Consider the following 71500-nt stretch of genomic DNA (forward strand, 5'->3'; position numbering starts at 1 on the left):
ATATGCTTCACAGGCAGGTTTCCTTGCGAACATGGATTGAATATATGCTATTCTGGGTCATTTTATTCTGAATAAATAATGTCTTGTATTCAGAATCTTTTGTTCATGTTTTATTTATTTTTAAATCAAATTTGGCACTAGTCTCTGTTAGCCAGGTAATGAGCGGTTGTTGATGCTGAATTATTGAGTTTAATGATTGACACCGTGCTGGATCGTATAAAGACCCTAGCTCCTTTTGGATCGGCCATTTATTCTCCACAGCAACCAGAATACCAAACGACTGTCTGTTTGCACTAAATTAACCAAATAATAAACAGGTTTAGCATAATGTTTCACAATTAACCAAAAATGAATTGGAAAATGCTGTTTCTCAGAGTTCATTCGAAGAATAGCCTACGATAGAGAGATGCACATGGGTGTAGGCGCGAATGAGTGATGGAAACGGACTTAAACCCAACACTCACATCAGTATCAGTAGAGCATAGAAGCAAATGCGATGGAAATGGGGGAGAACGGGATGGATAGGCAGACACGGGGATATCTGCAAATGCAGCCCTCTCTTATTTCGTCTATCAGTGGACAGGGTTAGGCACCATGCAGAAACAGTGCGCGAGAGGGTACAGCAGTTTATAGCAGCGTGGACTGCAGAGCAGGGGGGGGGGGGGGGGGGGGGGGGGGGCGTTTGGAAACAGCTCGATACGCGCGTCTCGTCCTCCCCATTGCCTGCCCATTAAGGACCGGTATAAATAATTTAAATTATTGGATTTTCTCCACCAAAAAATTATAAAACAAGTGGTTACAGATTTTTTCTCTTCCTATTAACATTATTAATGCGTCTTTTGTTCATGCATACCGCAAGTTATCAATTAACAACACTACTTGTTAGCATTTATCCAGTCTATTGAAACATTGTAATCTCCATAAATCTTACTGTTATAACCAGAGGTTACATTGGGGTAAGTAAAGAATGGCGCTCCACGGCATACTGTAGAATGTGAAAATGAATAGATGTATTTAGGTTGAAATAAAGTATAATGGTAAAGCAACTAATTTGGGGAATAATTTCACCGCCTTCAAAAACTAAATGTAACCAAATAACCTTTGGATGGAACCCATGGTTGTAATTCCAAATGAGAGCAATGTTTCAGACATTTTGAAGAGGGTTATGGTCTTCCTGGACAGGGGAACTGATAAACAAATTAAATAGTTGTCACTATGCTGGTTTTGGAGTAATGGACTGCCCACAGACTGGCATTGTGTCCATGGTTGCATAATCGAAAGCCACTTATAATCACATCATTCTGGATGAGCCCAGTGAGTGACAGCAGACCTGGCCCCCACAAATTTTCACTGAGTTTCCCCTGACAGCAGGGCCTCCCTGCACAACCTTAGGCTACTAAACAATGGATATATATTCATGTAATATCAAGTAATCATGTTTTCTTTGTTTTGCGTCTCACGGAATGCACCATTAGCCTACTTGCTCACAGCTACAGATTTGAGCCACCAAGGCATCTACAGTAACAAAGCCATTCAGGTTAGTTGCTCAGTGTTACGATCGTTTGTAGAATTAACGGACCAAAGCGCAGCGTGCGTAGAGTTCCACATGTTTAATTAAAGAAACTCACCAAAACAATACAGAACAAAACGAAACGTGAAGTCAAATGCAGTACACACTGGTAACTACACACAAACAAACAAGATCCCACAAAAACCCAGTGGGAAAAGGCTGCCTAAATATGATCCTCAATCAAAGACAACGATAAACAGCTGCCTCTGATTGGGAACCATACCAGGCCAACATAGACATATAATAACCTAGATAACCCACACTAGTCACACCCCGACCTAACCAACATAAAGAATAAAAGGCTCTCTATGGTCAGGGCGTGACACTCAGGGCCAGGGCAGGTGAGCAATCCAATTCCCCAAGCCCCTGTGGACATTGACTCAGTTTAAACCAGGGATGGGCAACTTTGATAGGGTAGGGGCCACAAAAAAATCTGAACTCATCATGAGGGACGGCAGTCTGTGTACCCACATGTGCATACCCCCCCTCCATTTTGTGCAATTCAACACATTTTGCCATGGGATGTAGAGAAAATGTTGCCGTTTTAAAGCAAGTTTGCTGCAATTCTACACATTTTCCCAATGGGCGGAGAGTAGATTTAGCAATTTATAACTAATTTCATGCAATTCTACACATTTTCCCAATGGGCGGAGAGTAGATTTAGCAATTTATAACTAATTTCATGCGATTCTACACATTTTGCCAATGGGTGCAAAGAAATGTTTGCTGGTTTTAATATGATATCTGAGTGAGACTGACTAACAAAATCAATGGGGGCCCCCCAGCCGGTAATTTGACTATGATGATTAAGTTTAGATAGCTGGCTGCTAGACTAACTTACCAATCTAATTTTTTTTGCTGACATGGGTTAATTGAGTGACTATCATTAACTGACATAGCAAGAGAAAAACTGCTGATGCACAACCAAATTTCGAAATTGCACCTTGTATATTCTACTATTCTAACTTGGAACAAACAGTATGTTGAGACCTCAACTGCGTGGTTCTGGTACCAGTTCCAACCGACATTTTCACTTAAAAATTGATATGTGGACAGCATAGATCGAGATGGCTTGCATTGAGCAATAACCCTGATTCTCACAGACACAGGAGTATGTATCTTCTGCCTGTGTGAAGCAGGATGTGAAATCTGACACCACTTGAAGCTGGGATGTCTGTCCTACCATTTAATTAGCTATTTCGACTGTCCATCAACTCCATGCTGAACTCTATGTCACAGCCACTAACAACGCATATGTCTGAAATACTTACATTGTAATGCAACAGGAGAGAGTGGTTTTGTTGCTGTAGCACATTCAGAGCTCATTTATAGCCAGTAATCTAAAATAATTAATARWTWWTWAAMAMAAAACACTTTCTGTTTGTCATAAACAGTCAATATTAATATGAGAWGAAAAGTTAGCTCCTAACGAGTCCAGGAGGCTAAGCTAGAGCTCTGTGAGAAGTTCACAGCGATGGGGGCAGATGTATTGATCAAGAGAGACCTTTAGAAAATATGCACACTAAATATGCAAATATGTATTTTACAGTTATAAGGAAGGTGAAATCTTATAGTCATTTTATGAATTGATTATACTATATATTAGAAACGAATATAAGTCATTTCAAGCCTTATTCATACAGTTTTTTTTTATAGGAAATACATACTGTAAAATATTTCATATTTTCATCACATTTGTACTGTGTACTTGAGCTTGTGTCCTCAAAAGTGACTACACCTCACCAATTTATAACTATTTTTACCAGAAAGGTGAGATTTTAACCTTTCTTGGAGTATGCAGCATCGCTAGTTATTGTTTGTGGTCCTGTCATGATAGATAATTACTTTATCTATCACTCAGACCAGATTACATATTCGATTAAATGTAGTTAAAAATGATCACCCCATACTAACGTGCACAAAGGGTCCAGTAATCTGGKCTGAGTTCATAAACTAAATCAGTAATCCCGGATGAGAAACAGCAGCAGTAAGATTTACTGTACAATAAAAGACTTAAATAAACCATCCAAGCTCAAGAAATTATAAATAGAAAACAAGCCCTGAAGAATKTAGGTTGATACCATCAGAAATATTGACTATAGGCAGCCTTGACATTGCTCATTTTCTAAGACACTAGAAAACAGAAAATATCTCCCAAACAGTGTGGGGGGGTGTGTGCTGTCTCTTATACACATCTAGATGTGTATAAGAGACAGGTGTGTGTGTGTGTGACTGTGATCTAAACTTAGACCCATGAAGTGCTAGATAGAGTAAAACACTCCAAACAACTAAACATTCCAGCAAGCCTACTACCTCGCTTTCCAAAAATGTTAGCAGGAATGACCCTCCCTTATTATGAATTAATATAAATGCACTTGTAGTGGTTGATATGGACTCAACATACTAAATTACAATCATGGATTTTGATTGGACAATTTTATAGCACGCTACAGTCAAATAATTTACAGCACAGCTTTGATGTATAAGAGTTTCCCGCTATCTAGTGGTCATAAAACGAAACTACAACTAGATAACTATAGTAAATAAAACACCATATAGTAAATAAAACAACATATAGGCAAGATAGAWGCTGTATCTCAATGTTTTTTTATGGCTTCCTTTCCTCGTCGCCTTTCCGGCCACCTTCTCATCTCAGAGGACTTGATATAGTGTTGCAAAGAGAGGTTCTATAACTGGACATTTTCTAAGTTTACCAGTAAATTACCAGAATTTTGGTGACTTTAAATTTTGGGGGGGGGATTTTAACACATTTTTTGGGGGTTACTTCAGATTATTACAGGGGTCTGTATCTTGCCCTCTGTGTGGCCTTATCAAGTGTAAAAAYATATAAAATAATCAAATAAGATTATCTTAAAATAGAACTAGAATGACATTATCCTAAATATAAACCATCAATTTACACACTTTTATTTAACCATGTCAATATTTGTTGTAAATATTTTGTTACCAAACTGGTGGCAGTTTCTTTTCCCACCTATATTTAACCAGGTAGGYCAGTTGAGAACAAGTTCTCATTTACAACTGCAACCTGGCCAAGATAAAGCAAAGCAGTGCGACAAAAACAACAACGCAGAGTTACACATAAACAAACGTACAGTCAATAACAAAATAGAAAAATCTATGTACAGTGTGTGCAAATGTAGAAGAGTAGGGAGGTAAGGCAACAAATAGACCATAGAGGCAACATAATTACAATTTAGCATTAACACTGGAGTGATAGACATGCAGATGATGCTGTGCAAGTGCAGTTGTGAAAAAAAGGCAATAATTATAGAATAGAAGAGTTACAGAGTTAATTGAAAATAATGCCATTGTTGATTAGATGCTTTTTGTCAGCTATTTTCTCTTGAACCTTATGGTATATCCACTAAAAACTCATATACACAAATTAATACTATATACAAGTACATTAAAAAAAAAGTTATTCAAGTACAAATTACACAAGATACCATAGATTGTCATTGATTACCTGTATATTACCAAAATGACTGAACGTTCCAGTAACTTTGGTAAATTACCAGTAGTTTTCCAACCTTAACTTGATGAATGAAATCATTGGATTGGAGACATAACCAGTGGTTTTATGTACTGGTGCTTTTGAGGGAAGGGGTCTGGGGAACAAAAGCAGACATAGGTTGACGTGATGCCCATCATTACAGGTCCATCATCATGGCCAGAATACTGTTCCGCTTCAAACAAATGAAAAATAATTAGGGGTGMTATCTCAGATAAATCCACCTTCTCAAATTCAACAACTCAAATGAAAATTGCTCTAAATTGCCGAAGAAGAACAAATATACAGGCCATTGGGATATGTGTCTACCTAATGTAAAAGTGTGTTTATTCATCAGCTAATCTAAATCTCCACGACAACACATCTATGATTCACTACAGCAGGGATGGGCGAAATGGTAAACAAGTCACGAGACTGCGTGGCTTTCCATAACCCTTTCGCAACAGTGACGTTTTGACAAGATAGTCACTCAAAAGCGTGCGCTTATTGGCTCTTTCTGAATGCCAGTGGCAGTCGATTGGGTAAAGAGGTACTACTACAGTGGCGTACAAGACGACGGAAGACAACAAAAACATTSGGTGCGTCGCATGTGATAGCATAGACTGTAAAAGTAGGTAATCACGTGAAGACATATCGAAAAGAATTTGAGAAACTCGTCCACTGAAATAGAATTTTGCGAAGACAATCATGAAGAAAATAACATGTCAGCTAGCTAGTTATGCAAGTTCATTTTGAACATTTGATCCGGATCCCCGTGGCACACAAAACAATTCAACGACTAATCAGCTAACGTTAGCTAAAGGTAGCTAGCCCGTTACTATATTTTTGTATTTTGGTGTGCCACATGCAATGCGAGGAAATCATCACCGACTGGTTCGTGGAAAATTTCACATTGAAAGGAGAAAAGACAGAAATATCATTATCGCCTCCAGTTTAACATTGACAGAAGAAGAGGATAACCAACATAGAATCAACCAATCAACCCTTTTGCAAGTCATCAGGACTCAAGACAGGTCCTTGGGTAAGTTCTAGCTAACTGGTTACTTGACAAAAATATGTTGCAGATATTTTCTAAAAWGTTCTATTAATATTTGTGTCAATAAAATACATTTTATAGTGATTTTACCAACACCCTGTGGTGATAGTATATCCTTACAGTAGATATACACCTTCCTAACATTGAGTTGMACCCCCCAGCAGAGTTGCAGTTCTTGACACAAACCGGTGAACCTGGCACCTATAAGGGATCATAGCTGTCACCTGGATTCACCTGGTTAGTCTATGTAATGGAAAGAGCAGCTGTTTTTAATGTTTTGTATACTCAGGGTACATGGCTATAATCAACACTATCATTCACTGTGGATGTCCATTTTCTCTTCAGATATTTACAATGAACCACACACATGATTGTGTGGATGACAACCCAGAAACCATGAATGAACTAGATGAGTCTGACCACTCAGGAACCACACACTACCCAGAATTTCAGCTCCATAATGTCTCCACTACGACGAGCATCAGACCACAACCAGGTCAGAATCAAACTTATCAAGCCTGGAAATGTAATATAATATGAAAATACATTAATACTCAGTTTGGATACATGTGTGAACCKCTTAAGTTATATTTAAATATATCTAACCATATCTCAATTTACCCCTCCCCCCATCCCTTTCCACTCACTGACACAGGTGGGCGAGTGCGGCTCTACTCCGAGTCCCAGGTGTGCTCYCAGGTTGGCAGAAGGGACAACACAGAGTTTCAGGATGCAATGACTCCTACTGAGGAGGGCGGGGGCGATGGGGCTCCTTTCCGAAGTCGATCACAGTCTGCTCCTCCTACACTGTGGGCTGCAAAGAAATATGGCCGCCAGCTGAGGAGGATGAGTGATGAATTTGACACCTGGCTCGACAAAGGGGTAAGATATGAGGTCTGACAGAGGAGTGTACAATTGAAAGAGTGGGGACAGAGCAGACACTCTAGTTCCCATATACTATACATTACTATACAGTAAATGTGTAATCAATTTGACTTCATCCTTCGCTACATGAATGAACTCCAAARGTCTTGCATCAATCAACACAACACCATTTTCAGTCACCTCCTTGTCTGAAGGACARGTGGATAAACRGGTTAATGTCAAGCCCTGCATGTTTTTTTCAAAAGTCTCATGGAATGTAAGCCTACATTGAACACCACACATTGGATGCTACTGTAGGCTGAACGATAGAAGAGCTATTTCCATGTTAAAATGTTATGGGATGCATTTTCTCCATTGTTTTTGATGTTAGGCCACTCTGTTAGGCCTACATTATGATCAAATAGCCACAATAGCCTACTTGACCACTGTTAAAACTAACTTAAAGCTGGTAGAGCCTCAGAGTTCACAGTAAACGTTGAAGTTTGAGTTCAGCAGACCTGAAATTTTCTCAGTTMCGAAAGAAATTAGAGGGAACATTGGTGACAACCTATGTAATTTGCTAGGTTATTGTTATCTATGCGCTGTTGAAAATTGTGTTTTTACATGTAGTAAGCTATCGGAGACCACTGTCATCTGGCTATACCTGCTGAACGGGCCTTAYAAGAGATTCACCATCAGCAATGCGTTTGGTAGTTTTGCTTTAAACAATCAGTGTATATGGCCATTTTTAGATATACAGGGTAATGAGCAATCACTTGTGCTTGGTACACTGCATGGCCAAAGCTGGAGGAGAAAATAAGCTCATTAAAAACTTCCAAACGGTCGAAAACATTTTTTTTTCACCCCCATTTTGAGATGGGGGTGAAATACAAAGTTGTGCWATATAATCATTGGCTATGTCATATCTAATTTGTGAACTATAAATATTGATACATTACTAGCTCAAACACTTAATCTGCAAAAATGACAGGGAGCCAGGCCCAGCCGATCAGAAATTGCTTWATTACAGACAGAAATGCTCTTCAGTAAACTCCCACAGGTGAAGAAGCCGGATGTGGAGGTCCTGGGCTGGCGTGGTTACACATGGTCTGCGTTTGTGAGGCCGGTTGGATGTACTGCCAAATTCTCTAAAATTATGGAGGCGGCTTATGGTAGAGAAATGTACTTTAAATTCTCTGGCAACAGCTCTGGTGGACATTCCTGCAGTCAGCATGCCAATTACATGCTCCCTCAACTTGAGACATCTGTGGTATTGTGTTGTGTGACAAATCTGTACATTTTAGAGTGGCCTTTTATGGTCTCCAGCACAAGGTGCATCTGTGTAATTATCATGCTGTTTAATCAGCTTCTTGGTATGCCACACCTGTCTGGTGGATGGATTGTCTTGGTAAAGCAGAAATGCTCACAAACAGAGATATAAACAAATTTGTGCTCAAACTGGGAGAAATAAGCTTATTTTGCATATGGAAAATTTCTGGGATCTTTTATTTCAGCTCATGAAACATGGGACCAACAGTTTTCATGTTGCGTTTATATTTTTGTTCAGTATAGAATGGAAAATTAGTGTTTATGCAACAAATGTTAGTGCATCTTATCGCATCGAACCAAACCGCATCGAYTCGTTCTCTAATCAAACTGAATCGCACATCTTTTCAAACTAAAACGTATTGTTCCTGTATTGTATTGGAGCCCATGTATCCAGTAGTGCTGGAGGTCGGTTTGGTTTTTCGGTTTCGATAAAAATGTTTTAAAAAAYTAAATGCGGGTTGAATGCTGTAACACAGAATAAAACAATGAAAGTCCCGTGATGGCAGTGGCTTCCCGTTACTGCAATCACTTACTATCATTTATTCACTTTAAGAAAATATTTATGTTTTGTACATTGAGTATACAAAACATTATGAACACCTTCCTAATATTGAGTTTCACCCCCCCTTTTACCCTCAGAACAGCCTCAATTTGTCGGGGCAAGGTGTTGAAAGCATTTCACAGGGATGCTGGCCCATGTTGACTCCAATGCTTCCCACAGTTGTGTCAAGTTGGCTGGATGTCCTTTGGTTGGTGGACTATTCTTGATAGACACGGGAAACTGTTGATTATGAAAAACCCAGCAGCTTTGCAGTTCTTGACACACTCAAACTGCTGCGCATGGCACCTCAATGTGTGCATTAAGCTCATAGAAAAAAATATTAAGAAATGGAATTCAAATAATCGATGTCGGTTAGTTAGTTGTTTAAAAACAGGGGGAAAAAACATTATGGTTAATCGCTCTCTGATTCAGAGGGGTTGRGTTAAATGCGGAAGACACATTCCCCCTTTCCCAATACCGAATCATTTTTAAGGGAAAGACTCACATCCATACWGCTTTACATAAAAATGTATATAGTTGACCTGTCTATCCATTTCCCTCCCTAGGAGCCCAAGAGAGGGATTAGCCCAGGAGGGGTCAAGCAGGAGGTCTCCCGAGGATGGTTCTCTTTCCTCTGGAGTCCAAAAGAGGCCAAAGGCAGGGAGTGAAAAATCAATACAGTTTTTACCTCTTTCAGAGACCCAGCCAAGGCAAGAAGGAGCTCATATAATTTCCATAACGACTGAACCACAGCTGAAATATTCACGTCCCATGTGCATACTTTTGCAGAAATTACAGTATTTTTATGGAAAATATCACCAGTTCAAATGTGACTTTTGTACAATCAAATCAAACGTTATGCAAAAATTCACTGCATAATTGAWAATATGTTGCAATAATTAACAATAAGTTATTCACTGCATAATAGATGCATTTTCTAAGCGACAATCTCTTGTGCTACTGACATATTTATAACATATGTATAAATACGTATAACAAATATTTCCAGAGAAATTTCATAAATTGTTCTATTGAAGATGTTCTACATTTGTAGGTATGAATTTCAAGATCTAATAATCAATGKTTTGAAATTCACAAAATGTAAATATACTTTTGAGATTCTTAAAATATGAAACCTGTGAAAGAACAACTGATCTGTGATGACAATAATTATTAGACATATGTTGTATGTTGAACACAATTTTCTATTATACATTTCTTTCCCGATTTCAATCGTTAGCTAAGCTAGTCTATTGAATGCTTTAGTCTGCAAATACATAACGAATTCTGACTTCACATAAGCTCTTAACTCTTCAAGTCAGGGTTTTGACATTCTACAATTATCCTCATACATACTTTGACTGGTACACTCAGTTTATTTTGGTATTTATCTTAAACTTAGACTGTACATTTCATAATATTCTTTCATTTGCAATCATCTTTAATTTCTTCTGTATATTTTTTCAATTGTAGATTGTGCATACGGATATTTAAAACAAAAATGAAGACATATTTACAATCCAGGCCATATACGCCCTTCTCAACTGCAAATATTGAGAAGGGCGTATGCAATATGCAAATATTCTGAATACTGTTAAGTCTTCGGTTGAAGAAATATGAGTGTATAGGGMAGTCTGGTGTAGAACAACTATGGTCACTGACTTCAGTTATAACTGATATTCTACTTGAAACTTTGTGTGTATCTTAACATTTTGATATYTCCCCTTTTCATTAACTGTTAACTGTTTTTACATATTTTTTATGTTATGTTATGTTAACAGATTAAATTATTGAAAATTGCTTATTAAAACTAGTGATGCACCGATATGACATTTTTGGCCAATACYAATATCCAATATTTTCCTTACCAAAAGACCCGATACGGATATTTAAAATTGTAGAGTTCTTTTAAGCATTCTAATACAGTTAACTAGTTAACACACACATGGACGCAGCGGTCTAAGGCACTGCATCTCAGTGCAAGAGGTGTCACTACAGTCCCTGGTTCGAATCCAGGCTGTATCACATCTGGCTGTGATTGGGAGTCCCATAGGGCGGCGCACAATTGGCCCAGCGTCGTCTGGGTTTGGCCGGGGTAGGCCGTCATTGTAAATAAGAATTTGTTCTTAACTGACTTGTGTTGATGATTCGTTATTAGAGAAATGAGACCAAGTCAATAGGCTGGACAGGGTGGAACAGTATTTAGTAAGACAGTTTATTCAGTGTGAAGATATCTGGCAAATCGTGCAKCACGGCTCCTTCTGTCTGACTCGTATGGAATCGTCGGAAGAGRGGGCGCTCTAAACAGTTCATACAGATTATATAGGCAACAAGTAAAGTAGGTTGATCTTGTAGTCTGGCCTTCCGATTGGTCGATCTGGGTCGTGGGTAGTCCTGTCCGGGCCTGATGTCGACATTCCATTGGCTCTTCACACAGTTCTTTGTCTTAGTCTCATCCAAAAGCATCCTGCATGTGCGTTTGTTTTCACAGGGCCCTATTCATGGGGGAGGGGAGTGTGTGTGTGGGTCTGCGGTTATTTATAAGGGTACAAAGTAGTGGGGGTATAGTGGGGATGGGTGCATGTTGTGCCAAGTATAGCTTGTGTTGAGAAGTTGTAAAACAAGTTACCAGTATCTAATACAATTTCTTACACTTGCCTAGTTAAATAAAGGTTACACCACACTGACCAAAAAGTTATTTTGTTGGCATTTACATATGTCCCCATTACCAGTAAAACATAATCAAATCCTATTTCTTTCACTTACTTGCTGTGCTGTTTCGTTGTTCATTTGTTCAGCCGTTTCATTCTCAACCAGGATTTCTATGGAACGCGTTTGGGTCTTTGCGGGTCAAAAAATATACTATTTAACACTATTTGACGTGTCAAATAAACTTGTTGATCAATCAGGATCTGAATATGACTGCACGTCAAATAATTTAACGGGTTTATGCATTTTCTACGTAGTTATTACACATTGATTACACTATCACTCGTATTTCATGTCACAACGATTCATCGATAAGTACGCTATGATGCTGACAAAGTTGTCTCGCGCACCTACAGTGCTGGTCATAAAAAAAAGCTAGCTAGCTCATAGATGCAAACAATGTTTTCCCCCAAAAACATAGAAAAACGACAATTTGTTTCAGTAGCTATAGTTAGCTAGCTAACTGTCATCTAAAAATAACCCTAATTTATAAGACAGTTCTTATTTGATGAATGGTGGTCGGACCAATTTATGTGAAGCTAGCCACAATAAGGATTAGCCACACTAGTGGACTTTGCGGTTAGCCTTCAGAATAAAGGTATGGCATAATTCTACTATTTGTATTCATGTCAATGACAAACTTTTACTTTGAAGGCAAACCGCAAATTCCACTATTGTGCCTAATCCTTATTGTGGCTATCTTCACAACACATAACCCGGTCCGGCCGAGCTTCAATAGCCAGATGAACCTAGCTGGCTGCTTATAACGTTAGCTTTGGGCGACAGGGTTAAGTAGATGGCTAGCTATTTATTTTCATGAACTGAAGTTCAATTTCAATAGGCGAACAACAAGTGGCAACCTAGCTAATACCTACTCACAATGATTCCTAAATCATTGCTAAGAATAATGAAAATGACTGCAGGTTTTACTGGTCATTGTTTTCAGGCTGGTTGTATTGGTGCTAGCTACCAAGCTAAAGCTAGCTACCCCAGAAGTTGCGGTCGAACAAATTATGCTTCATTACCAACGCATTATTGTAAACACATCGTTCGTGCGGCGTTCCATAGTATGTATGTCGTGAAGCTAATAGCCGTGACGCTACTGTTTAACTCCGGTAGGGCAACATCTGTAAAATAGCGCACTTGGTGGTGTGTGCCGGGTGGCGGAGTGGTCTAGGGCACTGCATCGCTACCCAGAGACTGGGTTCGCGCACAGGCTCTGTCGCAGCCGGCCGCGACCGGGAGCGTCGTCCGGGTTAGGGAGAGTTTGGCCGGTAGGGATATCCTTGTCTCATCGCGCACCAGCGACTCCTGTGGCGGGCCGGGAGCGTTAACCAACGGTGTTTCCTCCGACACATTGGTGCGGCTGGCTTCCGGGTTGGAGGCGCGCTGTGTTAAGGAGCAGTGCGGCTTGGTATGTTGTTTCGGAGGACGCATGGCTTTCGACCTTCGTCTCTCCCGAGCCTGTACGGGAGTTGTAGCGATGAGACAAGATAGTAATTACTAACAATTGGATACCACGAAATTGGGGAGAAAAGGGGGTATTATTTTTAAAGGCAGAAAAAAATTAATCCATTCCAGGTGACTACCTCATGAAGCTGGTTGAGAAAATGCCAAGAGTGTGCCTTATGCTTTGCACACTCTTGGCATTTTCTCAACCAACTACTTTGAAGAATCTCAAATATAAAATATATTTTGATTTTTTTAACACTGTTTTGGTTATTACATTATGTATTATGTATATGTATTATTTCATAGTTTTGATGTCTTCACTGTTTTTCTATAATGTAAAAAATAAAGAAAAACCTTTGAATGAGTTGGTGTATCCAATCTTTTGACTGGTACTGTATATATAAATAATGGTGTGTAAAGACAGTGTGGACAGTATATGAATAGAAGTGACCGCAGGGTAGAGGGTGGTAGCCGGCTAGAACAGTGACTCAGGCTAGTGGTGTTTAACAGTCTGATGGCCTGGAGATGCTGTTTCTCAGTCTCTCGGTCCCAGCTTTGAAGCACCTGTACTGTCTCCGCCTTTTATATGGTAGCGGGGTGAACAGGCTGTGATGTGTTGGGCTGACCGCACCACCCTCTGGAGAGTCCTGCAGTTGTATACTGTGCAATTGCCGTACCATGGAATTGATACAGCCCGGCAGGATGCTTTCAATGGTGCACCTGTAGAATTTTCTGAGGGTCTTGATGGCAAAGCCACATTTCTTCAGCATCCTGAGGTTGAAAAGGCGCTGTTGTGCATTCTTCACCACGTTGTCAGTGATGTGCACACAGCGGAACTTGAAGCTTTTGACCCTCTTCACTGCGGCCCAGTCGATGTGGATGGGGGCGTGCTTCCTCTGCTGTCTCCTGATGTCCACGATCATCTCCTTTTATTTGTTGATGTTGAGGGAGAGGTTATTTTCCTGGCACTACTCGGTTAGGGCTCTCATCTCCCTGTAGGCTGTCTCCTCATTGTTGGTAATCAGGCTGTTGTGCTAGCAAACTTGATGATTGAGTTGGAGACGTGCATGGCCACGCAGTCATGGGTGAACAGGGAGTATTGGATGGGGCTGTGGGGCCCCGTGTTGAGGATCAGTGTGGCGTAGGTGTTGCTGCCTACCTTCTCCACTTGGAGTCAGCCTGTCCAAGTGGAGAAGGTTGTCCAGGACCCAGTTGCACAGGGTATGAACTTAGTATTGCACTTGGAGGGCACTATGGTGTTGAAGGCTGAGCTGTAGTCAATGAACAGCTGTGACATAACTTAAAAACTGTGCCCTTGCTGTACCCAACAAATCTTGAGGGTATCAATGTACCTGTAGCACAGCAGGGTGCACCCTGCAGGTCTCCAGCAGCTCTGTCAGGTGTCTTGGAGAGTAGTTTGAGACCCCAATTCCTCTAAGCATCTCATTGGCATGGAGCTCCTCCATGACAGTCCAACTGCGGACTCGATGCTGTTTATTCCTCTAGTCCTCTGGTTCCAAACCCTCAGGCCCGTGGATCAGGTACAGGTCCCCCCTAGCCCCAGCCTCTCCAGTCTACGAGCACAGCCCTCTCCGACCATTGGGCCCATGTCCGCTGGGTACAGCTTAATGATGAGGAAGATGTCAGTTTGTGCTTGGGCATCAGGTCCAACAAGGCACAGCCCAAGTCTGCTTCATTGTCTTACACTGTAGGAGTGTCAAAGGCACGATTTCCAGCCCCGAGAGCAGCTTCAACACAGGTGCATTTGCTTACCCTGCAGCTTGTATGTTACTAGGCCCAGGAGGGGCATCTGAGCCCGTGTTCAGTCTAAAAGAGGGCAGTGAAGAAGACATCACTGCCAGATGGAGGGGCTGGGGAGGACTATGCTTTAAGATTTTTGGGGGGGACATTGTGGATATAAGCCATACTAGATTGTCTTTATTCGGCTCAAAATCTGTTCACGAAAATAAGCCAACGAAGTGAGGAATTTTTGTATGGAGGTCAATGAGTGTCGAATTTGGTCAACAAAAAATGTAATTGCTAAATTGCTACATGAGGCTTATTTGATCTAATAAAAGTTTCGTAATGGTTAGGTTGTTACAAATGCACTGATGTAAGTGGACACCCAAAAACCACATTTGTTTAACCTTTATTTAACTAGGCAAGTCAGTTAAGAACACATTCTTATTTTCAATGACGGCCTAGTGGGTTAACTGCCTTGTTCAGGGGCAGAACGACAGATTTTTACCTTGTCAGCTCGGGGATTCGATCTTGCAACTTTTACTAGACCAAAGCTCTAACCACTAAGCTACCTGCCTAACTTACCCTGTTGACATAAAGAAAGATATAGGACTCATCATTGATATAAGCTGTTTTAGCATGGACATTGCCATTGAGGGCTTCCACCATTTTAAAGTTGTCAACTGGGTGGAGATTCCCATGAGTTGGGAGCAATCAGCCAATAGGTAGGTTTCCATTGACCCAGGTTCGTTCGACAAAAGCAATGTTGCAACAACAAAAAATTGTGACATGTGTAATGGAAATGGCAGATGCAGGATAACTTTTCTAAAGATCTATTACATTTATATCCATTTGACTGGTGGATTTAGATTTTTTGTGTGTATTTTACTCCCCTTTTCTCCCCAATTTTGATCTTGTCTCATCGCTAAAATTTCCCAACGGGCTCGGGAGGCGAAGGTCGAGTCATGCGTCCCCCGAAACATGACCCACAAACTGCGCTTCTTAACACCTGCCCGTTTAACCTGGAAGCCAGCCACATCAATGTGTCGGAGGAAACACCGTTCAACTGACGACCGGGGTCAGCCTGCAGGCGCCCGGCCCCCCACAAGGAGTTGCTAGAGCGTGATGAGCCAAGTAAAGCCCCCCCGGCCAAACCTTCCTCTAACCTGGACGACGCTGGGCCAATTGTGCGCCGCCCTATGGGAGTACCGATCACAGCTGGTTGTGATACAGTCCGGGTCTGTAGTGACGCCTCTAGCAACATGGGAGGCCCATGTGGATTTTCTTTTTTCAAAGTTTCTTTATTGCGACAAATAATGAAAACTTTGCCTTTCGAAAAAATTATGGTTGCCGAACAGACTAATTTTGAAGGTACGCTGGGTGTGATGTAATCACGAAGCCTAACTATAAAGTTCCATTCCCAATTTAATTCTAAATGCCTACTGCTTGCAAAATCCATGTATTTAACTATAAAAATTATGTTTATTTCCATGACAAGGATTGTCTTGTCTTTCAAGAATGCCTGAATTGCTTTACATTAGACTGTGGCAATAAATACTCACATGAGAATTATTAGAATATGGCAAATGGTATAGAACATTTCTGGTCAGAACTGAAAAAGCGTGTGCGAGCAAGGAGGCCTACAAACCTGACTCAGTTACACCAGCTCTGTCAGGAGGAATAGGCCAAAATTCACCCAACTATTGTGGGAAGCTTGTGGAAGTCTACCCGAAACGTTTGACCCAAATTAAACAATTTAAAGGCAATGCTACCAAATACTAATTGAGTATGTAAACTTCTGACCCACTGGGAATGTGATGAAAGAAATAAAATCTGAAATAAATCATTCTCTCTACTATTATTCTGACATTTCACATTCTTAAAATAAAGTGGTGATCCTAACTGACTTAAGACAGGGAATTTGTACTAGAATTAAATGTCAGAAATTGTGAAAAACTGAGTTTAAATGTATTTGGCTAAGGTGAATGTAAACTTTCGACTTTAACTGTATATGTTTAACACAGGGTACACAAACAGGTTGTAGCATCTGAGCGAGGTTGGCTACATTCCAAAAATATTTCAAGTTTTCCAGTCATTTGCTTCACGCACTTCATCAGATGCACTGGGGACACGCATTTCAATAGTCAACAGTGGCTTCCTTCCACTACTTCTGATCTAAAAATCTAGAATGGTATAAAAATAACAAACACAGGCTGAAATCAAATGAACGAATGAGTCATTTCACTTTACTGCAGATGATCGAGTGGCCATATTTTATGATTAAACTGTCTCCTTTGCTCATCTCCTGGATTGGCTTTTACTGCCCAGATCCTTCCATTAGATATCAGAAGTTCAAACTGTCCTTTAAATATTCAGGTAATGCAGAATACTGGTATGCTATTTTACATAACAGAGAATTAGGTGTTCCCTTTTAACACACAGACACACGCCATGAAGAACACAAGTCATGCCCAGCATTGGAAATCAATATAATTTATTGCACAGCAGATGATAAAAAAATAAGTCTTCAAAATGGCGGCTGTTGAAATTCACTTAATGATAAATGAATGACTAATCGTTATGCTTAAATACTTACAAATCCTTAAATATACCATAAGGAACCGTACACAGTGATGTGGTTTAGACAGAATGGAAAAGGAAAGAGGGTCGAAAGAGGACAGTATCCGATTCTAATCGATGTGCTTGAAAAGGGATCACATGGGCCAAATCCTAATTACTTTCCAGTTCTTTGTCCTCATTCTCACGTGTCAATAAAGTCCTTCAAGACCAGATCAGCAAGGACAGAGAAATAGGACATTTCAGATTAGATTTTTTGGACATAACTGAAAATGTGCACCATCGTGGGACCATGGATTAGACCGGGGAAGTGCACCATGGAGAGGTTGCAATGTTGCACACCATCTAAATAAATACTAAAACATTATCAGAGACCATGCTGGAGGCCCTGTACATCCTTACATTCAATTTCAGTACTTTCAGTTTTCCTGTCAAGCTCATTACACAACTTGTCACTTACCTTTTTCAGATGGATGAAAGCTTCCATAGAATAGCTTATGTACAAGATCAATTAAATAGCAGCAGGTAAGGGTTACATTATACCGGTCCTACTCCTCTATTTGGAGAAAGGAAGTGACTAAACAAAAGGGAAAAGCCATGTGTAAGGTCTTACACAAAAGTGAGTTTAGTCACAGTTTAGCACCCCGTGGGGGGTTGTTTGTGGAGGTAGGTTATATGAAAGTTCCTGTATACACCCGACACCTTACCTTCTACAGATGTTTGACCTCCAAACACCTCAACACCATTGACATAGTTCTAAGCTACTCGCTTGACCACCGGTGAGGATGCTTTCCCCCCCCTTCAATTCATATTTGGTTGTAAAAGGACACAAATAATTTCAATTAAACAATTTGTAACTGTCAATCATGTATTTGAGCAAGAATTATTCCACTATCACTTCGTAAAGATAGTCAACTAAAAAATAAATGAAATGAAAAATCGACGGGATCAGAGGTCGAACATTTATTTAAGCGGCCAAATGACAACAGCGGCGGATCAAGACATTTGTTCATGTATTTCTTCTAATAAAAACAAGTCAGATTTGTCCTTATAGGCGTAGATTTCTCAATTATTTTATCTTGGATTACATCCATTTTATACAAAAACAAAAAGGACTTGTAACTCTACGGACAGCGAGTGATTCATATGCATAATGTCAAATAGATATACAGGCTGTGTCTCCGGAGGTGCAACAATTTTTCGGTGGTTATCTTTTTATTTAGTCGTCAAGTCGATGAATCGGCCGTATCGGGTTTCGTTTCGGAGACAATGCTTTATCCTATGATGCTGCACCGAACGTGGCAAGGCCTTCAGATGAGATGAGCTTGGTCAGCTGATGCAGTGTGCATGGTTAGTCAGTCAGCTAGTTTGCACACAACAAACACCCCAACCTTTGAATTGTGGTGAATGACAAAAACCTGAGTGAGAGGGATTTTAGGGGACTAAAATCCTCAGGAAGAAAATAAAAATGTCTTCGAGAAAAGTGTATCAGGACTTGACAACAAAATAAATGTGATAGACAAGTATGATATAAATAACTTACCACTGATAATTACATATCAATTTCCCTTCAAACTGTCTCTAAAAAAGCAGAAATAGTTTTAGTCAGTGCCATCCACTCAATGTAGGGAGGGCCACTCAATAGGTGGCCCGTAATGATTTTATTTGCCGATTTAGGAAATATGTTCACAAGTATTACTACGCATAAAGAGGTATATGTGATCATATTCCAATGTAATCAAGGTTTGAAATTATTCTGTTTTTGTCAAATATGATCTGTTTTGGATACTTGAGGTCAATTTTCAGTGTACAAATTATTTATAACTATGTTCCGGCTTTCCAACCCTCCGCTGAAAGAAAATCTGCCCACGGCTGAATGTAATTGGGGACCCCTGATATAGGGCCTACTACACAAAACTTAATTCCTATACTACATWAAAAAAATCCTAAACTCCTTCAAAAATTCAAAATATGACATTAATATTAACAAACACTCAAAGACACAAGCCTACCATCTCAAGTCTAAAAATCTGGCAACAATGAAACACTAATATAAAACGCATTCATATACTGCTGATATGGCTGGTGATTATTCATGATCAACAAAAACTAGTCAAAATCAATAAGTGTGCTGCTTGACTTGACAAGTAAGCTTTATGAATGAACAGTATTGTTTCCATTACCCGTTTTTCTATATAATATACAATTGCACCCAGCTTAAGAAAAACTGCGCACTCATTGCCAACATACTCATACACGGCATCTTCCACCTAAATAAAATTTCAAAAAGTGCCCTTAGTAGCCCCTACCAAAACCATTGGAGTACTTCTCCTCAAAGTAATCATCCTTATCAAAGCCCGAGCCCAGAGCATAGCACATAGAGGAAGGAGGGGGCACAGAGCTGCCACCAACAAAATCTCGCTCGGCACCCCTTCGGGCATAGCTGGCAGAGGAAGGTGGGGGTGGAGACCAGCTAGCCAGGGGACTGCGCTCCCGGTAATAACGGGAAGTAAGGGGGGGAGAAAGTGGCCGCTGAGGGAGTGGGGGAAGCCGTCGCTCATAAGGATCCTGCTCATAGTAACGTGAGGAGGAAGAGTATGGGTCATGGCGGACATGCCTCTCATATAGGTCACACTCGTAGTAGGCCCTAGGGGGGGGTGGGGGAAGGGGAGGAGGAGGGGGATAGCGACCACGAGGTGCGTAGTAGTCACCGTGTGGAGCTCGAGGGGGGAGGTAGTGAGGATCGTGGTGTGGGTGAGGTGGATAGTGGTGAGGTGGGGGAGGGTAGTCATCCCCTCTGCCATTTCTGGCTTGATTGTTGCGGGAGATGGATACAAAGATCTTTTGGCCCTCCATTTTAGAGTGGTTTAACTTGGAAATAGCCTCATAGGCCTCATTTTCTCTCTGCATGTGCACAAAGGCAAAGTTCTTCACAATGTCACACTCTACCACCTTACCAAACGGTTGGAAGAGCTCTCTTATCTTAGCAGCTGTGGTCCCCTCAGGGACATTCCCTACGTAGATCTTGGTGGCATTGCGGACCTTCGTAGTGGCAAACTCCACAGTGATGGGCGCCCCATTCAGCTCATGCTTATGGAGTTCTGCCACTGCCTTCTGGGCTTCCTCCTCCTCATTCATGTGCACGAAGCCATAGTTTTTCAGAATGTCACAGTCTGACACCTGACCGTATTTCTCAAATAGAGTACGCAGTTCTGGTTCTGTGGTTGAGGAATTCACGTTTCCAACAAATATCTTCACCATTTTAGTATGGTAGCTAACAAGACACAGTCTTGACTTAGCTGTTGCAGAGAAAGGTGTGTATCAAGTGTAAATGAGGATTCCTGGAGGACTCTTCTTCAGCACTCAAACGGTGACAGAGCAGCTTCTTCAGTCTCTAAAACCAAAATTAAGAGGAGTTAGATAGCTATTAAGATCTTATTAGAAACGTTATAGTAAATTGGAGTGCTGGGGGTTTTCTCTGGCACACTCTTGGCTCTTAGGGGTTAACATTAGCTAGCTTGTTAGCTAGAAGCTTGTTGCAGCCAGGCTAGTGTCGGAGCTGACTAGTATATTTGCTAGCTGACTGATAGCGAGTTACAAAAGGACTTACCAAATACCTTAGTAGATGTAGACTACTGTAGCTAGAAAAATAGTTTTGCTAGTGTATGTAAGGTTAGCGAGCGCGCTAGCTAGCCAACTAGCTAACAGAAAAGCTGCCAGCAGCAGGCTAGCTAACAACGTTATAGTAATGTTAGATRTGTTTAACCGTTAGTAACGAACTACATCAAGCTAACGTTACCTAGCTACCTTTTGAGGTTGTACAAACCAAGTCACTTTTGTTTAGTCTATTTCTGTACAAATGAACTTTAATCTCACCTTGCCAGTTAGGTTACGTAGCTAGCTATGTAACGTTACCTTCCTTGTACTTTGATGGCTTCTCAACAGCCCCCACATCAGTTTCCACTAGATAACACAGCCACAAAGTCACAATTGTCTATATCGAAAACGTTTATGAAAATACAAACATGATTTTGGGAATTTAATTTAAGGTTAGGCATAAGGTTAGCAGTGGGGTAAGAGTTAGGTTTCCAATAATATTTTAATAAAATTAATTGTAGAAATAGGCGGGGTTTATGACTTTGTGGCTGTGGTAAGTAGTGACTACACCTCACTGACAGCAAATGGCGTGAGTCAGGCAGCAAGCCAGCTGGCTAACTGAAGAAGGAAGAGGAGTTTGTCGTGCAGCTGCGTACCAATACCAAATATATTCTAATATAATATATCTGTGCCAATACAGTCTATAGTGGCTTCCTTCCCGTAGGAGATTCTCCTCGTCTTTCTTCTTTGGTGCGGTTTATCGGCGGTTTGCATCCAACGTTATGGTGCCTTACCGCCAGCTACTGGACTGGAGTGTGGGCCATAGACATGTAGAACGTAAATACTACCTGCCAGCCCTGTTGCTCTTAAAAAAGATACAATGTTTGAGACTATATCTAATGACGTTCTACTCAATATCCTCTTTAAACGAATTTCCTGTATCCCTTCTCCCTCATACTACATCTCATCCTCTCTCTTTCCCTCTATTACTGCCCACACTGTAGCAATACATGCTCCATGGTCTCTGTTTCCTGGCAATAATCACACTTTCCTGTTGGATGCTTTCCTATCACATTTATTCAACTGGCTGTGTCCCACCCGTAATCTTGTCAAAATAGCCTTCTCTCTTCTGTCCCTTGCTGTCCCTTCCAGGCTGTATCACAACCGGCCGTGATTGGGAGTCCCATAGGGAGGCGCACAATTGGCCCAGCGTCGTCTGGGTTTGGCTGGGGTAGGTCGTCATTGTAAATAAGAATTTGTTCTTAACTGACTTGCCTAGTTAAATAAAGGTTAAATAAAATAAAAAATATTTTGCCATCCTCCCCGACTTTCCTCTGTACTTGAAATAAATGCCTGCCCTTAGTATCTCTATTCCACTGCTCCTGCCATCTATGCACCATCACTGTCCATATCAGGCTTTTTGCCTCTTCCTTGCTCATTGAAACTACAACATCAACACCCCCACTACTAAGTGCTTGTTCAACCAGTACATCAACTGCCTCATTCCCCTCCACTCTCACATGGGCTGGGACCAAAGTAAATCCTTTCTGTATACACATTTGTCTAATCCTGCCATGGGTTTGTAGCACCTAATAAGGCAGGTCTTGTCTGCTATGTGAGCTTAAGGACTGGAGACTCATTAACACTGCACGTGAATTAGAGCAAATAACTACTCTGTTTGGCTTGACTTCCTCCACCCACTGCAAGGCCAACACTATCTCCTCCGTCCTTGACACAGAAACCGATGAGTGGTATTCTTCTTTGGTATCATGGCATTTGCACATTTTGTTTGTGCATGCCACCACCTACTGTAATGGGAGTGTGTGGTTAATCAAGTTACATTTTGTGATACCCCCCAAAATAATTTCACCACCAACTAACCCTACACTTATATACCACTATTTCATCTTCTTTTTTCACCACATTCCACTACTTTGAGCCGAATTAATCCTACACCAGGCTGACGGCCTGGGAGGATGGGACGCTTTTGTTAAACACACCTTGTAAGTCTTTTGCAGTAAAACCTCATACACACAAGTACTTCTCTGCAACTGCCACCACAACATCTACAGTGCATACTGAAAGTATTCAGACCCCTTGACTTTTCCCACATTTTGTTACGTTACAGCCTTATTCTAAAATGGATTAAATTTWWAAAAAATCCTCAATCTACACACAACACCCCATAATGACAAAGCAAAAACTGGTTTTAAGAAAAAAATTCTAATGTATAAAAAATAAATTAAATTAACTTATTTACATAAGTATTCAGACCCTTTGCTATGAGACTCAAAATTGAGCTCAGGTGCATCCTGTTTCCGTTGACCATTCTTGAGATGTTTCTACAACTTGGAGTCCACCTGTGGAAAAATTATATTGATTGGACATGATTTGGAAAGGCACACACCTGTCCTTATAAGGTCCCACAGTTGACAGTGCATGTCAGAGCAAAAACCAAGCCATGAGGTTGAAGGAATTGTTCGTAGCTCCGAGACAGGATTGTGTCAAGGCACTGATCTGGGGAAGGGTACCAAAACATTTCTGCAGCATTGAAGGTCCCCAAGTGGTCGCCATCATTCTTAAATGGAAGAAGTTTGGAACCAACACGACTCTTCCTAGAGCTGGCCGCCTGGCCAAACAAAACAGGGCCTTGGTCAGGGAAGTGACCAAGAACTCGATGGTCACTATGACAGAGTTCCAGAAGGACAACCATCTCTGCAGCACTCCACCAATCAGGCCTTTATGGTAGAGTGGCCAGATGGAAGCCACTCCTCAGTAAAAGTCACATGACAGCCCGCTTGGAGTTTGCCAAAAGGCACCTGAAGTACTCAGACCACGAGAAACAAGATTCTCTGGTCTGATGAAACCAAGATTGAACTATTTGGCCTGAATGCCAAGCGTCACGTCTGGAGGAAATCTGGCACCATCTCTACTGTGAAGTATGGTGGTGGCAGCATCATGCTGTGGGGATATTCTTCAGCGGCAGGGACTGGGAGACTAGTCAGGATCAAGGGAAAGATGAACGGAGCAAAGTACAGAGATGAAAACCTGCTCCAGAGCGCTCAGGACCTCAGTCTGGGGCAAAGGTTCCCCCTCCAACAGGACAACGACCCTAAGCACACAGTCAAGACAACGCAGAAATGGCTTCGGGACAAGTCTCTGAATGTCCTTGAGGGCCCAGCGTGAGCCCGGACTTGAACCCGATCAAACATCTCTGGAGAGACTTGAAAATAGCTGTGCAGCGATACTCCCCATCCAATCTGACAGAGCTTGAGAGGATCTGCAGAGAATGGGAGAAACTTACCAAATACAGGTGTGCCAAGCTTGTATCTTCATACCCAAGAAGACACTAGGCTGTAATCGCTGTCAAAGGTGCTTCAACAAAGTACTGAGTAAAGGGTTTGCTAAAATTTCTAAAAGCCTATTTTGCTTTGTCATTATGGGGCATTGTGTGTAGATTGATCTGGGAAAAACAATTTAATCAATTTTAGAATAAGGCTGTAACATAAAATGTGGAAAAAGTCAAGGGGTCTGAATACTTTCCGAATGCATTTGTAGGTTTTTCTATGATTTACATTCAATTTCTGCAGTACAGTTTCCATTTTTTTAATTTGACCTTAATTTAACTAGGCAAGTCAGTTAAGAACAAATTCTTATTTTCAATGACGGCCTAGAAACAGTGGGTTAACTGCCTTGTTCAGGGGCAGAACGACAGATCTTTACCTTGTCAGCTCTGGGATTCGATCTAACAACCTTTTGGTTACTGGCCCAACGCCCGGCACAAAATCGCTCACGGGGTAACTGACATACACTAACATAACTTTGTCAGGTGAAGACTGCTTCAAAACTAAAACGGAAACAGGAGATGATGCAGCTGTTGAGAACCAAGGGATAACTATTCTAAGGACAAGCGCATATCTGTCTTCAATTACTATAGTGCAGAGCTGTTGCGGAAAATTAAATATTAAGATGGGATCAAGATAGAATTGGCAGCCAAAAACATCACATACTCTCTGATGTTCCCTGCAAAGCTACACATCACCCATGAGAGCAAGACCCACATCTTTGATTCAGTGCCTAATGCCAAGTCATTCCTGCGCTCCATTCGGATTACACCACCTTCCAGACCTGAGGACAGGGTCTGAAAAAAATATGCCAACTATGTGGCAAACTGTTGGGTCCAGAAGAAGTGAGAGACAGATGGACTCAAGGCCCAAGAAGTAGCCTAAAACTACCACAGAACATTTTCCAGTCCACATTGAGTGCATGGAATATTTCACCCATGMTGGTCTGTTTACGGGCTCATCCCTTTTTTTGCATCTAGGCTACCCCTATTAAACAAAGTGAAATTGTGTAGTGATAAATATTAGGTCAGATATACTATAATATAGGCCAAAATATGTTTCCACAATTGCCCCACTACTGGGTCTTGTGAGGATCCCCTGGTTTAAAGAACACAACACCAAGATCTGCAGTCCAGGAATGCGTAATTCTTCCGTGTTCTAATTCACTGTCCAATCTCCTTTCATTTTAGCAGAGACACTTGTTTTTGTGTTGATTTTCACGTTGTTTCTATTAGAGGTCGACCGATTATGATTTTTCAATGCCGATACCGATACCGATTATTGGAGGACAAAAAAAGCCGATACCGATTAATAAAAAATAAAAAATAAAAAAAGAATATATATATATATATATATATCATACACACACACACATTTTTGTAATAATGACAATTGCAACAATACTGAATGAACAATGAACACTTTTATTTTAACTTAATATAATACATAAATACACACACAGCTCTGAAGTGACAATGATATTGAAGAGTCTGCTTAGGAGACAAATACTCTCAACTGTTTGAATAAAAATAGAGTTTAAGTTACCTGTGATGAATGTTGAAAACAAAAACATTAATTTCTATATGCAGGAAATCCTATTTTAATAATGGGCATGGTTAGAATTGACAACCAAAGTGCGAGTCATAATTCCCATGACACCTAGCAAAATCTGAAAAGCGGTTCCTTCATTTATTCCATAGGATATTTTTAGATTCACTTAAAATAAGGTCTGTGTTTCGTGTAGGCTTACATCACCGTGCCAATTTTATAACTGTGTAGATATCCATAGGACAAGGTAACTCTGATCAATATTGGCAAAATATAAGCGAAGATAAAAAAAATTGTAGAGTGGATTTATGAAAATATGTTGACAAACGTTACCTTATCCTAGTGAGATTTACAAGGGTATCAAAACGTCGAGGCGGTTTAAGCCTGCACGAAACACAGCCCTTATTTGAAGTAGATCAATACATTCTCTATGGAATACATGAACGGTAAAATGACGAAGGAACCAATTTCAAATTCAGCCGCAAGTTATTACAGGAATTATAACGCGTCGACTATTTCTCTCTAAACCATATACCTTTGACTAATCCGGAAACTATCACCTCGAAAACAAAACGTTTATTCCGTTCCGTATTTTATCTAACGGGTGGCATCCATGAGTCTAAATATACCTGTTACATTGCACAACCTTCAATGGTGTCATAATTACGTAAAGTTCTGGCAAATTAGTTCGCAAAGAGCCAGGCGGCCCAAACTGTTGCATATACCCTGACTCTGACTCTGCGTGCAATGAACGCAAGAGAAATTACACAATTTCACCTGGTTAATATTGCCTGCTAACCTGGATTTCTTTTAGCTAAATATGCAGGTTTAAAAATATATACTTGTGTATTGATTTTAAGAAAGGCATTGATGTTTATGGTTAAGTACACATTGGAGCAATGACAGTCATTGATTGATTGTTTTTTATAAGATAAGTTTAATGCTAGCTAGCAACTTACCTTAGCTTACTGCATTCGCTAACAGGCAGGCTCCTCCTGGAGTGCAATGTAATCAATGCAAGATTGGATCCCCCGAGCTGACAAGGTTAAAATCTGTCGTTCTGCCCCTAGGCCGTCATTGAAAATAAGAATGTGTTTTTAACTGACTTGCCTAGTTAAATAAAGATTTAAATAAAGGTTTAAAAAAATAAAATAAAAAAATATCGKCAAATCTGCGCCCAAAAATACCGATTTCCGATTGTTATGAAAACTTGAAATCGGCCCCGATTAATCGGTCGACCTCTAGTTTCTATGTGTGTTTATTGCGCTGTGCTTTGTATTGAAACGGAAAACAAAAGAGCATTGCTTTCTGCAGTTATGGGTCAAAGGCAAAGGTCAATTCAAATCAAGGTCTGTTGTGATTTACAGGCAGTGGCCAGTTTATTAGGTACACCACCCCGCTCACAGAAATAGTTAGCTCCTACTGACAGTGAGTCACGTGGCCGTGGCTTGCTGTATAAAGGAGGCAGACAGATATTCAGTTACTGTTCGATTGAGCATTAGAAAGGGCAAAATGGGTGACCTAAGAAACTTTGAGCGCGGTATGATTGATCATCGGTGCCAGGTGCCGTTGTTTAGGTATCTCAGAAAGGGCCGGGCCTCCTGAGCTTTTCACACACAACAGTGCCTAGGGTTTACCAAGAATGGTCCAAAACAATTCTAAAACATCCAGTCAACGGCAGTTCTGTGGGTGAAAACAGCTCGTTGATGAGAGGTCGAAGGAGAATGATAAGAATTGTGCAARCTTACAGGCAGGTCACTAACAGGCAAAGAACTGCACAGTACAACGAGTTGTGTTCTGGCAATCTCGGAACGCACAACACGTCAGTCATTGTCACGGATGGGCTATTGCAGCAGACGACCACACCGGATTCCACTCCTATCAGCTAAAAACTAGAAGAAGCAGCTCCAGTGGGCACGCGATCACCAACACTGGACAATTGATGAGTAGAAAAACATTGCCTCATCCGACTAATCCTGGTTCCTGTTGCGTTATGCTGATAAAATATAAAAATGAAATATCACATTTACATAAGTATTCAGACCCTTTACTCAGTACTTTGTTGAAGAACCTTTGGCAGTGATTACATCCTCGAGTCTTCTTGGGTATGACACTACAAGCTTGGCACCCCTGTATTTGGGAGTTTCTCCCATTTTCCCCTGCAGATCCTCTCAAGCTCTGTCAGGTTGGATGGGGAGCGTCACCGCACAGCTCTTTTCAGGTCTCTCCAGAGATGTTCAATCAGGTTCAAGTCCGGGCTCTGGCTGGGCCACTCAAGGACATTGAGACTTGTCCCGAAGCCATTCCTGCGTTGTCCTGTTGGAAGGCGAACTTTCACCCCAGTCTGAGGTCCTTAGCGCTCTGGAGCAGGTTTTCATCAAGGATCCCTCTATACTTTGATCCGTTCATATTTCCCTTGATCCTGACTAGGGATGGTGCCAGGTTTCCTCCAGACGTGACGCTTGGCATTCAGGTCGAAGAGATGGATCTTGGTTTCATCAGACCAGAGATTCTTGTTTCTCATGGTCTGAGTCCTTTAGTTACCTTTTGGCAAACTCCAAGCGGGCTGTCATGTGCCTTTTACAGAGGAGTGGCTTCCATCTGGCAACTCTACCATAAAGGCCTGATTGGTGGAGAGATCCTTGTCCTTCTGGAAGGACCTCCACAGAGGAATTCTGGAGCTCAGTCAGAGTGACCATCAGATTCTTGGTCACCTCCCGGCCCAAGGCCGTTCTCCCGATTGCTCAGTTTGGCTGGGCGGCCAGCTCTAGGAAGAGTCTTGGTGGTTCCAAACATCTTCTATTTATGAATGATGGAGGCCACTGTGTTTTTGGGGACCTTCAATGCGGCAGACATTTTTTGGTACCCTTCCCCAGATCTATGCCTTGACACAATCCTGTCTGAGCTCTACGGACAATTCTTTCAACCTCATGGCTTGGTTTTTGCTCTGACATGCACTGTCAAACTGTGGGACCTTAAATAGACAGGTGTGCGCCTTTCCAAGTCATGTCCAATCAATTGAATTTACCACAGGTGGACTCCAATGAAGTTATATAAACATCAAGGATGATCAATGGAAACAGGATGCCCCTGAGCTCCATTTTGAGTCTCATAGCAAAGGGAATACTTATGTAAATAAGGTATATTTTTTTATTATATAAATCTGCAAACATTTCTTAATTAAGACCAGTTTTTGCTTTGTCATTATGGGTTAGTGTGTGTAGATTAATGAGGGATAAAAAAAAAAATACATTTTAGAATAAGGCTGTAACGTAACAAAATGTGTAAAGTCAAGGGATCTGAATACTTTCTGAACGACTGTATATACATTAGTAGCATATCTGTAATGTTTATGGTGAAAATAATGAGTCTCTTAAGCTTGTGCAATTGTTCTGCATTTTCTTCATCAGCAATATGTGTGCATATTAAAGTGGGCTTCTATAACRGATAACAAAACTGAAAAGCACAAACAAAGAAATCATCCAACTTTGTTTATTCTTATAATAACAATATTAATAATTATTTTCTCCAGAGAAAGGCAAGGGAACTCTGACTCAGACATTCCAGTGCAGCACATTGAAACCAACCAGCAACTCTTAATTACATTACAATCCACCAATAATTATCAATTGGCCCTTAATTATTTAAATCAGATAAATTACCCCTGCTGTAAAAAAAGAAAAAAAAAGAAAGAAAAGAAAAAATAATATTTGAAGGGGCTTGGGGAGCAGGCAGGTGAAGGCTCGCAATCAGAGTGCAAAGAGTTCAAGTCTGCACTTCCATGGTAGCCTCAAGTAAGACACTGTACTATGATGTAAAAAATGGCAGAAGCTTTCTGAACCACACAGAAACACCTTGTGCAACTGTCATTAGCTGATCAAAATTAGAACATGATGTGAAAACCAATTTACAGCTGTAGTGAATATGCGTTGTACCTCAGATACATCTGTCTAATCATGTTGTACATTCAGTGTCAAACTGCAGCTCTCTTCATCTGTTCAAAACAGACAGCTGAAAATGGGGGCAAGATGCTCAAGTACAGTAACATGGTGCTTAGACCATAGATTGGGCTTGGTGCAGGATAAGCAAGGGAGAAAGGCCTGAGGGTTACAGCTGGCTGAGTCCAGGGCCATTTTGGGCTCAAAATAAAAAATAAGAAAACCTACAAATCAGTTCATTAATTTTTAAACTCATTTCCTTTCATATTTTCCACCAATAAATGTATTTAGGAAAAAGATGATTGTGAGGTTTAAGAGAAACAAAACTGTCTCAGAAGACAACAGAAAAGTCAGAGGGGCGAGAGAGGGGCCAGAAACCCCAAACTGAAAAAAACATCCCCTCCCAAGAAAATTAACAATTCCCTCAAAACGGTCTATACACACACACACAACCTCCCCTAGCCACTTTGCTCCCTCCCACCCACCCACCCCAAAAGTCTCTCCATGCTCCTTTGCCTTCATCTCAAAAGCTCTCAGTTCAGTCTCAAAGTTCAGCCTCTTTGCCTTTGTGCTCCAGTCTGTCTCCATCCACCATCCGACTCATTGTTATCATCACTACCCCTCTTCCAACAAGCTCACAGTTTGAGCTCATTGGCAACCTTGGAGGCGATGTTCTTGAAGGCGATGGATGTGCCAGAAATGCGCTTAAAGCGAACCCCGTTAAGGGAGAGGCGGGGCAGCTTGCACACCTCCATCTCCCACTCGACAAAGTCGTCACGGGCGGGATTCCCAGACACACACAGCAGCATGTAGCGCTCTCGCAGCTCATACTCGCAACTGTTGGAGTCCAGAACCTTCCGGATCTCCTTCATCATCTCGTTGGGCTCCATGGAGGAGGTGGTTTTCATGCTCCAGGTGAAGCGCAGCGAGCGGGGCTTGTTGTCCTTGGAGGTCAGGCCTGGGGTCGTGGTGCTGGGCACCGTAGAGGTGGAGGACAGGGAGTCCTTGTTCTCGTCTCCTGCAGAGCCCAGGGTGCCCTTCTCCAGCTTCTCAGCAGTGGTCAACATGGGTCTGAGTTGGGAAAGTAGGAAAGGAGAGTAAATATAATAAAAGGCATGGACAGAATGAATGAAAAACAGACAAAACAGCAAGGTTACAGGCTGGTTAACAATGCATTCAATCACAGGGGTAACCAATGACAGCATGAGCATGAAACATTTAAGTTGTGCATTTACATGGACTCTTCAATGAGCAGCAGAATACATGCGTCTCTTTCTGTTATTAAAAGATCAATGCTTACATTGTCAAAACCGAAGGAGCGCTACTGATCATATATAAATCAGCATGCTATTCTTTACACCACCTAAATCAATTCATCTAATCATTATTTGATTGACATTTTTTTCACTGAATCAACAGATTGATCAAATTGTCACCATCGTAATCCTCACCTGTTGGCCTCATCTCGACCCTCTCCCTCATACGGGCTCCTCAAAGAAAATCGGCAAAAGTTTAGTCTCCCCAAATTCCAATTAGACTTTATTACCAGGTTAGAACAAACACCATCAACTCCCATTGCAACCCCTGCACCTTCAAATTCCAGATTCCATAGTATTTTTCTTAGAAATTATACTGTATGTATCCATAGATTTCATTCATGTGAGCTCCACTACATTTTAGAGGGCTATGAGGAAATAACTAGGTATCTCTACTAATACCTCTACTAATTCTATTTCAAATCCCCTAAAATTATTTACACCCCCCCCCCCGAAGTGGAATCACACAATCCATGGATACGGCTGTATTTGTGTTTAGCATACAACTGGAATGAACAGTCAGAGATCACATCTTTGTCTGTTATGTTAATAAGGCCCATCACCACCATCCAATAACCCCTCTCCTCAAACTCCCACAGCAAGGCATCCATAAGAATAAAATAAACAGCATCGGTCAGATGCATATGCAGGCATTCTGCGGACCTATTCTCAGTTTCCCAAGGTGCCCAAAACCTTAAGTCTGTGCCCACCACAATTATACGACGTCAAATACATGCACTCCTTGACGCAAGTTTTAGTAAACGTCAAAATTCAATCTTCATCACTTTCTTGCTGAGAATATTATATTAGTGCCAAGAAAGACGGCTCGAATGACACTTCAGGGAACTCATTCGAAATAGAAACAAAAATAAGCCAAGTTAAGAAAAAGAAACAGCAGGACGTTGCTGAAATATGAGGTTGTTTAGTGCAAACTGCAAGCCAGGACAGTGGCCTGGTATCAGACAAAAGAAATGCAGGAGAAATCCCTCCCAAAATAACAGTGACGTGACATTTTCAAAATCAACAGCAATAATCCCTACTCCTGTCTGAGCATGTAATGTTGAAAGCCGTAACCACAATACAGGCAGCTGACAAAAGCATTAAAGAGTTCAGAAGAATGCGTGTTCTTCTAAACAATCACCATCTGTCTGTATTCTAAGCTTCTTAGCTTTATGCACACTGGGTAGCATGGCATGATCACAGACTGGGCTGCACGGAGGGTTTTCTATTCAATTGGCCAAGGACCCATAGGGCAACACTCAACACTAACCGAGACAAAAGGAAACAGGGATGAGAGAAAGCAGAAAGGGAGGAGTATCATTCACTGAGGGATGACGAGAGCAGCAGATGACGGTGAACCAGGCGATGGAGAGCAGGGTGTTAGTATAAAAAGGCAAATCGTTACAAAAATAAATCCGTAAAAAATATTTAAAAAATATTTAAAAAATAAAAAGGGTAATGACACATAAAATAGCCTCACAGTGGAGAGATACGACACAAGGTAATAGTTGAGGAAAAACTCAAGGGTGTGGTTATTTTTGCCTACCTTCTGGGGAATCTGAATGAGAGATTTCTACAAAAAAGGGGAGGGGGGAAGAAAAAGCAAACTGTATGTACACAAACGTGCGCATAAACAAACCACAGCAAATCTGTTATACATGTCAGTCAACTGAAAGAGATGAATATTCCCCCCGGTGTCCCTCAGGAGGTGAGCTGCTTAAGTCAAACAGTTTGTCACTAAATGGCTGTTAATGTAGCTTGACATTACCATAGTCTTCAGGATGTTAAAGGCAGAGCAGTTACATGAACGAACTCGGATTAGGACTAATGTTTGCACTGGATGGGAGACATGCATGCCAATTATGATATATTTACACTGTGTACAAAACATTAAGAACACCTGCTCTTTCCATGACAGACTGACCAGGTGAATCCAGGTGAAAGCTATGATCCCTTATTGATGTCGGTTGTTAAATCCACTACAAACCAGTGTAGATGAAGGGGAGGAGACAGGTTAAAGAAAGATTTTTAAGCTTTGAGACAATTGAGACATGGATTGTGTATGTGTGCTATTCAGAGGGTGAATAGGCAAGACAAAAGATTGAAGCTCCGTTGAACGGGGTATGGTAGTAAGTGCTAAGCTTCACCGGTTTTTGTCAAGAACTGCAAAGCTGCTAGGTTTTTCCATAAATCAACAGTTTCCCGTGTATCAAGAATGGTCCACCAACCAAAGGACTTTCAGCCAACTTGACACAGAAGCATTGGAGTCAACATGGGCCAGCATCCATGTGGAATGCTTTCGACACCTTGTAGAGTCCATGCCCTGACGAATTGAGGCTGTTCTGAGGACAAAATTGGGAGGGGGGGGGGTGCAACTCAATATTAGCAAGGTATTCTTAATGTTTTGTACACTGTGTATAACACCTTACATTCTGAGTGTTGTACAATTTATCAATAAAACAATTAAACTATAGCAAGATACTCAGATTTGTATTTGAAGGTATTTCTACACAGAGTAACTTCCCTAGCTGCTCCAACTACATATGTGTGGCAACTGACCATAGCAACAGAAATATGCACAGCTCCAAACCAACTCAAAAAAAAAGAAAAAAAAAAGAGGGGAGTACTTGTAGTCAAGCACAAGAACATTATGTCCAGACAAAAMAAATAATCACAGGGACACAGTGAAGAGAAGAACGAACATTCCAAAAACCACAATGCACAAACATGAATACCTCACACTCTCATTCACTTAAGGCAAGATGTTCAACACCAGGATGTGATCAGCAAAACAGAAAATCACATCACAGGTCCCCGTTCCCCCATTCTCTCACCTGCGCACAAATTTAGAGGTGAACTTGCTGAAGATACCAGTGCCCCCAGCTCTTCGGGCCTGGCTGTTCCCATAGGAGAGGGAGGGGGATGCTGGGGGACCATTGTAGGTGGAGGCATGCTGGTCCCGTGTCGCCCTCTGCTGCCCGGCACTGAAAGTGCTTCTGGTGGCCACATTTCTGGGGAAATTGGATCGCTCAGTCGCCGTGGAACTGCTGACGTTGTGGGCAGAGGGAGACGCCACTGGTACTCTCAGAGGGGCAGTGCTGTTTTTATAGTTTTGTGAGTAGAATGAGTAGGCAGAGGAGACATTTATAGATTTCATTATCACCGTTTTCCCCATTGCTGAAGCTATTTCCCACAAAGAATGTATGATAAAAACATAACTGAGCTTGAGATAGTGAAACAAAAGTTCAGTAAATGCATATAATTTCTATACAAATGCCACAGTTGTAAGACTGATTAAGCCTTTGGCAAAAGGAATGTGTGCAACAATGTAGCTGCTTCTATTAGGCTACAACATGCCATCCACACCGCAAAATCCCCCATGATTGACTTTAATCTTGAAAGATGAAGCCTAGTAAAATGACATATTGCCCAGAAAACGATTACAGCCTCGTGACCCGGCATGGGCAGCAGGTATAAACTACAGACTTGGAATTTGAGGCCAGTGAAGCTTTGTTGAGTGTTAAAATCAGAGGCACTCTGCATTATCASATAATCAGCGTGACACAGTAGGATCAGCTAACAGGGTAACAACAAATGCAGCATCACTACAAAGAAGGAAAGGTTGGGGAAGGGGCATGGAGCTGTGATACTGTTGATTATGTCATGGACCACTCATTGTCATTGAGGTTATAGCGAAACCACGTAGTGATAAAATGGATTACGTGTTAACCAATTGATAAGTGAATGACATCCTACCATTATAGCTCATTCACTAGGATTTTTTTTACAATGTGCATGGCCCATGAGATGTCAGATTCTGTATGGACAGGGAGTTACAGGAGGTATTAAAAAAAGATTACATGACATGCACACCAGCCAGGAGCTGAGAGAGTTCCGGCTCAGGCAAAAACAGGGCGGCACCGGCCGGGCCACGTTCAAAGTGTGATGGTGTTTGATGTGTAACTGAGGGTTTGCAGGTACACATGAACCACGGGTTGGCAGGTTCTGGATTTTATGTGCAATATTTGTGGTAGGACTGGTCAGATAAGAACAGAAGTGTTGGGGAGAAAAATATTTCCCAAAGAAGTGGGGTGCTTGTAGGGTGAGTTTCAGGGGGTGGGGAAAGTGGCAGACATTGAAAGCACCCTACTTTTTCTGTTGCCCTTCCAGTAATATTGCTACCCTTTTAACCCCTACATCTGTGATCTTTCTCTACCTATTTTGAATACCCAATGCTGAGAACTGCCACCAGGGACCATCTAACTCAAACCCTTTCATATCCACTCTATTCTCCCTTCTGACGAGTGGCTGTCCTTGTGTTCCCCGCTCTGGTGACACTTGCCTGGGCCGGTGTGCGTGGATGTCTGAGGGGGTGGGATGGGCAGAGGTGGACAGGGACTTGTGGTGTCGGGGGCGGGAGGAGGAAGAGAGAACTGCGGCTGCCGAGGCTGTGGAGGCGCGGGACCCTGGGGTGGTTAGGCTGGGGGAGAGAAATTAATAAACCCAGTGCCGACCGTCCCCCCGTGAGGGGTGGAAGAGGGCCATGGGGTAATCAAGGTTAGAAGTGGGGAGGAAGCGGGGGCACACGGAGGGAGGAAAACAACACAGACAATAAGATAAGGCAGATTTGTATTAGATGACTATACAGAACAGCTTCCATTAAGGGAGCTCAATGGAAGACTGCATTACTTCTGGGAAGCATTGCACCCCAAAGAGATGGAGAGAGAAACTGTCAGAACAGAACACAAGTTTGAGGAAAGAAAAAAAGTTGCTTAAAAAAATGCGTAAAGGAATAAAATGCATAAAATAAAATGGGGACAATGTGAATGTTACAAACCCTATTAAATTAAAAAGGCATATTTGACATAACATTGTGTGAAAGGGCCATTCTGTCAGTGAGGAGAATGTGTGCTACTGTGTTCAACCAATAGTTTAGTTTAGTAGCGATGGTGCTGACCACACCGTGTCAGTTTGCCCTCTCATCATCTCTTTCAAGCAAACATGTCTTAGTCACATGCTGTTGGCAACGCTGCTCCCCCTCTCCCACACAGAACATGTTCTTTTTTTAATGTTTTATTTTACCCCCTTTTCTCCCCAATTTTCGTGGTATCCAATCGCTAGTAATTACTGTCTTGTCTCATCGCTACAACTCCCGTACGGGCTCGGGAGAGACGAAGGTCGAAAGCCATGCGTCCTCCGAAGCACAACCCAACCAAGCCGCACTGCTTCTTAACACAGCGCGCCTCCAACCCGGAAGCCAGCCGCACCAATGTGTCGGAGGAAACACYGTGCACCTGGCCCCCCTTGGTTAACGCGCACTGCGCCCGGCCCGCCACAGGAGTCGCTGGAGCGCGATGAGACAAGGATATCCCTACCGGCCAAACCCTCCCTAACCCGGACGACGCTAGGCCAATTGTGCGTCGCCCCACGGACCTCCCGGTCGCGGCCGGCTGCGACAGAGCCTGGGCGCGAACCCAGAGACTCTGGTGGCGCAGCTAGCTCTGCGATGCAGTGCCCTAGACCACTGCGCCACCCGGGAGGCCAGAACATGTTCTTTAAACACGTTCCCTCTGCATTCTTCCCTTTTTGTGCCTGGAAGTAACCTGCATATAAAAGCAGCCAGCATCATAAATCCCAGATGAAAGAGTGAGATCTGACTATCAGGGTCAAGAAATTATTATCGTTTCAGTTGATTGCGGATGCAGTGTTTTACTTTGTGAGTAAGCTGGCCTTGAGTATATTTGAGTCTTTCATACATTTTAGCAGGTGTCACTAATCCATTATCAAAGATTTCAAAACTGCTCCTGTGTGACTGTATGTGTATGTACACTGGGAATCCACCAGCCAACTGCTCTGTGTTAAATCCACTGGCAGCTGGCCACTGCTTGTAAACACTGCCACCTAGACATGTGACTAGCCCCAAAAACAGAGCTCCGCTGCCATGTGAGAGAGTGTGTGAGTGCGGGTGTGTGAGTGCGGGTGTGTGAGTGCGAGTGTGTGAGTGCGGGTGTGTGAGTGCGGGTGTGAGAGTGCGGGTGTGAGTGCGGGTGCTTGTGTCTACCTGTCCATTCCGTTCTGGACCCCAAGTGTGGCTCTCTCAGGGACTGGCGAGTTTCGACTGCGACTCGTACCAGTAGACAGGATGCTGTTCTGTAGGACCGATAGAGGAAATGATGTAGAGTACAGTAGTGTACATGCCATCAACCCTGGAGTGGCAGGCATGCAGAACAATAAGTCCACTCACGGTGGAGGGGGTTGGGGTGCTCCTCTTACGATCTGCTGTAGCTAAAGGACTGGGAGGGACTTTAGTGGAGCTGCCAGTGCCAGAACCTTTCCTCCCATAATCCTCTGCTGTGTGCTTGTTGTCACCCTGGGAACGCTTAGAAGCTGAAGAACCTGGGAAAAAGAACAAGAGACAACAGAAGAATGGAAAGAGTGGGACAGAGATGCAAAGACTGAGATCCTTACAAAAAGAGCATTTGTCCAAAATAGCAGTACATTTACAGTATCCTCATCAATCCAAACAGCTTCCTACCTGCATCTGTTGCTCTCCGGGGCTTCTGATTGGATGAGGTACTGCGCTGTACCTTGTGAGAAGGGGATTGGGCATTGCTGTTTGTGAGGTCACTTCCTGGGCGGGATTTCATTGATAGGCTGATGCATTCGTCCATCTGAGGGGGAAGAGGAATGGTCATAAATATTACCATGGCAGGAGTTGGACACACTTTGCTCCTACAGATGTGAGTGTATTCACTTCGTACCTCAGAGTTCCTGTAATCCAGTAATAGATATGTGGCCATGACTTCATTGTATTTTTGGTTGACGAGCGAGTCCTGGATCTCCTCCGCAGAGTAGCCCATCTGCAACATGATATCTGGACAGAATGGAGAAAAGGTCAACCGTACAACCACATCAAGGACAGAAGTACTACGCACACATGCAGCATACTGCAGAGAGAAACATATCACTAACACAGGCACATGATTCTACAGACAAAATAGTTAGAACATAAAGGCATATCATTTGAGTAACAAAAAAGTCTATGATTTAGTTTTACTTAACATGTAGGCACATGTCAACACAGCAAAGGGCATGTTACGCAACACAGAGGTAGGCATACTAAGACTAACAGGGCACGTAAAATAAGACTACCTTCAGATAGAGGGGCCCTCCCCCAATTAATATGACCTCTAACCCCTTCCCCAGTAACCCCTCTGCTGCCACCAGCTCATCCACCAGACGCCTGCCCCACCTCTCTTCCACCCCCCCGCTCGGTCGGGGTGCTGACCTGTCCTCTTGGGGTCCTTGTAGTCTGGCTGGGGCTCGATGAAGGGCTTCAGTTCCTCCTCCTCATGGCCTACGTTCATCCAGCGGTCTTTCATGATCTGCTGCTGGACACAAGCAGAGAGAGAGAGGACGGAGTCTTGGGGTTAATGGGGAAAGGGAGATGGATAGAAAAACAGTACCAACAGTTAGTTGTCTCTACACAATTCTGGTTTGTATCCAGCAGAGGCAGTGGCTAGGTGAGGTACTATTAACCTCCAGGCTGCCCCTCTTGGTTGGGTTGAGAATGAGGAACTTCTTGAGCAGGTTTTCGCAGTCTGTGGACATGTAGAAGGGAATTCTATACTTCCCCCGCAGAACCCGTTCGCGCAGCTCCTAAAGGGAAGACGAGCGCAACATACAAGGATTAAAGTGAGGTGTTGGGTAGGTATTCAACAACATCATGTGTTTACCATGCATCCCTTCCACCTCCACTGTTCCCTGCCCACCTTTAGGTTCTGTCCGTCGAAAGGCAGAGATCCGCTGACCAGTGTGTAGAGGATGACCCCCAGGCTCCAGACGTCCACCTCGGGGCCGTCATATTTCTTCCCCTGGAACAGCTCTGGGGCGGCGTAGGGAGGCGAGCCACAGAACGTGTCCAGCTTGTTCCCCATGGTGAACTCATTGCTGAAACCAAAGTCTGCGATCTTGATGTTCATGTCAGCATCTAGGAGTAGGTTCTCTGCCTGGAGAGAAATCATTTGCCATTGATACCAGTTCTTTCAACAAAAATATTTAAACACCACCAACATGAACATGGGAAAAAAAAGGTGTACTCAAAAGGCACTTCAGCCCAGCTTAAAAGAAAAAAGGGTGGATCCCAAAAACATTCCTTACCCCAGGATACTTCTACTGGTGACTATCCGTGAAAAAAAAGAAGAAAAAAAAGGAGCACTGTTGCTGGGTAAATCTGATGGATTTATTGACGGGAAAAACAATAGGCTTACGTAAAAATCAGATATACGCAGCAAYAGAGTGCTCCTTCTTGTTTATTCTCTGGGGTAGTAACCAGTTGAAGTATCCTGAGGTAAGGAATGTTTTTATGCATTTCATAATGTAATAATCATGATTTGTCACAAATGGAGCCATCTCTTTCTCTACATTACACATCAAAATACTTCCCCATTTCTTGTCCATCCTCACCTTCAGGTCTCTGTGTACGATGCACTTCTGGTGGCAGTACTGTACCGCTGAGACTATCTGTAGCAAGATAAGGAGAAACAGCTAGGATGACCATTCCCTTTTAAACAGTATTGTCAATAACAGGAAATGAAACCAGCAGACAAACAGTGTCTCACCTGTCTAAATTTGGCTCTGGCCTCTTTCTCTTTCATTCTCCCATGAGCAACAAGGTAATCAAACACCTCACCTGAGGAGAGGGGTTGAGGGGGAGACAAAGTAGGGGAGTGTTGAAGAAAGCAGTGGAAACACAAAAGAGGAAAAAAGGTTGAGTGAGTAAAAAGAGTATGTGAATAAAGCGAGACAGAACTGAACTGATGTTATTAAATGCTGAAAACAGAACGTCAGGTTGAACTGAGTGTGTCTTTACTCACCTCCACTGGCATACTCCATGATCAAGTACAGCGTCTTCTCTGTCTCAATAACTTCAAATAACTTAACTACAGAGAAAAGACGAGAATTTTTGTACACCTTCAATCACAACTTAGCGGTCAATTTTCTAAATGTGAACTATGACCTCTACATAGGAAGCTTTCACCAATAAGCAGGCAGGCGAAACATGTTTMTGTTATTTGGTTGGGGATGATAGTCTTAAGGAGGGCAGCACAAAGCTCACCGATATTTGGGTGATTGAGCAGCTTCATGATCCTCACTTCACGAAACAGCTATGGGCAGGAGAACAGAGACATTAACAGAAGATCAATCAGTTTATATGTGACAAAGTCAGAGTTTATCCGATATGATTTTAACTCTATACTCCAAGACTATGTGAAAATCACTGTGTGCACGTCTCCATGCATACATTTCTGAAGAGAGTACTGGCACCCCACCCAAAMCATCACGACAGGAAGTACTTGGGTCTAATTTCCTGTAATTACCTCCATATCCTGCCCTAAGCCCTACAGAGGGAACTATCCTCTTCAGGAGAAGATTGGGGTTAGGGACTGGAAGATGCTTCAAGAGGATGGATGTGAATAAGCAATGCTGTGTCACAATCTCTTGATTTTAGCTGTATTCTTTCTATTTCAGAAATAAACAGTCCCTATCCGAACACACAAATCAAAACAACCGTATGGCATTAACCCAGCATCTCATTGTCCTCACCTTTTGGAGACTGGAAGAGTTGAGCTGCGTTTTGTCTATGATTTTCACAGCCACCTTTTATAGGAGGGGAGGGGGAAAGTTAGACATGAGTAGCTCCAGACTTGAACTATACCACCCACTAGTGGAAAGAGCTGGATGAGGACTCTTTCCCCCCAAACAACTCTATTGCTCTCGGTATTGTTTCTCCATGTGATGCCCCACTCCAAGCACTCATGGCACATCAACAGGGATGTAAACATTTCTGGTATCTTTTATTTCAGCTTATGAAACATGGGATCAACGCTTTACATGTTGCGTTTATATTTTTGTTCAGTGTAGTTGGGTGACAATCAATGTAATTTGCTGGGTCATTGTTACCAAATGTGCTGTAGAAAATTGTGTTTTACCGTCATAGTTGTGTCGGCTACCGGAGTGGACAACTCGCATTTTGCCGATTGCACATCTAACTGCTGATCGGGGCTTTGAGATTGCCCGTTTCACGATAATAGTTTTTCTAGTTTTGCTTTAAACAGTCAGTGGTCATTTTTACATGAACATGGTAAAGTTGTAATTTCATTACAAGGACTGAAATAATTTGTGCGAGCACCAGCCCATGATTTGAGCTCATATACAAAAATGTGGGGTCACGCAATAGAACAAAATGAGTAATCATCTTAGAAGGTCATTCACAGTGCTTTATTAAAAAGTGTAATAGACTACTGACATGGTATTCAAGAAATAAGTTGTTTCATCTCATGTGTTGTGATTCAAAATAATTTGATGTGCAACCTAATCCATTTAGAATTTTGGGTTGACTAAGGCAATTGTTATATTTTACTGTTAAAATAGGGCTCCAGAATTCTTGCTCAATAGAGATGAATTTGCCTATGTCTTTATGTGCACTAATATCATAGGCCAATTTATTTGGGGCTACTTTACACCTGAGTAACTTGAAACTCCAAAGATATTAGCTAGATCGTCAACTCTAAATATAATACACACTGCTAGTAGCCATGTATTAATCTATAAGTAAATGTAATGTCCTAAAACTTTGCAGTTGTAGCCTACTATCCAATGACGCCTATGCAATCACAATCGCCGATGCACATTTTGTGCACTCTGTATCTCAAAGCCATATCAAACATCTTGCTGAATATTCAGTTGAGAAATAAAAATCCTACCTACATAAAGCAGAGAACCTCCTCTCTTCAATGGCAACAACAGTATTACACATGATTGCTGTGTTTTCCCCATGATTGGGCTTTGAAATGCTATAATCAGAACACTTTTTCGATACAACCAATTAAAAATGTAACTCGCACAGCCAAGTCAAAGGGTTGCAAAATGGGACTAAATGGTCACAGTCTGGAGCCCTGTAAAATGACAAGTTAATTAGTGGGTGACGGGGATATCAGAATTAAGTAGGGGGACATAAAACAAATTCTCCCCTCCCCCCAATTGGATAGTGTTAGATGCTCAGTCTGCCCTATGGCTCAGCTCAGGAGTCTACACACCCACCAGGGGTCGCGTTAAATGCAGAATTCTGTGTTTTCACAAAGAGAAAAAGATTAAACTCATAAGAAATATCTTTCTTCATTTTGTAAACACAGATATAACATGCTTCTTATTGTAATTTCTGTTCGGCATCAGACAAATTTTGTGCTTCAGTTGCACTTCTCCATTCAGATGAGAATGCCCATTCGCTCTGACCGACGTGTAGCTACTTTTCTCAGTGTAGCCTACCTTTCTCTGGTAAAATGCAAGATTAACTTCAAGCAAAACTTAAGAAATAATGTAGCCAGCCTCATTTCCTATGATAAACATTATAAATACGTTTTTGCATAAAATACCTTGCTAATTTACTTGTGGCTGCTAGCAAAATATAGTGCCTTCAGAAAGTATTCACACCCCTTGACATGTTTTTGTAATATAGCCTGAATTTTAAAATGGATTAAATTGAGATTTGTGTGTCACTGGACTACACACAATACCATAATGTTAGTGGAATTATGTTATTAGAATGTTTTACTAATTAATAAAAAATGAAAAGCTGAAATGTCTTTTCAATAAGTATTCAACTCGTTATGACAAGCCTAAATAAGTTCATGAGTAAAAATATGCTTTACAAGTCACATAAGTCAAAGACTGTGTGCAATAATGGTATTTAACATGATTTTTTAATGACTACCTCATCTCTGTACCCCACACATACAGATAATTGTACGGTCCCTCAGTCAAGCAGTGAATTTCAAACACAGATTCAACCAAAGACCAGGGAAGTTTTTGTATGCCAGGGCAAAGCAGGGCACCTATTGGTAGATGCCAAAAAAATAAAAAGCAGAAATTGAATATCCCTTTGAGCATGGTGAAGTTATTAATTACACTTTGGATGGTGTATCAATACACAGTCACTACAAAGATACAGGCGTCCTTCCTATCACAGTTGCCAGAGAGGAAGGAAACCGCTCAGGGATTTCACCATGAGGTAAATGCTGACTTTAAAAAACAGTTAGTTTTAAAAGGCTTTGACAGGAAAAAACTGAGGATGGATAAACAACATCGTAGACTCCACAATACTAACCTAATTGACAGAGTGAAAAGGAAGCCTGTACAGAATTTAAAACATCCTGTTTGCAATAAGGCACTTAAGTAAAATGTGGCAAAGAAATTAACTTTATGTCCTGAAAGCAAAGTGTTATGTTTGGGGCAAATCCAACAACACATCACTGAGTATCACTCTTCATATTTTCAAGCATGGTGGTGGCTGCATCATGTTTTAGGTATGCTGGTCATCAGCAAAGACCAGGGAGTTTTGTAGGATAAAAAGAAAAAGAATACCGCTAAGCACAGTCAAAATCCTAGAGGAAAACCTGGTTCAGTCTGCTTTCCAGCAGACACTGGGAGACATTCACCTTTCAGCAGGACAATAACCTAAAACACAAGGCCAAATAGGCAATACACTGGAGTTGCTTACCAAGACGACATTGAATGTTCCTGAGTGACCTAGTTACAGTTGACTTAAATTGGCTTGAAAATCTATGGCAAGACTTGAAAATGGCTGTCTAGCATCGATCAACAATAGTGTACATTCCAGGTGTGCAAAGCTCTTAGAGACTGACCCAGAAAGACTCACCGCTGTAAATCACTGCCGACGGTGATTCTAACATGTATTGACTCAGGGGGTTGAATACTAATCTAAATCAAGATATATTCATGTTTTTTTTGTTATTTTTAAAACTGTTAGAATTTTTCTTCCACTTTGACAGAGTATTTTGTGTAGACTCGATTTAATTGTAATTTTGTCAACATTTTAATCCCACCTTGTAACAACAAAATGTGGAAAAAGTAAAGGGGTGTGAATAGTTTGATGGCACTGTACCTGTAGTGTTGCACTTCTGTTGTCATCTGATGGAAATTAAGCTTTTTTTCTGCCAAATGTGTTGCACTAATGTATTTTCTATGAAGGAAAACTATAGTTGCACACTCCTGATCACTCTATTGACGCAAAAAAAACACTTGACTTTCAATATAAAATGCAGGTGAAATGGTATAAAACACAGCCTGAAATTTTGAAAACTAACGCAGCCCCTGAGACACATACACACACATGGGCCACTCAGCTCAGACAGATCCAGTTCAGAGGCCCAGCTCCTGAGCTCCATMAWTTTTTWWATTTAGAATGGAAAATGAATGTGTTCAGACAACAAATGTTAGCGCATCAAATTACATCGATTCCTTCCACTAATCAAACTGAATCGCACCAAATCGTTTCAAACTAAAAGTATCATATCAGAGCCCATGTATCTAGATGCGTATCAAACCGTATTTGAAAGGAAAGAGTCACATCCATAATAACAACACATCTAACACACATCTAACAAAAAAACAATCCAATGTTTGGACTTGGTTTGATCTCAGGTTATCCTCACCTCTTTCCCTGTGAGGACATGACGAGCCAGTTTGACCTTGGCAAAGTTGCCCTTGCCGATGGTTTTCAGCAGCCGGTAGTTGCCAATGTGTGGCTGCTCGTCTGGCGTCGTGGCGACAGAATTCCGGCACCGCGGCATATTAGGACGCCCGCCTGCCTTGGACTCCGAGTGAGACTGAAAGAGGAGAACAAAATTCTGTTAGGAGTGGTGATTTCCTAACACTAGCCTACACAACACTTCTGACAAATCCAGACAATGCATTTTAGACTCCCATCAAAGGACAAAGAGCCTTGGATCCAAGGAGACCTCATAGAAAAACGCAACTGTGAGCATAACTTGATACTGTCCAATAATGTTGATCTCTCAATCTACATAGTCACTATATAAAAATAATGAAATAAAGTCACAAACTATGTATGCTCCAAACTATTTAATGGGTCAACCTAAGCCATTAGGTTGACCCATTAAAATTATTGGGAGCATATACTCCTCTTTATTTGGACAGTGAAGCTGAAATGTGTAAATTTGGCTCTATACGCCAGCATTTTGAATTGGAGATCAAATGTTTCATTTGGCGATAGTTCAGAATGTCACCTTTTATTTAAGGGGGTTTTCACACATATCCGTTTTACCATTTAGAAATGAAAGCACTTTATGTATCTAGTCCCCCCATTTGACCTTTTTTCATAAGTATTTGGGGTCATTCTGTCATTTCAGCAAGCCATGATACCCACCATCTCAGACTGTTCTGGAATTGTTTCTGTAGTTAGAAACATAAGACAGTATTCCTGCAATATTTTGTGAACATTTTCACCCAAATTGGCTTTTTAAATGTATAATATTCACATAATATTCAAGTTATAGCACCAAAACATCCAATTTGGACCAAACTTCTTCCCAACAGTGAGTAAGACATGAGCAATCCAATAAAAGGGTCAAAAGCCACCCGCGGACCCCCCCCCACAGCAATCCCACCCCAACAACCAGCATCAGTTATCTATGTCTGATAGGTAGTATGGAGATGCTGCTTTGAGTATTGCTTCTTGATCCTTTGTTATGTATTCCCTGTGAATCTGGTGATGTTTTTTCCTCCCCTGTTCAGTGAAATTAACCATTGAAGTTGCTTGCATTATTTACCATAAATTAGTGTGAAAGTACCAGGTTTTGCCCACTGGATGCCAATGTTCTTGCTACTTCCGCAACACYCTTTTATCAATTTTACTAGTCTCTTGTGTTTATTAAATGGATCACAACATTTTCTTTGCAACTTTGGGCAGAAAACCAATAGCTTGTGACTCCAATGGCTAATTTCTCTGACCAAAAAAAATGTAAGATTCACAGGGAATACATTAAAGGCTGAAGAAGCAATTCTCCAAGCAACAGCTCCATACGTCAGACAGAGAACTGATACTGTATACTGGTTGTTGGGGTGGGTTTGTGGGTGGCTTTTGATCCTTTTATTGGATAGCTCATCTTACTCGTTGTTAGGAAGAATGGTCCAAATCGGATGTTAGGTACTATATTTATTGAAGAACATATAAATCCTATAAAAATAAAAATAAATGTAATGGCCAATTTGGGTGCAATTAATTTGTTTAATCAAATTATATTTCATGAATGATCATCTTATTTGGTTTAAACTAAAGAAACGATGTTGTAATAAATCGGAGATAGTGGGTGTCATAATCGTCTTGTGCTTTTTGAGGTGGAATGACTAGACAAAATTCACAATGATTCAATTGGTCAAAAGTTTAGTATTTTGTCCCATATTCCTAGCACACAATGACTACATCAAGCTTGTGACTACAAACTTGTTGAATGGTGAATTATGTAGCGTGTCATTTTGGGGGTTTAGCATTTTTTTGGGGTGGTATGAGCTTTGTTCCTCTAAGTCTTCAAATGTATGCATAAATAAATATTGACACCCGTTCTGAACGGACCCGAGGACAACTACACCAGTTCCTTATAGACCTGGTCGGATCCAGACCCGGTCCAATCAACAACATGTGGAATAAGTCAAGGGGTATGAATACTTTCTGAAGGTACTGTGAAGTGTGCAGCTTTCTTTTTGTACGGTTCACTCTTCATTAGTAAAGAAAGAAAGATGTATTGGTCGTGTAAACATATGACATGTTATAGCAGTAGCAGTGAAACGCTTATGTTTCTAGCTCCAACAGTGCAGTAATACCTAACACACACACATCCAAAACATGTAAAGAAAGAAATATCAGAACAAGCCATGTCAGAGTCCAGAATATAAATATATACAGTGGGGCAAAAAAGTATTTAGTCAGCCACCAATTGTGCAAGTTCTCCCACGTAAAAAGATGAGGCCTGTAATTTTCATCATAGGTACACTTCAACTATGCCAGCACACAAAGAGAAAACACATCCATTCCAGAATAAATCGACATTGTAGGATTTTGTTAATGAACTTTACTTGCCAAATTTATGGTGGACAAATAAGTATTTGGTCAATAACAAAAAGGTTATCTCAATACTTTGTTATATACCCTTTGTTGGCAATGACAGAGGTCAAACGTTTTCTGTAAGTTCTTCACAAGGTTCACACACTTGCTGGTATTTTGGCCCATTCCTCCATGCAATCTCCTCTAGAGCAGTGATGTTTGGGGCTGTTGCTGGACAACAGGACTTCAACTCCTACAAAGATTTTCTATGGGTTGAGATCTGGAGACTGGCTAGGCCACTCCAGACACTTGAAATGCTTCTTACGAAGCCACTCCTTCGTTGCCCGGGCGGTGTTTGGGATCATTGTCATGCTGAAAGACCCAGCCACGTTTCATCTTCAATGCCCTTGCTGATGGAAGGAGGTGTCACTCAAACTCACATACATGGCCCCATTCATTCTTCTCTTTACACGGATCAGTCGTCCTGGTCCCTTTGCAGAAAACAGCCCCAAAGCATGATGTTCCACCCCCATGCTTCACAGTAGGTATGGTGTTCTTTGGATGCAACTCAGCATTCTTTGTCCTCCAAACACGACGAGTTGATTTTTACCAAAAAGTTAATTTTGGTTTCATCTGACCATATGACATTCTGCCCAATCTTCTTCTGGATCATCCAAATGCTCTCTAGCAAACTTCAACGGGCCTGGACATGATCTGCTTAAGGCAGGGGACACTTCGTCTGGCACTGCAGGATTTGAGCTCCTGGCGGCTAGTGTGTACTGATTGAGGCTTTGTTACTTTTGGTACCAAAGCCTCTTGCAAGGTCATTCACTAGAGGTCCCCGCGTCGTGTTTGGGATCTTTGCTCACCGTTCTTGTGATCATTTTGACCCACGGGTGAGAATCTTGCGTGGAGCCCAGATCGAGGGAGATTATCAGTGGTCTTGTTATGTCTTCCATTTCCTAATAATATGCTCTCCCAGTTGATTTCTTCAAACCAAGCTGCTTACCTATTGCAGATTCAGTCTTCCCAGCCTGGTGCAGGTCTCAATTTTGTTTCTGGTGTCCTTTGACAGCTCTTTGGCTTGGCATAGTGGAGTTTGGAGTGTGGACTGTTTGAGGTTTGTGACAGAGTCTTTTTATCCTGATAACAAGGTTCAAACAGGTGCCATTCATACAGGTAACGAGTGGAGGACAGAGGAGCCTCAAAGAAAAGTTACAGGTCTGTGAGAGCCAGAATTCTTGCTTTTTGTAGGTGACCAAATACTTATTTTCCACCATAATTTGCAAATAATTCATTAAAAATCCTACAATGTGATTTTCTGGATTTTTTTTCTCATTTTGTCTGTCATAGTTGAAGTGTACCTATGATGAAAATTACAGGCCTCTCTCATCTTTTTAAGTGGGAGACCTTGCACAATTGGTGGCTGACTAAATACTTTTTTGCCCCACTGTATGTATATAATGGGTGTGAAATAGACAGTATGAACAGTAGTCTATATGAATAGAAAAGCTGTGTACAGTAGTAGTTATATAAAATGATCCTTGACTAGAATACAGCGTACACATATGAAATGGATAAAACAATATGTAAACATTATTAAAGTGACCAGTGTTCAATGACTATGTACATAGGGCAGCAGTCTCTAAGGTGCAGGGAGAGTAGAGGGTGGTAGCCAGCTAGTAACAGGGAGTATGGTTCAGCACCTCTACAAAAATTTCAGCTCATGCTTTTTACTAATCTACATAGTCACCCCACCTCTCAGCTAATGAGGCTATCACTGACAGAGGGCCTGTTTGTCTCTGCTAGCAACTCAATCCACACCGACAAGCAAACAGGACAGAGAGAAAGTGTTGGGGGACTGAAGAGTGACTCAAGAAGACAAAAGCGAGCAGACAGAACAGAAGGAAGGGGGGGTGATCGAGATCAGAAAAAAAGACGAAGGTACAGTACCTTTATGGGGAAAAGTGCAAGAGAGGTAGTTAGTGTGTGGGAGCCCCAGAAAGCAAGGATGAGAAAGCGACTGAAGGGGGGGGGTATCTGTTTACATGTCTCTGCTCTCTCTGTATTCACAAACTCTGCATTGTATCCTTTTGCGCTCACTCTCTCGAGGAGATTGTTACCTTGTGAGCATACGTAAGTGGACAGAAAAGCTATTGACACGGGCACTGTTGTGTGTGCATTGTTCCGCATGGACCTTAGTTTCCCTGTTCAAATCTGGGCACAAGGCGGAACTACTTCTCTGCATTCTGAACTGGAAAATTCTATGGATTCTTATCAAGAGCAATGTTAATGTAATTTACAATTGAATTGGACAGAAATATCAGGGCTATTGGGCATAGGGTGAATAATTGACAGTTGACACAAACAACGTTGTGTAATATAAGTCAAGTTCTGCTCTTCTACTTATTCCAAGAAGAAACAAAAAGCACGGGCTATGAGACAAAGACAGTACGTCACATTTCCCAACAAGCCACTTCCCTTTCAGAAACAAAACAGCATTCCACATAAGATTTTTTTTAAACCCACCAATATCTGCATTTCAAAAGGTGTGCCTGCTTTGTGTTAAATTACGTAACACCTGTGTAGTGTCTGTGTTGAGTCCCGCCCCAGAGTTTTCATAGAGCGATAAATCAGAAGCTTGTTGCAAGTCTGCCTGTAGAACAAGCAGGAGCCAATGAGCCAGAAGGCAGCTGTCATCTAAAACGCTCCCTCCCTCCCACACACATACACAACAAAAAACACACTCTGGCATAAATGCATGAGGAAGTGCCTCATCACAGAGAGCTCCATACAGAGCAGAACAGGGTAAGCCAGACTACCACACTTTCAGTGTGCGGACCTCGTTTTGTTTTCCTTTTCATTTCTGTGCTGGCAGACATGGTTTAGCCATCACTCTACAGTGGGTTTGTTGTGTGTCGGAAGTGTGAGGGAAAGTGTCCACTATGTCAAAGAGGTGTCTTGCACCCAGCTCATCTGCAGAGGATGCTCTGCAGTAACAGAGCGTCAGCAATGCAGTCGCAGTCCTCACAAACACAGCTTTGACCTTCAGTACAGCAGCCGGCACTTCTATCCCTACCAGATACGCACATTAGTCTACCACACAAACTAATAAACGCACTCGCAGAGGCTGTCACACAGACAGCAGCACATTCAAAGATGCATAAATAAAACATGTTCACAAATACACACAATAGACAAAACCGAGCGCAATGCAGACATACCGTCAAAGTCATGGAAGCTCAGCTCCAGGGCTGACTGACTGACAGCGAAAGACAGAGAAAGACTGAGGAGAGTGCAGCCAGGAAAAGCCTGAGGGACCTAGAGGGTCTCATCAATTACATATACAGCCCCACATCTCTCTGTTCAGCCTCAGGTGGAGAGAGGCAAGAACCACAATAACCACACTCAAAACACTTGAAGATGACAGATTTGAAATTCAAAAATCATGTCTCTATAGAGCCGGTAGTATTAGGGCAAAACCTCACTTATCATCCGGCTATCATTCTGTCAGAAAGACTCATACATGAATCATTCAGCGATACGCACAAAACAACTACACATGCAAATGTACTTGACCTGTTATTTTGATGCTTGAAGTGGGACTTGTGGACTCCATCCATTGCTAACAGTAGCATGAGAACTGACCATCCAGATACCATTCAGGCTATAGGAACCTTGTCACTTCCTCTATGAAGAGACAGACTTCAGCTATGCTTTAAGAAAAAGGTGTGGACAGAATTCAGATTGTAAATGTCCCCTCGACACAGATTTCAAAGCATAAAGGGGGTGTTGATGGCTTGGATGGATGACCAAGAAGTGGGACACAGGGGGCCATGAGGTCTCAGGCTAAAATAGGACATAGCACGCACAGCCAGGCTCTCCAGAGGGCCAGACACAACATCGCCGGTCCCAACGCTCAACAGGAAGTTTGTTTGGGTAATTTGAGGAAGTATTGCAATTACACCCCCCCCCCCCCACAAAAAAAGAAAAAAAGTCAACAAAATGGCTGACACAATGACAGGGTCAGGTTCCTAGTGCCAGTGAGACGTGCCTAGGTTTGTCTGGCTAAGGGAGCAGCAGCACTGGTGAGACATGACCAGGGAGAGAGGCAGCCCGATGGACAAGAGCTGACATGCTCAGACAGCTGTGCCACAGATACAAATCAGGAGAAAGGGAGGATATGAGAGGGAGAGAAAAAAATATATAAGGGGGGGAAGGTCAAGGATTCCCCAATACTAAAGCACAACTTGGTAATGAGTTAAGGAGTTTTAAGGAGATCAAATTGGTTTTAACAGATGAGCAAATCAGTGTATTGTGTAGTAGTCTCTGTACCACACCCCTTTTAAAAACACTGCCCAATTACCTTTTCAAACATTTACCTGGTGTCAAATCAGGTTACTCACACACAAACACATGATGAATGTGCTCAGTAACTAGTACTCTAGTAACTCCTTCAAGAAATTAACCTGAAAACTATATCCTGAAAGATATATAACATCATAGGCCGATGATGAACTAGCTTTACCCATCTACCTTAGCAACCATTCTCCCTCTTATCCCCATCTCCCTAGTCCAGCTTAAACCATCAATACATATTTCTTGAAATGTATTGCCTTAGCCATTCACAACTGTAMCCTCTAAAAGTATGTTGACTTACACTTGTGCCTGTTGTCACAATTGCACTAATGTTATTTTATACTTGATAACTTTAAACAATCGAGAACATAAGATTTGTTGGAGTAATGTGCAATGCTGCTATGAGAGGTTGGGGAAATGCTTTAGCGTTGCTAAGATCAGAAGGAATGGTCCTTCTCTGAAAATGTAGTCTTGCTGTGGGAGTGTTGCCATGGGGACCTGCTGCTTAAACCTGTCCTCTACTCTGCCCTCCTCCCTCCCCAACCTTCTCATACACACACAGAAACAAAACACTCACTCACTCACTCCAGCCTAGCTGTCGCCTCACATCTCTCTCTCCTTAACATACTCAGAAAAAAGCTTTCAATTCAGACTGAGCAATACACAGTAGTCAAGGACACAAGCACATTTTTTCCAACAAAAAAAATTGCCTAGGCCTAAAGATGTGAACATATTTAATCAAATAAAAAAATTAGGTCTATTAGTAATTGTTAGGCTACCTGTCAGAGGAAGTGTTTCTTGCCTGCTCAATTTATTGAAACTTAAGAGGGAAAGAAGAAAAGCGAGTAAACAAAGTAAGAGACTGGTGGGGAGAGAGAGACGAACTGGTAAATAAAGGAGGCAAGTGAGCCAGCTTGTCATTTATCTGGGTATTAATATCACACACGGCTATTTCCAGTCAGGGTAGCGGCAGCAAGAACCACAAATAGACACTAACTGAGCTCTCCCTCCAGTCCCCTCTCCATACACTTCTGACAGTCCTTTACCTCAATAACATGAGTAGAACATCCTGAAATCAAAACTCATATGGCATAGTGGAACTATGGGGGAGAGAAATGTCAATTGCAACCCAGTTTTGTTTAGTCTTTAATTATAATTGAGCACAACTCAAGCTGCTAAAATGAAAAGGACCACAACCATAGGCTTGCACAATCACATAGACCTACACTGCACTGGAAGGAAAACACACCACTGGGGCTCTGGTTTAATATATTCTTTACAAAACAAAAATATAAACAACATGTAAAGTGTTGGTCCCATGTTTCACGAGCTGAAATAAAAGACCACAGAAAATGTTCCATACTCAAAATAAGCTTATTTCTCTCAAATGTTGTGCACAAACTTGTTTACATCCTGGTTACTGAGCATTTCTCCTTTGCCAAGATAATCCATCCACCTGACAGGTGTGGCATATCAAGAAGCTGATTAAACAGCATGATCTTTATACAGATGCACCTTGTGCTGGGGACAATAAAAGGCCACTAAAATGTGCAGTTTTGTCACACAACACAATGCCACAGATGTCTCAAGTTGACGGAGTGTGCAATTGGCATGTTGACTGCAGGAATGTCCACAAAAGCTGTTCGCAGAGAATTTACTGTTAATTTCTCTACCATAAGCCACCTCCGTCATTTTAGAGAATTTGGCAGTACGTCCAACCAGCCTCACAATCGCACATGTAACCACRCCAGCCCAGGACGTCCACATCCGGCTTCATTCTGATTGGCTGGGCCTGGCTCCCCAGTGGGTGGGCCCATGTGAAACCCATAGATTAGGGCCTAATGAATTTATTTCAATTGACCGATTTCCTTATATAAACTTTAACTCTAAAATCTTTGAAATGGTTGCGTTTATATTTTGGTTCAGTATAGATAAAGACAGGTAGCCCATGTTGTAAGAGAATACATTCATTAGTAAGCCTAAATGTTAAAATACTTAGCAGAACTAAAAATCGGTCAACTTTTTCCTCAGAGAAGACAGCACAAGCTACAAAGCTGAGAAATAAAAGGAATACTGGATAGTGATGAATCCTTTCAGACAAGGAACCTAATCATCATTTTAAACAAAGCTGGAACAAGAAGAGTGTTTACACAAGCTTTTAAAATCATCCCACCCCTGCCTATGTGAGCTATTAATACCCACAAGTATATGACTGGGGTTAGGTCATGACAGAAAGACCACAGGGAGAAACCAAGATCACTCAGGGAATGGCTGGTAAAAACAAAGACACTGTCACTGAAACCAGATAGTAAAAACCTAAATGTTTTCAATAGGCCTACAACCAGATGGATAAATATTCTCTTCATCTTTCATTGACCAATCATAAATATGATGCCATATCCAGAACCATAATTACTAACAGATGCAGGAGAAAGTGGGAGGCAGGTAGCCTAGCGGTTAAGAGTATTGACCCAGTAACCTAAAGGTTGCTGGTTAGAATTCCTGAGTTGACTAGGTGAAAAATCTTCCAATGTGCCCTTGAGCAAGGCACTTAACCCGAATTGCACCTGTATGTCGCTCTGGATATCAGCCTCTGCTAAAATGTAGAAGTACACACACAGGGAAACTCTGACAGATGTGCGTGCATACAAATAATGCTAATCCTTCCAAAGTGGAGAAAAGAAGCACTCCCCTTGGCCTTCACACATATCCTACGCCCAGCTCAACTGGAAATGCTGGTTTTAACGAACAGAGAAACTGGGGTAAGAAGAACATTGAGAGTCCCTGGTCAACAGCAGTCTGTAATCAAACAAGCTGGGCAGGGTACCACTCCTTGCTTCAGCCAAATTCAGTGGCAAACAAAACGTTGGAATTAGTAGCATGTGCAAGTTAGGGATGGAATAGATCAACATCTCTGCTACTCATGTATAAGGATCAGCAATTTGTGATTTGAATAGACAATTGTTTCATAATGTCATTATTGACTAAAACATTCATGTCAGTAATGAGAGCCAGCCTTCACTGCAAGCAGATGTGTGTTCATGACTGAGTTGCTGCTCAAATGCACAAATGTAAATTATGCTGTCCTCTACTTACACCTGATTTGAGCTATTCCTACTAAAGTATATTTAGGACACTCTCAGGCAATTTGTATGATGGAATCCCCCATTCCAGTTCAGACAAGAGCTACTGGCTAACACAAACAAGATGGCAGAGGATGCAGCTCACACTCTAAACAGTTGTAGAAGTGGCAATATCTAGTTGGGCCTACAACTTGACTTACTGGCTGGCAGTGAATGATCTGTTGACTAGTTAGACAAAGTCACTCAAACAATGTGGGGGCATACAGGAAAAGGGGAAGACCTATAAAGTTGTCAAAAAATATAAAAGTAAACATGATTGATATATTCTGTGTAGACATTAATGTCAGAGATTACATCTGCTCCTATTGACACGATTTGAAAAAGACATGGAAAAGTGAGTTTTAAAAAGTATTGGCATTTCCTACTGAAATGCTTCATAAAGTGTCTAAACCTGGTTACAAATGTTTCCTAACTAGTTAAGCTATTAGCCCTCTAACGTTATTTAATCATAGTTCGATAGCTAAATATCTWTTTTTTTTTTTTTWACTCAAATTCTACACCATGCAATACCTCCTAACCACAAACAATGTGTGATTAGTAAAGTAGCCAAGTTAGGAAGATAGCAAGCCTGAGGGCTAGGAAAAGAAAGAGGGTTTATGTGGTTTAAGTTAACTAGTTCAGGCTAGCTAAATTAGCTACCTAAAAATTGTCTGATATACCGCAACTGCAGTTGGCTTACCTGGTTTGACGAATGTTCAATTGTTAATAATGGCGTCCGGGTTGACATCTTAACAGATTTTCGGGGGGTAACTTCTTAACAGAATCTCAAAACTCAATGTACATCTGCCCTCCGTGTTTGTTATTGCTGAACTGGGGACTATATTGTTTGTGTAGCTAATTTAGTTAGCTAGCCAACTTATCAAAAAGTTACTCATACGTAGCCTTAGCTCGAGGCTAACGTTAGCTAGCTAACGTTACGTGTCGAGGAGTAATTAAACTAGCTAGCTAGCTAGCGAGCTAAAGTTCTAGCTAGCTAACTAGCTAGCTATCCAGCTAGCTGAAGTTACTCAATCGTCAATGAAATACCATACCTAGTCCAGGTAGTAGGAAGATAACGTTAGTAGTTAGYTACCTATCAATAGAATATAAGTACCGTTCGAGTTCAAAGCAAAGTTCTGGATTCACAAGTATCTGAAATAACAGCTATTCACGTGAAAAGGAAACTCCGCATTCACAAGCTATCTACATTGGTACGACTATTCTACTCAATGGAGAAAAGTGGTCTGCCAATTACACAYGGAGCTGTGCAGTGGAAGGATGAGCTGTCAAGTTAGAGGGCTATGCTAGCTAAAGCTCCACCCAAAGCGAGGTTTGTTCCCACAAGTAGGCGGTAAAATCTAGTCCGGGGATTCTACCAAACTTTGGCCACGCCGATAGCAGCAGCCCAAATGTCCTCTTTAGAGGAATAAAAAAACGCTCGCTAGTTAAATATCATTAACTATAATACACTATCGACCCTCAGTTGTAATGATGAAAACGTTATCAGCAAGCTGCTTTGCCAACTCTAGGTTGTTAGATAGCGTAGGCTAGTTTCCCTCCACGGCAGAGGTAAGAATCCGCGAGTTAAACTGAAAATGAACTGCAGTCGCTTTGACTAGCCGGTTAGCTAAAATGGTACACGAGCAAAACAACCGCAACGTCCTGTATTCTTCCTGACCAGCTATCAACGTACGTTAGTTAGCTTGCTATGTTACTTGGCCAGTAAGTTAGCTCGCTCGGTCCGTCTTTGGTCTTGCTTTTATAAATGTGGTATATAAGTTGAAGGTAGCTGTCTACGCTAGCAGGTTTGAATATCAGAATAGCTAAAGCGACATATGTAATCAAGTTTAATTCCGAGTTTGTCCCTCCGCGCTATGCGAGTATGCTCAGTTTGCTGGGTCGCGGAATCTCGGGTGGGCTATACACTAACTAGAGTTGAAGCGCCCCCCAGGTTTCGACTGCGTCTACGCTGATTATTTTCCAGCTGGCCAAACAACCTAGTGTGAAATCAAATACTAGCCATAGCTAGTTACACATTTACCGCAATATCTGATGGGTGTAAGCAATATGGTGGAACCTACCAGGTGTCTAGGTGGAGTTTTTTTTTTTTTTTCTTACTCATCCGATTATTTCAGATCTAAGAAGGTCTGATTTGATTTCAGACTAGCCATTCAAGTTTTAATTATGTTAATCTGTCACCTCCACGAATTGTATTAAACAGACAGTGGCGTACCGATTTTTCAGTGTGGTTGAAGGAAATAAGAAGCCACTAACAGGAAACATTAGCCTGGGTACCAATCTGTTTATGCTAACATTACACCCATTACTCCGTGTCATATGCCAAATTAGCCCAAGATGTACTAAAGGCTAGTCTACTCTTTTAACGTCCAAGACCCTTATGTTAAGAGGTGCTCTGACAGCCAAATATTCCATCTGAATCGATACGGTTTTATAAACGTAAGGCCCTCTACTTTCATATCACATCAAAATAATTGTACAAAAGCAAAATATGCACGTACTGTTTTAACAGTTCCAGCCAGTGCTTTTATGTTACAACACCATTCAGGCTTCCGTTACACACAGGTGTTCTGAGACGCTAAATAGCTAATTAGAACAGATGGGCACCTCTCTTCTGTAAACGAGCCATAACCTGTGTAAAAAAAATAGGGGGGAAAGTATTTTACTTTTCCCCCCCTCGATGACAAGGTTACCAAAACAGTACCGCAAGCAATGATTATTTAAAAAGAGCGTCGGTACTGTTGTACACATTGGCCGAGCCATTGTTCATGTTTCAATTGAGAACCCAAGAGGACCCCCTCTTGTGTAAACGAGAGCTAATGCTAAACATGTTTTGCATGACCAGGAGTGGAAATATAGCACAAACAGATCTGGGACCAGGCTAAGGAAACAAGGTTCTATTGCAACTGACAGTTCGTTTTCTATCTACAACACCTTACATCTTCTGTCCCATTAAAGCCTCAGGCCCTCAAGAAACAGCCCCGAACCCACTTATGTTAAATGTTCATCCAAGCTCATCGTTCAAATAACAGGGGAGCTAAAGGAGACGTGGGCATCCTCATATCAAATCAGGGCTCCTCCTCAATGTGAGCCCCCACCAAAAAAGTAAAATATTTCTACACCGAGCACCCTCCAAGAGGCATTGTGTACCTCAGGAATCAATGTGTAAATTTAACTAATCACATTCTGAAACTACACAAGGGTAGGGCCCAATGATGTACATGTACAGCGCCTTTAGAAAGGACTTATTCTAAAATTTGATTAAATAAAACAATATCCTCAGCAATCTACACACAATACCCCATGATGAAAAGGTGAACCACGTTTTTAGAAAATTAAAAACATTTAAAAAATATACCTTATTTACATAAGAACTCAGACCCTTTGCTATGAAACTAAACATTTTTCTCAGGTGCATCCTGTTTCCATTGATCACCCTTGAGATGTTTCTACAACTTGATTGGATTCCACCTGTGGTAAATTAAATTGATTGGACATGATTTGGAAAGGCACACACCTGTCTATATAAGGTCCCACAGTTGACAGTGCACGTCAGAGCAAAAACCAAGCCAAGAGGTCAAAGGAATTGTTCGTAGAGCTCCGAGACAGGATTGTGGCGAGGCACAGATAAGGGGAAGGGTACCAAAACATTTGGTCAGCATTGAAAGTCCCCAAGAACACAGTGGCCTCCATCATTCTTAAGTGGAAGAAGTTTGGAACCACAGACTCTTCCTAGAGCTGGCCGTCCGGCCAAACAGAGCAATCGGGGGAGAAGGGCCTTGGTCAGGGAGGTGACCGAGAACCCGATGGTTACTCTGACATAGCTCCGGAGTTCCTCTGTGGAGATGGAAGAACCTTCCAGAAGAACAACCATCTCTGCAGCACTCAACCAATCAGGCTTTTATGGTAGAGTGGCCAGATGGAAGCCACTCCTCAGTAAAAGGCACATGATAGCCCACTTGGAGTTTGCTAAAAGGCACCTAAAGGACTGTCAGACCATGAGAAACAAGATTTTCTGATCTGATGAAACCAAGATTGAATGTGTTGGCCTGAATGCCAAGTGTTACATCTGGAGGAAATCTGGCACCGTCCCTACGTTGAAGCATGGTGGTGGCAGCATCATAATGTGGGGATGTTTTTCAGCGGCAGGGACTGGGAGACTAGTCTGGATCGAGAGAAAGATGAACGGAGCAAAGTACAGAGCGATCCTTGATGAAAACCTGCTCAGGACCTCAGACTGCGGTGAAGGTTCACCTTCCAACAGGACAACGACCCTAAGCACACAGCCAAGACAATGGAGTGTCTTCAGGACAAGTCTCTGAATGTCCTTGAGGGCCTAGCCAGAGCCCGGACTTGAACCCGATCGAAAATCTCTGAAGAGACCTGAAAATAGCTGTGCCGCGACGCTCCCCATCCAACCTGACAGAGCTTGAGAGGATCTGCAGGGAAGAATGGGAGAAACTCCCCAAATACAGGTGTGCCAAGCTTGTAGTGTCATACCCAAGAAGACTTGATTCTGTAATTGCTGCCAAAGTTGCTTCAACAAAGTACTGAGCACAGGGTCTGAATACTTATGTACATGTGATATTTCAGTTTTTGCTTTGTCATGGGCTATTGTGTGTAGATGCGGGGGTGGGGGAATGACTTAATGAATTTTAGAATAAGGCTGTAACCTAACGAAGTGGAAAAAGTCAAGGGGTCTGAATACTTTCCGAAGGCACTGTATTCACAAACCATTACTTCTGCACTGTTACAGCCAGAATTTAAATTTGATTCAATGGTGTTTTTTTTGTCACTGATCTAGACACTACCCCATAATGTAAGTGGAATTTTGTTTGCAGAAAATGTTAGGGAAGAAAATGAAAAGCTGAAATGGCTKGAGGCAAGTATTCAACCACTTTAGGGCAAGCCTAAATTAGTTCAGGAGTAAAAATGTGCTTAACAAATCGCTTAAGTTGAATGGACTCATTCCATGTTTGAATGACTACCCCATCTCTGTACCCGACACATACAATTATCTGTAAGGTCCCTCGATCAAGTAGTGAATTTCAACAACTGATTCCACCACAAAGACCAGGGAGGTTTTTCCAATGTCCTGCAAAGAAGGGCACCGATTGGTAGATGTGTAAATAAAGTAAAAGTAGATGCTGAATCACTTTGAGCATGGTGAAGTTACTAATTAGGCTTTGGATGATGTATCAATACACTCAGTCACTACAAAGATACAGGTGTCCTTCCTAACTCAGTTGCTGGAGAGGAAGGTAACTGCTCAGGGATTTCACCATGAGGCCAATGGGTATTTTAAAATGGTTGGAGTTTAATGGTTGTGATGTGAGAACTGAGGATGGATCTACAACATTGTAGTTACTCCACAATACTAACTAATGTAATTGACAGAGTGAAAAGAAGGAACAGAATAAAACTATGCATCCTGTTTGCAACAAGGCACTAAAGTGATATGGCAAAAAATGTGGCAAAGAAATTAGCTTTTTGTCCTGAATACAAAGCATTATGTTTGGGGCAAATCCAACACATCACTGCTTAACACTATTTTCAAGCGTGGTGGTGGCTAGATCATGTTATGGGTATGCTTATCATCGGTAAGGACTAGGGAGTTTAAAAAATAAACAGAATATGCACAGGCAATATCCTAGAGGAAAACCTGTTTCCTTTTGCTTTCCAACAGACATGGGGAGACGAATTAACGTTTCAGCAGGACAATAACCTAAAACAGAAGGCCAAATCTACATCAGAGTTGATACCAAGACGACATTGAATGTTTCTGAGTAGCCTAGTTACAGTTTGGACTTAAATTGGGTTGACAATCTATGGAAAGACTTGAAAATGGCTGTTGAGCAATGTTCACCAATCAACTTGACAGAGCTTGAAGAATTTGTTGAAGAATAATGGGTAAATATTGTACAATCCAGGTGTGCAATGTTCTAAAAGACTTACCCCAAAAGACTCACAGCTGTAATCACTGCCAAAGGTGCTTCTACAAAGTATTGACTCATGTTACTTAAGTAAGTTAATATTCCTGTATTTCATTTTCAATACATTTGCAAAAATGTGTTTTCACTTTGTCATTTTAGAGTATTGTGTGTAGAAGGGTGAGAAGAAGAAAAACATATTTAATCCATTTTGAATTCTGGCTGTAACACAACAAAATGTGCGGTAAGTCAAGGGGTATGAATACTTTCTGAAGGCACTGTAAACACATCATTGCAGGGCCCCAATTCCTCTTGAAACCCCAACACAGATATTTACTAGTTTTTGCTGCCCTCTGTTGGTTATTGCTTAAAATAACAACATTTCAAGCTTTTACTAGCCTACAAGTTGACYTACAGTGCCTTCTGAAACACTTTTTTCACATTTTGTTACGTTACAGTCTTCTAAAATGGATTACAAAAAAAAAGATCAGCAATCTACACACAATACCCCATAATGACAAAGCAAAAACAGGTTTTTATACATTTTTGAAAATGTGTTTTAAAAAATTTAACAAAGTAATACGTATTCAGACCCTTTGCTATGAGACTCGAAATTCAGCTCAGGTGTATCCTGTTTCCGTAGATCATCCTTGAGATGTTTCTACAACTTGATTGGAGTCCACCTGTGGTAAATACAATTGATTGGACAATATTTGGAAAGACACACACCTGTCTCTATAAGGTTCCACAGTTAACAGTGCATATCAGAGCAAAAACCAAGCCATGAGGTCAAAGGAATTGTCAGTAGAGCCCCGAGACAGGATTGTGTCAAGGCACAGATCTGGGGAAGGGTACCAAAAAATGTATGCAGTGTTGAAGATCCCCAAAAACACAGTGGCCTCCATCATTCTTAAATGGAAGAAGTTCGGAACCACCAAGACCCTTCCTAGAGCTGGCCGCCCGGCCAAACTGATCAATCGGGGGAGAAGAGCCTTGGTCAGGGAGGTTACCAAGAACCCGATGGTCGGTCTGACAGAGCTCTAGAGTTCCTCTGTGGAGATGGGAGAACCTTCCAGAAGGATAACCATCTCTGTAGCACTCCACCAATCTGGCCTGTATGGTAGAATGGCCAGGCGGAAGTCACTCCTCAGTAAAAGGCACACGACAGCCCGCTTGGAGTTTGCCAAAAGGCACCTAAAGACTCTCGGACCATGAGAAACAAGATTCTCTGGTCTGATGAAACCAAGATTCAACTCTTTGGCCTGATTGCCATGTGTCACATCTGGAGGAAAACTGGCACCATCCCTAAGGTGAAGCATGGTGGTGGCAACCATCATGCTGTGGGGATGTTTTTCAGTGGCAGGCACTGGGATACTAGTCAGGACTGAGGAAAAGATGAACGGAGCACAGAGGGATCCTTGATGAAAACCTGCTCCAGAGCTCTCAGGACCTCAGACTGGGGCGAAGGTTCACCTTCCAACAGGACAACACAGGAGTGGCTTCGGGACAAGTCTCTGAATGTCCTTGAGTGGCCCAGCCAGAGCCCGTACTTGAACCCGATCGAACATCTCTGCAGAGACCTGAAAAAAGCTTTGCAGCAACGCTCCCCATCCAACCTGACAGAGCTTGAGAGGATCTCCAGGGAAGATTGGGAGAAACTCCCYAAATACAGGTGTGCCAAGCTTGTGTCATACCCAAGAAGACTCAATGCTGTAATCGCTGCCAAAGGTGCTTCAACAAAGTACTGAGTAAAGGGTCTGAATACTTATGTAAATGTGATATTTTTTATAAGTTAGCAAACATTCGAAACCTGTTTTGGCTTTGTTGCTATGAGGTATTGTATGTAGATTGATGTGTGAAAAAAACTATTTAATCAATTTTAGAATAAGGCTGTAAGTTAAATTTTGGGGGAAAAAGTCTAAATTCTTTACGAAGGCATTATTTCTGAAGCTCGGGGCTGGGAAATTAATTACATAATTCTTCAGGTGTGAGTTAGTGTTGTAACACAATGTTCAACAACTCATATAATCACATAGGCTATGCCTGTGTAGTCAAGATCATGACATCAATGTGCTGACTAAAGTTGTCAGACTTCATTATAAATGACTCTCACATGTCCCCACCCCCCTCACTCTCTCTCTCTCGTTCTCTCTCTGTCTCTCTCTCTTACACACACACACACACACACACAGATAGAGAGAGAGGCATGAACAGTGTTCTTCATAATGAGGGATGACATCAATATTTTGTCTGAATGTGGTTATTTTCTGCTTATGTATCCTTATTTTGACGCCAAACCCACCACTGGTGTGCATGGCCAAAGAGCTCTTTTTTTTATGTCATCCAACAAGTGTAAACACCTGGAATTTGCTAAATGGCATTGGTACTTGAATTGGAACCGGTGCAATGGTCAGATGACATAAAAAGGGAGCTCTTTGGCCTCGCACCCCAGTGGTGGGTTTGGCATCGAAATAAGGATGCATAATCAGAAAAGAACCCCATACCTACTGTAAAATATGGTGGTGGATCAAATCAAAAGTTTATTTGTCACATGCACTGAATACAACAGGTGTAGACCTTCTTTGATGTTATGGAACTATTTTGCTTCCACTGGTCCTGGGGCCTTTGTTAAGGTCAAAGGCATCATGATCTTTACCCAGTACCAGGACATTTTAGCCAAAAACATGGTTGCCTCTGTTAGGAGGCTGAAACTGGGCCGCAAGTGGATCTACCAGCAAGACAATAACCCAAAGCAGACAAAACAATTCATAAATAAATTGTTAATTGACCACAAAATCATCATCTTGCAATGGCCATCTCAGTCTCCGGACTTGAACCCCATTGGAAAAACGGGTTTGAACTGAAGAGGGCAGTCCATAAGCGCAGACGAAGGATATCAAGGATCTGGACAGATTCTGTATGGAGGAACGGTCTAAGATCCCTCCCAATGTGTTCTCCAATATCATAAAAAAAATGTTAAAGGCTCAGTACCGTTATCCTCACAAGCTGATGTATTGACACATGGGTGCCAATAATTTTGACCCATACATTTTTKGGGAAAAATAGTATCACTTGTTAAACAAAATCTCTTTCTCTGATCAATTGTATTAGTATAAAATTATATTATTGTGCATTTTTTTGTGCTAACAATATAGCCCATTATTTGTAATATTTATTTTATACAGTCTTTTTTGCTAATCTTTTTCAAGGGTGCCAAAAATTTGGGACCTGACTGTATATCGTAAAAAAAATCATGTATGTGTGTGTGTATTTGTGTCTGATAGACACAGGCCTTATTTGTAGGTTATGTAGGCTAGGTCAAGAAGAGGTTGAACAATGGCTGAAACTAAATGTTCTAGTTCTATAACTACAATGACACAATCGATTTTATTCAAGCTTTCACTGTTACATAATTTCAGCACAACACTGGCTTGTAATAGGCCTACCTACCACTGTTATCACCGCCTCCCACCCCGTCGAATGACATTGGAGAATACCACTTTATACTGCACACGTGCTCAAAACGAAGCTTAATTTGCTGGCTGCCTTATAACATTTTGCTTGCCATTGGTCTGGAATGATGTCATCCACTGCACAGACCACAGACCCCACCTCCATACAGCACCGCCTGTCTTAGTGTCTTCCTCGCTCTCATTCACATATACAGCCGAGAGCACATTGACACATGTACAAGCACTGACACTGGTGTGGTGTAAGCACTTTTTATAGTGGTGATATTTTTTTATTTTTTATTATCAATAATAGATGCTTAGTGTCGTAGGTCCTCTATTTTTATATGCAAGCTTATTCTTGCACGGAAAACGGATCCGCAAAATATGATAGGTCCTCCAGTGTAGAAGAGGATACCGTTAACCAAAGAAATGTCTGGACAACATCAATGAAAATGTAAATAACTATATTACACGGAGAGCATGACGATACAACGGAATTGTCAATCCTAACGTAAGTGAATTTATTTTAAACCTTTAACCAGGCGTAAAGTATCCTGACGAACAAGACTCATGTCTGATATACAATTACTCTGAATATTATAGGCTATTGTTGACACATGAGGATCCAGCACTATGGCTACGTGTTACACACGTATGCATATAAGAAACACGCCAATGCGTTAGAATGCAGCCTGGTCTCACAGACTAGACTCCTAAGAACAGTGATGTCCTCAAACTAGTTTTCCCTTTCCTGAGACACCGGACGCTATATATCCATTTGACGCGACACTACGAATCAATTTGATTAAATTCACCTTCATTACTTATAAACTGCCCAGCAGAGGATAATACTACCAACCCTCAATCTCTGCAGTCTTTGCCAAAATAAGTTATATTATTTATCAGGACTGTGGGAGTGAAAGTGATACTAGATGATGATTAATCATTTTCCATGGCCTAATGCTGGAGTTGTGGGACATACATGCTACAAGGCCATAACCATTATTTCTTCTATATATTTTTTTGTTGCATGGTTTTCTTATTAATTATTTACATGATGTGCGTTTTTGCAAGTCACTATTCAATACTAGTATGTATTCTAATTTTGGCTATTTTTATATAGCCTAGGTCTAATCATTTCAGCATATCTATATCCTATATGCGAACAAAGGGCAAACGCCACTCATGGAGATGAGAGGAGACTGCTTCTTCTTCCCTGCCATTCACAGAGAGATGTGCGACAATGCGCAAAATAATTTCACTCTGTTATTAGAAGTCAATTTCTTATGTTTTTTTCACCAATGCCCGTTGTTATTATTCTCCTTACCTTGCAGGCGCAGCATGACGTTATTTGTCCACAGCAAACCGGGATAAATAGTATTGCAGGTAGGTCGTTGTGTGAATGTGTAGATAGGTGACCAGAGGTCACGGAAGGCTTCAAATAGGCCTCACAATTTCAGATAATTTCAGCAGTAGACTGATGTGCCATAACAGATGATACAGTGCATTCTGAAAGTATTCAGACCCCTTGACTTTTTCCACATTTTGTTACGTCACAGCCTTATTCTAAAGTTTATTAAATTGTTTTTCCACCTCATCAATCTACACACCATAATAACAAAGCAAAAACTAGTTTTTAGATTATTTAGCAAATGTATTACAAAAAACTCCCAAAAATATCACATTTACATAAATATTCAGACCCTTTACGCAGTACTTTGTTGAAGCACCTTGGGCAGCGATTACAGCCCTTRATGCACAGATAGTTTCAGGTCTCTCCAGAGATGTTAGAAATGGTTTGAGTCATGGCTCTGGCTGGCCACTCAAGGACATTCAGACACTTATCCCGAAAACATTCCTGTGTTGTCTTGGCTGTGTGCTTAGGGTTGTTGTCCTATTGGAAAGTGAACCTTCACCCCAGTCTGAGGTTCTGAGTGCTCTGGAGCAGGTTTTCATCAAGGATCTCTCTGTACTTTGCTCCGTTCATCTTTCCCTCAATCCTGACTAGTCTCCCAGTCCCTGCCGCTGAAAAACATCCCCACAGCATGATGCTGCCACCCCCATGCTTCACCGTAGAGATGGTGCCAGGTTTCCTCCAGGCGTGACGATTGGCATTCAGGCCAAAGAGTTCAATCTTGGTTTCATCAGACCAGAGAATCTTGTTTCTCATGGTCTGAGACTCCTTTAGGTGCCTTTTGGCAAACTCCTAGCGGGCTGTCATGTGCCTTTTACTGAGGAGTGGCTTCCATCTGGCCACTCTACCATACAGGCCTGATTGGTGGAGTGCTGCAGAGATGGTTGTTCTTCTGGAAGTTTCCCCCATCTCCACAGAGGAACTCTGGAGCTCTGTCAGAGCAACCATCTGGTTCTTGGTCAACTCTCTGACCAAAGCCCTTCTCCCCCAATTGCGCAGTTTGGCCAGGTGGTTCCAAACTTCTTCCATTTAAGAATGATGGAGGTCACTGTGTTCATGGGGACCTTCAATGAAGCAGAAATGTTTTAGTACCCTTCCCCTTATCTGTGCCTCTACACAGTCCTTCCTCGGAGCTCTACGGACAACTGTCAACATTGGGACCCTATATATGACAGGTGTGTGCCTTTCCAAATCATATTCAATCAATTGAATTTACCACAGGTGGCCTCCAATTAAGTTGTAGAAACATCTCAAGGATGACCAATGGTCTGGCCACTCTACCATAAAGGCCTGATTGGTGGAGTGCTGCAGAGATGGTTGTCCTTCTGGAACTCTGTCATAGTGACCATCGAGTTCTTGGTCACTTCCCTGACCAAGGCCCTTCTCCCACGATTGCTCTGTTTGACCGGGCGGCCAGCTCTAGGAAGAGTCTTGTTGGTTCCTAACTTCTTCCATTTAAGAATGATGGAGGCCACTGTGTTCTTGGGGACCTTCAATGCTGCAGAAATGTTTTGGTACCCTTCCCCAGATCAGTGCCTTGACACTATCCTGTCTCGGAGCTCTACGGACAATTCCTTCAACCTCATGGCTTGGTTTTTGCACTGTCAACTGTGGGACCTTAGAAGGACAGGTGTGTGCCTTTCCAAATCATGTCCAGTCAATAGAATTTTTCCACAGGTGGACTGCAAGTTGTAGAAAAATCTCAATAATGGTCAATGGAAACAGGATGCACCTGAGCTCAATTTCGAGTCTCATAGCAAAGGTTCGGAATACTAATGTAAATAAGGTATTTCTGTTTGTGATTTTTTTTAAATTTGCAAAAAAATCTAAAAATCTGTTTTCGCTTTGTCATTATGGGGGATTGTGTGTAGATTGATAAGGAAAACATTTATTTAATCCATTTTAGAATAAGGCTGTAACGTAACAAAATGTGGAAAATGGGAAGGTGTCTGAATACTTTCCGAATGCACTGTATGTGGTGAAAGATCCTAAAGAGACAGACAGTGCCTTGTGAGTCCAACATGGTCCTCCGCTTCAGACTGAGACTAATCATCAGGTCACCTCTCTACATTCACCTTTGTGACATTCAGGGACAGAATTTCAAAAATGTTCTAGCCATTCTATCGCCGTAACAATGATCACATAATGGTATAGCGGGTGGAAGTCTGTCTTCTGCACATCCGAAGCGTTGTATCTATTAGAGGTAAGCCTATGCTCTTATTCTGTAGCAAAAACATTACTTTTACACCCTTTATCAAGCCTCCACATTCAGAACATATTTTCACACAATGTATGTAGGACTACTGGCTGCAATTGTAGATATGGTGACAGGAATGGTCAGAATGGCACTGATGAACAATGATGATGATGACAATGATCTCTAGAGGCATTGCTTGCTGCAAGCATTTGCTTAAGTATGTTTTTGTGATTTGCACTGTGTTTTTGGTCTGACTGTTCTTTTGACAGTATGATTAAAAAGGACCAATACACCGCTACACTGTGTTCATTTATGTGCTGATGAGGTGTTTACAATGTGTGAGTGAAAAGTGATCAGAGTGATGTTGACTTCCACCATGACAAAACTGGGTCAATGTAACCCCACCCCCCTCCACCACAGGCTACGAAGGCAAGGCTGAAAAAGGGAAAAAGATGAGGATGCCATCACCAAGCTCTGTGCGTGGACGTATGCATGTGGAAAACGCAAGCATGGTGTGCTTTGTCTATGGGTCACTATGTGTGTTGCTTGGGAGTGAATAATCATTAGTGCCTTTTGCCATGTATCTTCCTCCTGTCTAGTCTGTGGTCTACCCTGTCACGTCATATTCTGTCTTTATATCGCTGTCCTCCCGTCTCTCTATTTCTCTCCCAACCTTTCTCTCTCTCGTTATCTCTCTGTACTGCCCTGTCCCAGAGAATCTTCTTTAATGCAACAAAAAAAGCTCATTAATGGGTTTTGTCATCGTAAGTAGCGCTTAGTAGATGACAAAAGTCTTTAGTACCAATGAGAATTAGGCATCAATTTTACTGTCTTTATTTAAAGGGTAGAACAACATGATGATAATAATACAATATCTAAAGCTTTACCCAAAATGTCCTCTCTCCTCCAGTCTTTATTCAAGTATTTCATGACGAAGTGCTTATTTATAGGTTACGACACGTACATCGATGGTCATTCAGTGCCTGTGGCAGTAACAGCCAGCTCTCTTGTCTGTTTTGCTATGGTAAAGGGCCTTCTCTAACAGGGAGATATATTTGTCTGTTTATTTGGTTCTACCTCATTTCTTCAACCATTCGATTGAGCTAACTTCAATTTCAACAAAATGTTCTTAAAACAGTGGTCTCTGCCCTGTTTTGGCAAAACCATAAAGGCTGTATTTTGGTCTTTTGGTTTTGATTTCATTACTGTGTGTTTTTGCTGTATTTTTTTTCTCCAAATCCAATGGATTATATATGTATATTAAATATGCTTCGCATATTCTTCTGATCGTTCACTACGGTGGTCGGCAGCAGTAGTCAAGTAACAGTCACGGGATGTGTTCTTCTTGAATTCGAACTCTGCAACAATTTACATTAACTGGCTTTATTATGTGTTATCTATAAGGGAATAACACATGTAAATACCTTGTGTACTAGGTATGTATAGAGACTGTTTCATAGTATTGCCCAAAGAGCGTTTTGTTCAAGATTAAACCAAAAGCAAGAGCAAACGTGGGAATTGTCCATAACACCATACTCCATACCTAGTCTGTTGCAAGGTAGTTACATAGCTTAGTTGTTCCACTGGTCATTACTCTGGCGTAGGACAGATGTGATGTAAATGTGGCTTCAAATTCAAAAAATGTTATGATGTTGATGCCAACAGTCATTTAAAAATGTTATCTGAATACAATCCTGACATTGTTTCTCTGTTTCTTTCTCCCCTACCTCTTACACACACACACAGCTTTGCGTAGACCCAGATGCCTCCACTCCCTCTTGACGAGCGCATAGTGGTTATTCAGCGCCCTAAAAACTTGGCCCTACCTGGGTCCTCCCCACAGCCCCACTCCCATATAACAGCCCATAGCAACAAACTTCTCTCCCGCCCTTCTCATCCCCATCCTCCTCAGTCCTACCCCAATCCTCCCTCCTCGAACTCACTGTCTTTGGAATGCAAGCGCAGGTCATCATCCCGTCTGCAGAAAACCAAGGTCGACAAGGCCATTGTCTCAGAGGGTACCAGACACACCCCTAGCCACTGTCACAGCAACGGGACAGTGACTCTTGGCCCTAGACCACACCAACACACACATACGATCGACATCAAGTTATCTGTGAACAAAGGAACAAAAGGAGGGGGGCACAGCAACTCTTTAGTTCGCAGTGGGAGTGTGAAGGGGAGCAAAAAAAGGGTTTCGTTGCGCTTGGATCCAGGATACGGGGAGAAAAACACTGGAGGAACATCAGGGAAACCTGGAGRAGCAGTGCAGCAACTCCAAAACCATCCACAGAACCAGAGACAGGCCTCACCAGGCAGTCACCATCAGAATCATCTGGCTGTGTCCCCGGGAGGAGTCTTAGAGTTTGTCCCATCTCAGAGACAGCAGTCCAAGTCCAGAAGAGAGAAGGTGCAGAACGTGTCCTCCAAAGTCTGCTCTGCCAGCTTCCCCCCCAGAGGTGCCCGGGAAGTACCCTACGTGGGTAACAAAGAGAATTCCAAACTGGGACCTGTCCATCAAAACCCCAACCCCCACAGCCTGCCCGGCCACCACAACTCTGTCCCTGTGCCCCATGCTGCTGTTCTAAACTCCCACTACCCTGTCCCCCCTCCCTCCCACCACCCCCGTGCTCCTACCTCGTTTCAGCAACCCCTCAACCAGCCCCGTCCATCCCGCGGCAGGGATCATCGTCCTCAGATCCTCCACGGCCTACCCCTCTCCCCCTGTTCCTCCCGTGGAGGTTTCCCCAGCCCAGACCACACCTGTACCATCGACTTTTCACATCCCTTCAGCTGTGGCTGTTGGAAGCTGGTCCGCTGCAGGGGGGGCAGGGGACGTTCTGCTGGCTGCCAGAGGGGTAGGGAGAGTCCGTCTTCCTCTTTCTCCTGTGGCCACGGCCACGGGGTTGTAGGTGTGAACCACAGAGGGGGCGCAGCAATGGGATTAAGAACTCTTGGGGGATGTTTGTCCACAGCCTCCACCACCAACACTTCATCCTCCAACAGCACTGTGTCGGACTGCCGCACGGGMTTGCTCAGACCCCTGCGATGTGCCTCCTGCTCCGGGGAGGCTGGCGCCTTTGAGAGTCCTGCTGCATTCCGCAAAAAACTGGTGGGGGGATGCCTGCCCTGTACCCCACTATCCTCCTCAGCCCCGCTGCGAGCCTTACAGAGTTGTGTGAGTGGCTGCAACCCCAAAGCCAGTCAGGCCGGCAGCTCTACCTGCAGCTATTGTAGCAGCGACCCTATAGTTGTCACCTTCAACCCCCGTCGGGGCAGCAAGCCCCCTGGGATGGGCAGGGGTGTAGGGGCAGGGCCCCCCATGGGAGTATTCCCCGCTGATGATGATGATTACAGCGTGCGCACAATCTGGCCAGAGGARCTGGCGAAAAAGATGACCAGGTCTAAAACCCAACAGAACCAGCAGAGCTGTGCAGGGATGGGGATGGGAGTGGGGAAGACAAGTGTGGGTCAGAACCAAAACAGCAGCAACGGAATCAGCCCTGTCACCCTGGACTGTAGGAACCTATTGGAGTTCACCCGGAATCAGATAACAGACCACGCTGGCCGACGCCGGCTTCAGCAGGGCAAGATGGCTGTCCTAGATTTTATTGGGTCTGGGCCTGGGCGAGATCCAGACCAGGACTCCCTGAAGAGGCTCTGGAACAAAGGTGGGGAGTCAGGAAAGGTGGATGGCATGGGGCAGGAAGGCAATACTACATACCCTCGCACCCCTTCCCCCAGCACCCCCTCTCCCCAATCCCCTCCCTCCTTCTCACCCCCACCGTCAGCTCCCAGCACTCTCCTCAAACCCAAACCCAGACAGAGAGATGCAGACGGACGCCATTCCCTCCCCTCCGCCCAGTCCCTCCACCTGGTCCTCAACTCACTCAACAGAGAGCAGGACGAAGAGAGTGGCAGAGGTAAGGGTGTCATACACTGGTTTTTGTTTCAGTCTCTTAGGCTATACTTCTGCAGATTTTTGGTGGG

General features: G+C 42.1%; 4 protein-coding genes, 1 long non-coding RNA gene and 1 pseudogene across 18 annotated transcripts in view; 2 read left to right on the forward strand and 4 right to left on the reverse strand.

Moving 5' to 3' along the window:
* The first annotated feature begins 5625 nt into the window (after window positions 1-5625).
* LOC111950212 (bcl2-associated agonist of cell death-like) lies at window positions 5626-13204 on the forward strand. 2 transcript variants are annotated; one of them, XM_070434592.1, is made up of 5 exons: window positions 5626-6126; window positions 6303-6378; window positions 6487-6637; window positions 6797-7023; window positions 9442-13204. In XM_070434592.1, exons 3-5 carry the CDS (start codon window positions 6496-6498, stop codon window positions 9541-9543), a joined length of 471 nt encoding a protein of 156 aa, XP_070290693.1. In that variant the 5' UTR covers window positions 5626-6126; window positions 6303-6378; window positions 6487-6495; the 3' UTR covers window positions 9544-13204. The 2 variants fall into 2 exon arrangements, with proteins under 2 accessions (XP_070290693.1, XP_023823389.1); XM_023967621.2 differs by having other exon boundaries at window positions 6306-6378.
* Window positions 13205-14057: 853 nt separating this feature from the next.
* LOC111950951 (uncharacterized) lies at window positions 14058-14968 on the reverse strand (annotated as a pseudogene).
* A 3333-nt stretch (window positions 14969-18301) lies between these two features.
* On the reverse strand, window positions 18302-18987 carry LOC139022913 (uncharacterized). The gene is made up of 2 exons (XR_011473979.1): window positions 18897-18987; window positions 18302-18744 (listed from the first exon to the last, which is right to left on the reverse strand). It is a non-coding gene; the product is annotated as an uncharacterized lncRNA (long non-coding RNA).
* An 8-nt stretch (window positions 18988-18995) lies between these two features.
* zgc:77262 (RRM1_2_CoAA_like domain-containing protein) lies at window positions 18996-21318 on the reverse strand. Of its 2 annotated transcripts, none has more exons than XM_023968590.2 (2): window positions 21230-21318; window positions 18996-20747 (listed from the first exon to the last, which is right to left on the reverse strand). In XM_023968590.2, the coding sequence occupies exon 2, from the start codon at window positions 20612-20614 to the stop codon at window positions 19649-19651; it is 966 nt and encodes a 321-aa protein (XP_023824358.1). In that variant the 5' UTR covers window positions 20615-20747; window positions 21230-21318; the 3' UTR covers window positions 18996-19648. The 2 variants fall into 2 exon arrangements, with proteins under 2 accessions (XP_023824358.1, XP_023824359.1); XM_023968591.2 differs by having other exon boundaries at window positions 20964-21278.
* Window positions 21319-29318: 8000 nt separating this feature from the next.
* On the reverse strand, window positions 29319-56602 carry LOC111951098 (serine/threonine-protein kinase MARK2). Of its 12 annotated transcripts, none has more exons than XM_070434594.1 (19): window positions 56581-56602; window positions 44611-44784; window positions 40703-40756; window positions 40215-40263; window positions 39973-40038; window positions 39718-39788; window positions 39563-39619; window positions 38869-39105; window positions 38636-38755; window positions 38349-38487; window positions 37858-37970; window positions 37632-37767; window positions 37341-37492; window positions 37158-37246; window positions 35439-35576; window positions 33931-34194; window positions 32643-32669; window positions 31232-31270; window positions 29319-30851 (listed from the first exon to the last, which is right to left on the reverse strand). In XM_070434594.1, exons 2-19 carry the CDS (start codon window positions 44746-44748, stop codon window positions 30416-30418), a joined length of 2325 nt encoding a protein of 774 aa, XP_070290695.1. In that variant the 5' UTR covers window positions 44749-44784; window positions 56581-56602; the 3' UTR covers window positions 29319-30415. The 12 variants fall into 12 exon arrangements, with proteins under 12 accessions (XP_070290695.1, XP_070290694.1, XP_023824876.1 ...); XM_070434593.1 differs by lacking the exon at window positions 56581-56602 and adding an exon at window positions 55200-56524 and having other exon boundaries at window positions 31232-31267; window positions 38385-38487; XM_023969108.2 differs by lacking the exon at window positions 56581-56602 and adding an exon at window positions 55200-56524 and having other exon boundaries at window positions 38385-38487.
* Window positions 56603-64126: 7524 nt separating this feature from the next.
* Window positions 64127-71500, forward strand: part of LOC111950097 (uncharacterized) — a 16938-nt gene continuing 9564 nt past the window's right edge. The window contains exons 1-3 of the mRNA XM_023967451.2: window positions 64127-64410; window positions 65234-65285; window positions 69257-71433. Coding sequence (XP_023823219.1) covers window positions 69273-71433 — 2161 coding nt within the window. The 5' untranslated portion in view covers window positions 64127-64410; window positions 65234-65285; window positions 69257-69272. The remainder of the gene's footprint in view (window positions 64411-65233; window positions 65286-69256; window positions 71434-71500) is intronic.

The sequence above is a fragment of the Salvelinus sp. IW2-2015 genome, linkage group LG23 (genome assembly GCF_002910315.2).
Source record: "Salvelinus sp. IW2-2015 linkage group LG23, ASM291031v2, whole genome shotgun sequence".
NCBI classification, from domain to species: Eukaryota; Metazoa; Chordata; class Actinopteri; order Salmoniformes; family Salmonidae; genus Salvelinus; species Salvelinus sp. IW2-2015.

Coding starts and splice junctions, on each gene's coding strand:
- zgc:77262 (XM_023968590.2), bottom strand. CDS start 20,614: ATGGTGAAGATATTTGTTGGAAACGTGAATTCCTCAACCACAGAACCA.
- LOC111951098 (XM_023969103.2), bottom strand. CDS start 55,247: ATGTCAACCCGGACGCCATTATTAACAATTGAACATTCGTCAAACCAG. Junction 40,039..40,214: donor GCTCAATCACCCAAATATCG/GTGAGCTTTGTG, acceptor TTTTCTCTGTAG/TTAAGTTATTTGAAGTTATT. Junction 30,852..31,231: donor GGTCGAGATGAGGCCAACAG/GTGAGGATTACG, acceptor TTCCCAACTCAG/ACCCATGTTGACCACTGCTG.